Source organism: Triticum aestivum, chromosome 2A (assembly GCF_018294505.1).
Source record: "Triticum aestivum cultivar Chinese Spring chromosome 2A, IWGSC CS RefSeq v2.1, whole genome shotgun sequence".
Classification (NCBI taxonomy): domain Eukaryota; kingdom Viridiplantae; phylum Streptophyta; class Magnoliopsida; order Poales; family Poaceae; genus Triticum; species Triticum aestivum.
In genome coordinates, this window is record NC_057797.1 from 605,008,940 (window position 1) to 605,080,803 (window position 71,864).

Genomic DNA, 71,864 nt, shown 5'->3' on the forward strand with positions numbered 1-71,864 from the left:
CTTCTGGTATCTTTCTTTTATTTGTAACAATATCTTTCATGTACTTAGCATAAGGGTTCATTTTTTAAGCATATCAGTCAAACGCATACGCAAAAAGATAGGTCTAAACATTTCAGCAAAGCGCTCAAAATCCTCATCATCCTTTTTCTTGGATGGTTTAGGAGGAAAAGGCATGGGTTTCTAAACCCATGGTTCTCGTTCTTTACCGTGCTTCCTAGCAACAAAGTCTCTCTTATCATAACGTTGATTCTTTGATTGTGGGTTATCAAGATCAACAGCAGGTTCAATCTCTACATCATTATCATTGCTAGGTTGAGCATCAACATGAACATCATCATTAACATTATCACTAGGTTCATGTTCATTACCAGATTGTGTTTCAGCATCAAAAATAGAAATACCATTGGGATTCTTAGGTGTGTCAATAACAGGTTCACTAGAAGCATGCAAAGTTCTATCATTTTTCTTTTTCTTCTTCTTAGAAGAACTAGGTGCATCAATATTAGTTCTCTGAGAATCTTGCTCAATTCTCTTAGGGTGGCCCTCAAGATACAAAGGTTCCTGAGTCATTTTACCCCCTCTAGTCATAACTCTAACAACATTATTATTTTTCTCATTATTTAATTTATTAAGCAAATCATCTGAGCCTTAAGTACTTGTTCTACTTGAGTGGTAACCATAGAAGCATGTTTACTAATAAGTTTAAGTTCACCTTTAACTCTAGACATATAATCACTCAAGTGTTCAATCATATAAGCATTGTGTTTCAATTGTCTACCAACATAAGCATTGAAGTCTTCTTGCTTAACCATAAAAGTCATCAAACTCATCCAAGCATTGGCTAGCAAACTTAGTAGATGGGATTTCACATTTATCAAATCTATAGAGAGAATTTACCTTTACTACATGTGTCGGGTTATCAAGACCATGCATTTCTTCAATAGGTGGTAAATTCTTAACATCTTCAGCTTTAATACCTTTTTCTTTCATAGATTTCTTTGCCTCTTGCATATCTCCAGGACTGAGAAATAGAATACCCCTTTTCTTCGGAGTTGGATTAGGAGTTGGTTCAGGAAGTGTCCAATCATTTTCATTACTCAACATATTATTCAATAGCAATTCAGCTTGATCAACAGTTCTTTCCCTGAAAACACAACCAGCACAACTATCCAGGTGGTGTCTGGAAGCATCAGTTAGTCCATTATAAAAGATATCAAGTATTTCATTTTTCTTGAGAGGATGATCAGGCAAATCATTAAGTAAATGGAGAAGCCTCCCCCAAGCTTGTGCGAGACTCTCTTCTTCAATTTGCACAAAATTATATATTTCCCTTAAGGCAGCTTGTTTCTTATGAGCGGGAAAATATTTAGCAAAGAAGTAATAAATCATATCCTGGGGACTACGCACACAACCAGGATCAAGAGAATTAAACCATGTTTTAGCATCACCCTTTAATGTGAACAGAAATAACTTAAGGATAAAGTAATAGCGGGTTTTATCATCATTAGTGAACAGGGTGGCTATATAATTTAATTTAGTAAGATGTGCCACAACAGTTTCAGATTCATAGCCATAAAAAGGATCAGATTCAACCAAAGTAATTAACTCAGGGTCGACAGAGAAATCATAATCCTTATCGGAAATAAAGATAGGTGAATTAGCACAAGCATGGCCATATTTCATTCTAGCATTCAAAGACTTTTCTTTAAGCTTAACTAATAATTTCTTAAGATCATATCTATCATTGCAAGCTATGAAGTCTCTAGAAGTTTCTTCATCCATAACATAACCCTCAGGCACAACAGGCAATTCATATCTAGGGGGAGAATCTTCATCATCACTTTCATCAATATTATCAGTTTCAATAATTTCATTCTCGCTTACCCTAGCAAGTTGTTCATCAAGAAATTCACCTAATGGCATAGTATTATCAAGCATAGAAGTAGTTTCATCATAAGTATCATGCAAAGCAGAAGTGGCATCATCAATAACATGCGACATATTAGAATGAATAGCAGGTGTAGGTGTCGCAAGTTTACTCAAAACAGAAGGTGAATCAAGTGTAGAGCTAGTGGCAATTCCTTACCTTCCCTCGTAGTTGAGGGAAAAATATTGGTTCTTTTATCTTTCAAGTTCTTCATAGTGACCAGCAGATATAAATCCCAAGTGACTCAAGTAATAGAGCTATGCTCCCCAGCAACGCCGCCAGAAAATAGTCTTGATAACCCACAAGTATAGGGGATCACAACAGTTTTCGAGGGTAGAGTATTCAACCCAAATTTATTGATTCGACACAAGGGGAGCCAAAGAGTATTCTCAAGTATTAGCAGCTGAGTTGTCAATTCAACCACACCTGGAAAACTTAATATCTGCAGCAAAGTATTCAGTAGCAAAGTAATATGATAGTAGCGGTAATGGTAGCAAAAGTAATAGTTTTGGTTTTATAGTGATTGTAACAGTAGCAACAGAAAAGTAAATAAGAGAAGATCAATATGTGAAAAGCTCGTAGGCATTGGATCAGTGATGGATAATTATGTCGGATGCGATTCCTGATGCAACGGTTATAACATAGAGTGAGACAGAACTAGCTCCAGTTCATCAATGTAATGTAGGCATGTATTCCGAATATAGTCATACGTGCTTATGGAAAAGAACTTGCATGTCATCTTTTGTCCTACCCTTCCGTGGCAGCAGGGTCCTATTGGAAACTAAGGGATATTAAGGCCACCTTTTAATAGAGTACCGGACCAAAGCATTAACACTTAGTGAATACATGAACTCCTCAATCTACGGTCATCACCGATAAGTATCCCGATTATTGTCACTTCGGGGTTAACGGATCATAACACATAATAGGTGACTATAGACTTGCAAGATAGGATCAAGAACACTCATATATTGATGAAAACATAATAGGTTCAGATCGGAAATCATGGCACTCGGGCCCTAGTGACAAGCATTAAGCATAGCAAAGTCATAGCAACATCAATCTCAGAACATAGTGGATACTAGGGATCAAACCCTAACAAAACTAACTTGATTACATGATACATCCCATCCAACCCATCACCGTCTAGCAAGCCTACGATGGAATTACTCACGCACGGCGGTGAGCATCATGAAATTAGTGATGGAGGAGGTTGATGATGACGATGGCGACGGATTCCCCTCTCTGGATCCCCGAACAGACTCCAAATCAGCCCTCCCGAGAGAGATTAGGGCTTGGCGGCGGCTCCGTATCATAAAACGCGATGAATCCATCTCTCTATTTTTTTCTCCCCGAACGTGAATATATGGAGTTGGAGTTGAGGTCGGTGGAGCGTCAGGGGGCCCATGAGGCAGGGGGCGCGCCCCCACCCTCATGGTGTGGGCCCCCTGGCCTTGATTCTTTCGCTAGTATTTTTATATATTCCAAAAATATTCTCCGTGAAGTTTCAGGTCATTCCAAGAACTTTTATTTCTGCACAAAAATAACACCATGGAAATTCTGCTGAAAACAACGTCAGTCCAGGTTAGTTCCATTCAAATCATGCAAGTTAGAGTCCAGAACAAGGGAAAAGGTGTTTGGAAAAGTAGATACGTTGGAGACGTATCAGCTATGTCAACTGAAATCGGTGGCGCTAGATAGAAAGTTTCGGTGGGGCCGAGTTTGACTTTTGGTTTGGGACATATGTGGATATGAGAAAGTAGTTGAGGGTTTTGGAGCATATCACTAAGCATTTTGAGCAAGTAACCCATTAAGCAACACCTCATCCCCTTTTAATAGTATTGGCTTTTCCTACGGACTCAATGTGATCTTGGATCACTAAAAGGTAAAATGTAGAGTCTTCAGCTTTAGAGCTTGAGCCAATCTTTTGTCCTTAGCATTTTGAGGGGTCCACATTTCTAATCCATGCCATGCCAATCATTGAGCTTTCCTGAAATATTTATCTTGAAATAGTATTAGCTCAATGAGCTATATGTTGTTAGGAATTACCAAAACCACCCAGGCATAGTTGCACTTTCATGAACATAAACCCTGCTAATCACCGTGTTCAAATTTGACATTTTTCCGGGTTCATTTACAATATTTAGGGGATTATGTGCATTTTGTAGGCATTAATGCACGTAATTCAAATTCAAACAATTGATGCATGAAAGGGTGCACAAGAATGGTCTGGAAAAACCATACCCGTGGTATTTAGTAATTTCTCAAGCCTTTTACAAGGAATGGGCAGAGATTTCAATGGAATGCGTGGCAATAGTCAACCAAAAACGCGTCATTTACTCGGTTATCAACTATAGAACAATGAAATATGTGGTTGAAAAACATGACGGCTGGCATGGTGCCATGGTATGGCCTCACTGTGCCCTGGTTAAAAGCTGAGAAGGTTTGATTTATGTCATTATGCATGCCCTTCATAAATCGAACCATCACCGAGGAAGTTCAATGGGAAATCACCAAGATTGAAGGGGAATCCAAATTTCTGTCCTAGTTTGCCATTCAGTTTTCTTCCAACGATCAATATACCACCTCAAATGAAACGTGTTCAAATTTGATATTTTTCCGAACTCATTTACCATATTTAGGGGATTGTGTGCATTTTCTAGGCATTAATTATGCACATAATTCAAATTCGAACAATCGGTGCATGAAAAGGTGCACAAGAATGGTCTGTAAAACCATACTCATGCTATACAAAAAATGAAACACATGGTTGGAAAACATGACGCCTGGTGTGGAGCCATTGTATGGCCTCACCATGCCCTGGTAAAAATTGGAGAATGTTTTCCTTATGTCGTGATGCGCGCCTCTCATAAAACGAACCATCATCCGAGGAAGTTTCATGATTTTGAAGGGGAAATCACCAAGATTGAAGGGGGATCCAAATTTCCTTTGTCCTTTGTCCACGAGTTTTTTTCTATGATGAGCATACAACCTGCAAATCACCGTGTTCAAATTTGGCACTTTTCCGGGTTCATTTGCCATGTTTAGGGGATTATGTGCATTTCCTAGGCATTAATGCGCATAATTCAAGTTCGAACAATCGATGCATGAAAGGGTCCACAAGAATGGCCTAGAAAACCATGCTCATGCCATTTAGTAAATTCTCATGCCTGTTACAAGGAATGGACAGATATTTCGATGAAATGTGTGGCAATAGTCAACCACAAATGTCTGTTTGTTGGGTTTTCAACTATAGAAAAAATGAAATAAATGCTTAGAAAACATGACGCCTGGCATGGTGCCATGGTATGACCTCACCATGCCCTGGTAAAAATTTGAGAAGGTTTGGCTTATGTCGTCATGCACGCCCTTCATAAATCGAACCATCACCGAGGAAGTTCCATGCTTTCGAGAGGGAAAATCCCCAAGATTGAAGGGGGATCCTAATTTCCGTCCTAGTTTGTCATTCAGTTTTTTTCCAAATGATCAACATACCGCCTCAAATGCAACGTGTTCAAATTTGACATTTCCCTGGGCTCATTTACCATATTTAGGGGATTATGTGCATTTTCTAGGCATTAATGGACATAATTCAAATTCGAACAATCGGTGCATGAAAAGGTGCACAAGAACGGTCTAGAAAACCATGCTCGTGTTATTTAGCACATTCTCATGCCTTTCACAAGGAATGGGCAGATATTTCAAGGAAATGTGTGACAATAGTCAACCATAAACGCGTCGTTTACTCGATTAACAACTATACAAAAAATGAAACACATGGTTGGAAAACATGATGCCTGGCGTGGTGCCATGGTATGGCCTCACCATGACCTGGTAAAAATTGGAGAATGTTTTCCTTATGTCGTGATGCGTGCCTTTCATAAACCGAACCATCACCGAGGAAGTTTCATGATTTCGAGGGGGAAATCACCAAGATTGAAGGGGGGTCCAAATTTCCTTTGTTCTTTGTCCACGAGTTTTTTCTATGATGAGCATACAACCTGCAAATCACCATGTTCAAATTTGGCACTTTCCCGGGTTCATTTGCCATATTTAGGGATTATGTGCATTTCCTATGCATTAATGCACATAACTCAAGTTCAAACAATTGATGCATGAAAGGGTCCACAAGAACGGCCTAGAAAACCATGCTCGTGCCATTTAGTAAATTCTCATGCCTTTTACAAGGAATGGAGAGATATTTCGATGAAATGTGTGGCAATAGTCAACCACAAATGTATGTTTGTTGGGTTTTCAACTATAGAAATTATGAAATAGATGCTTAAAAATCATGACGCCTGGCATGGTGCCATGGTATGACCTCACCATGCCTTGGTAAAAATTTGAGAAGGTTTGGCTTATGTTGTCATGCACGCCCTTCATAAATCGAACCATCACCGAGGAAGTTCCATGCTTTCGAAAGGGAAATTCTCAAGATTGAAGGGGAATCCAAATTTTCTTCGTTCTTTGCCCTGGAGTTTTTTTCTACGACGAACATACACCGTGCAAATCGCCATGTTCAAATTTGGCATTTTTCCGGGCTCATTTACCATATTTAAGGGATTATGTGCATTTTCTAGGCATTTAGCGCATATAAATCCAATCCAGCTACAGGTGCACGAGTGTGATGTGAGGGACGTGGATTGTCGTTCGCTACGGTGCATCCAACGGTGCACACGCGCGATCCGTGTGGCTGGGGTTCCGGCCAATCATAATGCAACACATAATAAGCTCAGCGCACACTGTTTCCGGAGGCGACGGAGATGAACCTTGTGCGATAATGAACGAGCAAAATTGTAAGGGAAGCCAAATTTCTGTTGTCGTTTGTGGTTGAGCTCTTGAATACCACCGCAATGTACGGCTGCTCGGCCCCTCCGTCCCAGAGCTCTCTCTAGGCGTCGTCCATGGCACCGCGGCGCACAGTAACTGGTAAGGTAGCGATGGCATCCCGCCGCGCCACATTCCTCGCCACCCGCGACCACACACATGGTAAGGAAGCAATGGCATCTCGCCGCGCCGAGTTCATCGCCGCCGCTGGCCAGACAGTTACATGGGCGGACTTTGAGGCTGCCATGGCCGAATGGGTGGTGGATCTAGAGGCAGCCAAAGCCGCACAGAAGGAGCGAAAAAGTTAGAAAGCAGTCAAGAAAAGAGAGTCCCGCCGCCGCAAGAAAAAAGAGGCTACATGCCGTGGTGAGGAGAGCTTGGCGGAGATCGAAGCACGGTGGGCTGCCGCCTACAAGGACGGGAAGGAGAACGCCGGCCTCTGGCCAGCATGCCCTGATGGCAACATGTGGGAACTAGTTTAAGTTTGTAGTATTAGAGCAAATTACTAGTACTACTTTAAGTTTGTAGTATTAATGTACAATGTCGGTAAGAGCATCCTTTGAGGGCTTTGAGCGTTGATTAGCATGTGTGCTCGTGTGTGTTTTTTTGCGTTAATCATTAGAAGATCACAAAACACACAGTTTCTATGCCATGCCTGTCTACCTTTTTTGCGTTAATGACCCATAAGTCAGTTACCTGTGTGATATTTCCTAATAAACTAGGCATATCATTGACCGAAAAAATCAAGTACATGTGTACATTTTTTTGGAGACGGGATCTGCCAACTTTCTTTTTTCTCGCACATGAGTATTTTACGTGCTTCGTCTGCATTGTGTGTTTCCCCCGCCCAAGTTTCAAATTTCGCAGCGAAATTTTCATTAGGTGTGCGATTTCAGAATTTATTCCTCCAACCACATCCCCTTCCCCTCAGTATCCCCCCTCCCTCGCGCCTCCCCCTACCGGCATCTCAAACCGCCGTCGCCGCAACCACATCTTCAACCACATCTACATTCTGCTCGGATCCAGTTAGGTAACCCACCGATCTCTATCACGTCCCCAGCCTGATTGCTTAAATGGCGCCTGTGAAACATCCCATGCCTCCAAATCCCCCCCGCCAGGAGCTGATGGCGGTCCATGCTGCGATGGCCACTGTGCGTGTTGACCCGGAGGAACACCTCGCCTCCACCACCGCCGACGACATGGTGTAGGCTCTGGCCCAGATGAAGTCCCCCAGCGACTACCCCCCAGGACTTAACAGGTAAGATCTGACCAGCTAAATCTTACCAATACCACTTGCAATGGCTATGATTTGTACGGTTGATGTATTAAGCATGTTCGTGCCTTGTTTATTTCAGTACTACACACTGTGTGATGTTCAAATATTACCGTGTCCAGCTCAATTTCACCAATACCAGCAACAAACTTATAATACATGACTCAAGATATCACTAGAGATGCTGCCCATTTGCTATTTTTAGTGGATGCTAACCCTGTTGCACTTAACATGCATGTCCATGCACTTACGCAGGGTCATAACGGCCGATGCTTTTGTTTGCCGTCGAGGTGAGCTGCATCCCATGTCTTATAGTTTTTCACATAATTTGTGCAATTGCAGTTTAACTTCTATCCATTTACTGGTTGCGTGTAGGTACACATGTCAGTGGCACCGATCCACGCTTCGACCCAGAGGAACAGCTCGCCTCCGTCATCGCTGACTTTGGGCGAGCTCTGGCCAAGGTGAAGTGCCCCAGCAACTACCTCTCAGTACTTACCAAGTATGTACTCACCAGTTCAATCTTACCAATACCAGTTGCAATTAATGGCTATGTTATGTACGGTCGATGTATTAAACATGTTCTAGTAAACATGCCTAACACGTTTTTGCTACTTTCCCTACCTTTTTATAGACATATGCGCCATTCTCTGCTCTGGCAGCACCTGCCTTGTGATGTTTAACTATGCCAATTGCATTTTTATCAGTACCGGTTTCAATGTCTATTAAGCCTGTTGCAATTAACAGTTGAATCCATTTTTAAACAATTGCATTTCAATGGCTACAAACTTACAAAACATGACTTGGGATGTTGTTAAGCCTGTTGCAATTAACAGTCGTATCCATTTTTTAATCTGTCCATTTGCTACCATGCTACTCTCCGCAATGAAGATATACTAGAGATGCTGCCCCATTTACTTTTTTGGTGGATGCTAACCCTGTCGCACTTAACATGCTTGTCCATATACTTACGCAGGGTCATAACGGCCGATGCTGTTGTTTGCCACCAAGGTTAGCTGCATCCCATGTCTTACAGTATTTCACATCGTTTGTGCAATTGCAGTTTAACTACTACCATTTACTCAGTGCCTCTGGGTACACATGTCAGTGGCATTGATCCACGCTTCGACCCGGAGGAACAGCTCGCCTCCGCCGCCGCTGACTTTGGGCGGGCTCTGGCCAAGATGAAGTGCCCCAGCAACTACCTCTCAGGACTTACCAAGTATGTACCTACTAGTTCAATCTTACCAATACGAGTTGCAATTAATGGCTATGTTTTGTACTGTCGATATATTAAGCATGTTGTAGTAAACATGCCTAACATGTTTGAGCTATTTTCCCTACCTTTTTATAGACAACTGGGCCATTACCTGCTCTGGCAGCACCTTCCCTGTGATGTTTAACTCTGCCAATTGCATTTTTATCAGTACCTGTTTCAGTGGCCATTAAGCCTGTTGCAATTAACAGTTGTATCCATTTTTAAAGAGTTGTGTTTCAATGGCTACAAACTTACAAAACATGAATTAGGATGTTGTTAAGCCTGTTGCAATTAACAATTGTATCCATTTTTTAATCCGTCCCTTTGCTACCGTGCTACTCTTTCAAAATGAAGATATTTTTCACAACCCTAGTTCAGTAATGCACTTGGGTTAGTTCTGCTTGTTGCATCATGTTTAAATTCTTTTGAATAAAAAATGGGGACTGTTAAACCCTAGCAGCAAATGAAATTCAACTAGGGTCAAAATTAAATCTTTTCAATGAACCAAAAATGCCCTTAATAAATGTTCATCATTTTTTAATTGGTCTAGAACCTCTTCCAAAAATGACACACACTTTTCTAGGACATCCTGGATTTTTGAATTAATCCATATTGTATTTGAATTGGAGCAAATAAAATCTATAAATAATTTTATAGCTCCAAATGTTTTGAAAATAATTGTGGGTCTCTGGAATAACTTAGTTAACATCCACAATAATTTTCAGCATTTATAAAAATGGTTTAGTGCCTAAACTAAATCAGAACACAGAAAACAAAATAGAAAACAGAAATAAAAGAGAGAGAGAGAGACTCACCTGGCAAACTACAGAGTGGCCCAGCACTGTAGCTGCCGGCCCAGCCCACCTGGGCCTCCCCTGTCGTCTTCTTCCTCTGCCAGGAGGAGCGCGTGGCCGCAGCGCACCGACACGTGCCCCGGCCACCTCCTGCTTGTCGCTTTCCCCCTCGACGCCCTGGAGATGCCACACGACCCCCTGGAGCCGTATGGATCCCCCCACTCCTCTTCCCTCCTCTGCTCTTTCTCTCACCCACCCGAGCGGAGTTCATCGCCACCGACGCCATTCACCACGGCCACTGGACCTCCCTCGCCCATCCAGTGTGTTCGGGAGAACCGCCACAGATCCGTACTCCTCATCATCGATGTACACAAGCCGGGACGCACCGCAGCGCTGCCACCGTCGTCATCTTCAACCTCGGGTGCCAGAGATTGTCATAGCCGCCCGTGCGTAGTGATGACCCGAGGGGTGGGCTATGATGCGGTAGGCACGTGTCCGGGTATGTCGGGCACCCGTTTGGTGTCGCAGAACCCTATACACATCGTTCGGGCCGTATGTGGAAACCTCGGCCGGACTCCCTGCGGATGGAAGCTGAATAGGCGATAAACCTGGACTAGGGACTTGTGTGGTTAGTCAGGTCGTGGCCGACACCCTCGCCAGGCTTCCGCTTGAAGGTTGCCGAGATACATGACGTGTACATGGTGGTAAGTGGCGAGAGCGTGTGTGAAGAAGTACACCCCTGCAGGGTTAACATCATCTATTTGAATAGCCGCGTCCGTGGTAAAGGACCTCTGGGTTGCCTGTACAGTTCATAGACAAGTGAAAGTGGATACTCTAAAATGCGCAAGATAAGCGTGAGTGCTATGGATGGCGTTCTCGTAGGGAGACGGGAGCGAATCCATAGTGGTGTATTGATATGGTGAATATGTGGACTCATGTGCGCCACCTCAAAAGAGTTACTTGTAGCCGTAGTTTAGGATAGCCGCCAAGTCAAAGCTGGCTTGGTGTAGTTAAACTCCACCACCCCCTTAATTTGTTGATACCGATGCATATGTAGTTAGTTCTGATGTAAGTCTTGTTGGGTACATTTGTACTCACATTTGCTTAATTTATGTTTTTGCAGAGAGACTTCAGTCTCGCTAATAGTTCCGCATGGACTTCGATGTCTAGCTTGTTACCTCAGCTACGATCTTGTGCCCTCGGCAGGGTCTTGTAGATAGTCAGGCTTCTCGGCCTTTTTCATTTGTAGTTGTCTGTACTCGGACAAGTTAAGCTTCCGCATGTGCTTGTTGCTTGTATGCTCTGTATGTTGGGTCATGAGACCCATGTTTGTAATAATTGGCTCCTCGAAGCCTAATGAATAAATACTTTGAGTAGAGTTTTGTTGTGATGCCATGTTATATTTGCACATATCGAGCATATTGTGTGTATGATTTGAAATGCTTGGTATGTGTGGGATCCGACAACCTAGTTGTTTATCCTTGGTAGCCTCTCTTACCGGGAAATGTGTCCTAGTGCTTCCACTGAGCCATGGTAGCTTGCTACTGCTCCGGAACACTTAGGCTGGCCAGCATGTGTCCTTCTTCATTCCTGTGTCTGTCCCTTTGGGGAAATGTCACGCGGTGTCTACCGGAGTCCTGTTAGCTTGCTACAGCCCGGATTCTCCGGAGTCCTGTTAGCCCAGCTGCTATAGCCCGGATTCACTCGCTGATGACCGACACATTCGTTGCTAGGTCATGTATGCCTGTCCCTGTAAGTTAGTGCCACTTTGGGTTTACGACTAGTCATGTCGGCCCGGGTTCTTTGTCATATGGATGCTAGCGACACTATCATATACGTGAGCCAAAAGGCGCAAACGGTCCCGGGCGAGGTAAGGTGGCACCCATGGGAATACCGTGCGTGCGCCGCAAGGTGATATGATGTGTTACATGCTAGATCGGTGTGACTTAGGATCGGGGTCCTGACAATATCACTATAGATGATGTCGTTTTATTACTATTTGCTATTTTTGGTGGATGTTAACCCTGTTGTAGTTAACATTGGCTTTCCATGTACTTACACAGGGCTACAATGGGCGATGCTGTTGTTTGCCGTCGAGGTTAGCTGCATCCCATGTCTTATACACCATCTATTCCTAAATGTAAGTATTTTTAGAGATTCCAATATAGACTACATAAGGAGCAAAATGAGTGAATCTAGATTCTAATCTAAACTATATCTATAATTCTATATACATCCGTATGTAGTTCATATTGAAATCTCAAAAACAATACTTGTACTTAGGAACATAGGTAGTTGTATTTTACATCATTTGTGCAATCTCAGTTTAGCTTCTAACTTGCTTCGATCCCTTTTGTGTATGGGGCAATGAGATTTTCATGAACAAGCGTCAAGTGAGGAAACTAAGAAGGATTGTTAGGCGAAAGAAACGGGTGATTGGAATTAAGCTCTTTATTTACACTTTGTCGAAGACAACAGTGAACTTTAGGATGGTAATTAATGTGTTGCCTTTTCCCCCTGCCCATAACAAGTTACTCTATTAGACCTCAGTATCTGATATTTTTCTCTTTTCAGTGGTTTTCGAAGCTATTTACTGATGATTACCTTGCAAACTACATGGCCGGAGTGGAGGCAACTAAGGTTAAAGTATATAATTCATGCTACCATGATAATGATCTAGAAGTCTTCGTGAAGGCGGTGAAGGATGGGCGAGCGATCGTCACAAGGGGTTGGACAAAAGTGGTCCGTGCCTATGGCATGCAGGAAGGCACATTATGGGCATTCCGCTTCTTCAACACCGTCGACAATCAAAATGATTTACACTTGTCTCTTCACCTTTACCGCCTTTAAATACCGCGGTTCATCATAGTTAATTGCTGCCTAATCCTGTAATTACTGAACATATTGTGCTGGCAATTTTATTTATGGATTCGTTGTTCAACCATTGTGTTGAGAATTTGAATTGCATGTTTCGTATTTCAAAATTTCCAATTCGAATAATAAATTATAGGCAAAAATAAAAATAGAACAGACGGGCATGGACCTTTGCAAATGGTTCTAGCAGTAAAAGCGCTTGCGATGGATAGCCCAATGCCACACAATTTTCTACATCAAATCGTCTGTGATGTAGTTAATGAAAGCAAGCAGTTAACCAAGGTAGAGCGTGTGTGATAGTTACACCTTTCACACACGAGCATATACATAAAACCGTGTGGGATGTACATCCGAACGGAAATGTTTTCCCTGGATTGACTGTGTGGGATGTACATAAGAACGGAAACGTATTCCTTGGATTGACTGTGTGTGATATACATACGAACGGAAATGTTTTTCTGGGATTCACCATGTGGGATGTACATACCTACGAAAATGATTTTCTCGGATTACCGTGTGGGATGTACATACCTACGGAAATGATTTTCTCGGATTACCGCGTGGGATGTACAGACCAATGGAAATGATTGGGTTTCGATGCCTCGCCCGATCGCACACGGCCCCAGCCTGGGTCCCAGGAGGGCCTATCCCCGATGATTTTTGGGTCGTGTGGGAAGGAAACCCTATCGCACACACTCACTTGGCAACGGTTCCAAATGCCGTCGCGGAAAGGGGTAAAAAACCGTTTGTTTAGGACCGACGCGCACCAGTGTGTGATCCTCTTTCGTGTTACCTTCTGCAGAAGTTTGATAACCACAAGCATACGAAGTCAACTCTAGATCTTTTTGATAGAGAGAGTGTCGAACCCAACATGGAGCAGGAAGAATTGGCTTATGAAAATTAGAAGTAATCAATGCAAAAGTTACAATGGTAATTTGTATGTATGTTTGATTGACAAAACAAATGATGTAAATATATATATCAATGAAAGTAAATAAGTGCACTGAATGACCAGATCCCTTGTGCTAAGGACATGTCGGTTGTATTCCATATACAGATTAAGATTAGATCATTCTGAAGGATGGCAGGTATTTTGCAATGTTGTTTTCACCTAGTTCCATTGACAATATCTCTCATTACTTTGACACGTATTGTGTGGTGGAGCCTGATTACCTTTTGAAAGGGCTTGTTGCCCCCATGTTTGGTTTTGGTAATTGATGACAATCCCTATGGACTAATGGTTGCTTTGAGTTATACTTTAAGGTTTGTCCATAGGCTTTTCTTGAAGACCATTTGTTGGTTTCAAGGTTATAAGAAGGATATTATGTGTTGACAAAAGTGTTATTCAAGGAGTTATCCAAAGATTGTTCATGGAGAGTATAGTGATGTCTACTGTGCAACTTATTTCTTATAGACTCGTGTTGGGCCTCCAAGCGTAGAGTTTTGTAGGACAATAGCAATTTTCCCTCGAGTGGATGACCTAAGGTTTATCAATCCATTGGAGGTGTAGGATGAAGGTGGTCTCTCTCAAACAACCTTGCAACCAACTAGCAAAGAGACTTTTGTGTCCCCAACACACCAAATACAATGGTAAATTGTTAGTTCGGCGAAGAGATGGCGATACAAGTGTAATAATGATAGTAGATATTGATTTTTGTAGTAGGAACAATAAAAAACGGCAAGGTAGCAAGTAACAAAAGTGAGCACAAACGGTACTGCAATGCTTGAAAATGAAGTTGTCGGATTCGGGGCTTCACAGACCCAAGAAAGATTCAAACTCTGGGGGTGTGTGAAGAACTCAATCTCCACAGCCTACCAACTCGACGCTCCCACAACCTAGCTCGATGAATAGGAAAGGAAAGAGACACGGCAGTTTACCCAGGTTCGGGCCACCTTGTGGTGTAATACCCTACTCCTGCTTTGTGGTGGATTGGCCTCGAGGTGGGCTGAGGATGAACTAGTACAGAGGAAGAACAACCTCAGGAGCTCTGTTCTTGTGTTGGTGTAAGCTGGTGAGGGCTCGGATCAATCCCCCCCCCTATGGTGGTGGCTAACCTATATTTATAGTGGCCTTGGTCCTCTTCCCCCAAAATGAAGGTGGGAAGGGATCCCACAATGGCCAAGTTTGAAGGGAGACAAATAGTACATCTTAATCTGACGAAAGGTGGTCTTCGCCTACAAAGCTTCTCGTCGTGACATCGTGGTGGGCTCGGCGATGACCTCCGTCCTACCATCCTGGCGGTCTTGGTCTTGTAGCACGAGAATGGAAACCTTTGGCTGATTCCTCGGGACTCCACGCATATGCTTGCCTCCTTAGCACCAAAGAGGAAACCTGTTGTACTGCGCCCGCTAGCGCCCGCCTGGCCGTGGTCATCACGGCTTACGTCATCCGGACCTCATGAGATGGGCGCTTGCATAGGAATCTCCGCTCCTCAGGAGCCAGCCTAGGAGGTCGCTCCCTTTGGAGGCCTTGGCGTCATCCGCCTCACAAGGCTTGGCCCCTCGTGAGGGTCTTGTCTTGTCGATGCCGAAGATGGGCCGTACCAGGCCATTGACGGAGCCACGCCGGGGGCTGTAGGCAGGCATGTCTGGGTACCTTGGTTCCCAGAATGCTAACAGAAGCATAGGGTTCATACTTTTGCTAGTGTAATCTCTCAACAGTGCTAATATAATTGGATCATATAACCATCCCTCAACGTGCGATGAAGATTCACTCGAAATTTCTTATCTAGCGGAGAAGTTTGGGTACCATGGTTCCCAGAACACCGACAGTATCCCCCGGGGCCCAAGGTGCGCTCGGACTTGGCTTCAAGGCGAAGCCAAAGGGCAAGGGCGAAGCTCCATGGGCCCAATCGCCCGCGGGCCCGGTCGACACGTGGCGCTTGATGGGATGTGGGCGTCTCCACTTCCCCATGCTGCCTCGGCAACCGTCTCGGGCTGACAAAAGGACTGGCGCTCGCCACTGAACCTTCATTGCCTTCCCTTCGTCTTGCTCCAGATCCCTTTTCTTCCTGCTGAGAGCGCTTCAAGATCTGTTGAACCTTTTCCCAAGTTCACCACCGATGGCAACCGAGAAGGCGAAGCCCGCCGCTCCTTCCGCGTGTTCAGCCTCCTCGCCCGACCCGGCCCTCAGTGTGTCCACCATCACCATGGAGAAGCACCTCACCGTTGTGCTCCCGCGGACAGTGAGTGATGACAATGAGGGGAGGGAGACAGTGCTTCGGGTCGGCTCCACCAAGCAGGGCACCTTGACGAGGACCTTCTACCCCTTCTTCATGCACAGCGTCTTCGTGGGGCTTGTCCCTCCTTTCTCCAATTTCTTCTTCGTCGTCCTCGAGCATTACCAAATCCGCTCCCTTCATCTCCATCCCAACTCCATCCTCCTCCTGTCGATCTTTGCCTTTTACTACGAGGCATTCATGGGGGTGGCGCCCTCCGTTGCGCTGTTCCGCCACTTCTTCTACCTCCGGGTGCGCAGCTCAACCCAGTGCTCTAGGTGTGTCTATCTTGTTGCGTCCCACGGCAGCAACGCGCTCTCGAGGGCCGGAAAGAAGGTGGATGACTTCTGGCGCAAGTGGATATTAATGGACGCCAAGCGCCTCCATGCTCGGCTGGAGCTGCCGACCGCGATGCAGGAGGAACTGGACCAGTGGGCTCACGAGAAGCTCCCCGACCCTCGGGCGGCGTCGGTCCTAGAGAAGATGACAACGGATCTGGAGGCGGAGAAGCTAACAGGGGCCATGCTCGTCAAGGAGTTCCCGACGCAGCGCCTGGCTCCATTCCAGGCGCACTCACACCCCTTGTGGGATCTCAAGGGTGCAGAATACGACCTCCGACTACGCCCAGAAAGCTTGAGGGATGAGGAGCTGAGCAAGGCCATGCACACCTTGCTTGAGAAGGACCCAGGTGGCCTCCCGGAGGCCTACCTCCCACTGTATCGCTGCGACAACGGGGCAGAGGTGGCCGCCGCCATGCTTGTCTTCAACGAGCCGGGGCTTGTGCTACCTAAGCTCCCCAAATCCCCGGTGCCGATGTCCTCCGGCGAGAGCTTTGGGGTGGAGGGGGAGGAGGACTCGGAGGCGACCATGGAGGAGGTGGGGGAGACCTCTCCTTCGCTGCAGAGCGAGCTCCTCCGCGATTTCTCCGATGACAATGACGCTGATGACCCACAATTATAGGGCATCAATTGTAGCTCTTTTCGATAAGTAAGAGTGTCGAACCCAACGAGGAGCAGAAGGAAATGACAAGTGGTTTTCAGTAAGGTAATTAATGTCTGCAAGTGCTGAAATTGTAAGTAGCAGAGTAGTTTGATAGCAAGATAATTTGTAACGAGCAAGTAACAAAAGTAGTAACAAAAGTTATGCAAGGTAGCCCAATCCTTTTGAGGTAAAGGATAGGCCAAAACGGTCTCTTATGATAAGCAAAGTGTTCTTGAGGGTACACGGGATTTTATCTAGTCACTTTCATCATGTTGGCTTAATTCGTGTACGGTACTTTGATAATTTGATATGTGGGTGGACCGGTGCTTAGGTGATGTTCTTACTTGAAAAAACCTCCTACTTATGATTAACCTCCCCCCCCCTCGCAAGCATCTGCAACTACAAGAAAAGTATCAAAATATCGAACACATATTAAGTTCACATGATTACTTGCAACATGATTGCTCCCGTGACCTCAAGAACAAAAGTAACTACTCACAAATGATAAGCATGCTTATGATCAGAGGGGTATTAAATAGCATATTTGATCTGAACATATAATCTTCCACCAAATAAACCATATAGTAATCAACTATAAGCTATAATCAACACTACTAGTCACCCACAAGCACCAATCTATAGTTCCGGTAACAATATTGAACACAAGAGATGAACTAGGGTTTGAGAGGATATGGTGCTATTGAAGATGTTGATGGATATTGCCCTCCCCAAGATGGAAGAGTTGTTGGTGATGATGACGATGATGATTTCCCCCTCCGGGAGGGAAGTTCCCCCGGCGGAATAGCTCTGCCGGAGGGCAAAAGTGCTCATGCCCAAGTTCCGCCTCGAGGCGGCGGCGCTCCATCCCGAAAGTCCTCTCCTTATTTTTTTCTAGGTCAAAATGACTTATATACCAGAAGATGGGCACCGGAGGTGGGCCTGGATGAGCACAACCCACCAGGGCGCGCGTGGGCTCCCTGGCGCGCCCAGGTGGGTTGTGCCCACCTAGTGGGCCCCCTCTAGTGGTTATTTGCTCCAATATTCCTCAAATATTCCATAAAAAATCTCCGTGAAGTTTCAGCTCGTTTGGAGTTGTGCAGAATAGGTAGCCTGACGTAGCTTTTCCAGGTCGAGATTTCCAGCTGCCGGAATTCTCCCTCTTTATGTATACCTTGCATATTATGATAGAAAAGGCATTAGAATTACTCCAAAAATCATTATTATGGATAAAAACATTATAAATAACAGTAAGAAAACATGATGCAAAATGGACGTATCAACTCCCCCAAGCTTAGACCTCGCTTGTCCTCAAGCGAAAACCGAAATCGAAAAACATGTCCACATGCTTTGAGAGAGAGGTGTCGATAAAAACAAAATACGGACATGGAAGCATCATGTTGATTATTATAACAACAACATACTTAAATATAAAAAATTTATCATAGGAATTTTATCATATACTTCTCATGAATAAGTAAGAATTCATCACACAATCAAAGTATGAAGCAAAAACTCTATTAGAAACCAACAAACTATGTTCTCAGTCAACTATGCAACTACAATTCATCATCTTTTCAGGAAGGGTCACGTGTCGGGGCCTTTAGGCAAGTCCACATACTCAACCATCATATAGTCTTCTATGATTGCTGATATGTCTCCGTCGTATCTATAATTTTTTATTGTTCCATGTCAATATTCTACAACTTTTACATACTTTTGGCAACTTTTTATACTATTTTTGGGACTAACATATTGATCCAGTGCCCAGTGTGAGTTCCTGTTTGTTGCATGTTTTTTGTTTCGCAGAAAATCCATATCAAACGGAGTCCAAACAGGATAAAAACTTACGGAGATTTTTTTGGAATATATGTGAATTTTGGGAAGTGGAATCAACGCGAGACGATGCTCGAGGGGGCCACGAGGGTGAGGGGCACGCCCCAGGGGGTAGGGTGTGCCCTGGGCCCTGGTGGCCACTCCGTAAGGCGGTTGGTGCCCTTCTTTCGCCGCAAGAAAGCCAATATCCAGATAAAAATTGTGACACAATTTCAGCCCAATCGGAGTTATGGATCTCCAGGAATTTAAGAAACAGTGAAAGGGTAGAATCAGGGAGTGCAGAAACAGAAGGAAACACAGAGAGAGATCCAATCTCGAAGGGGCTCTCGCCCCTCCACCGCCATGGAGGCCATGGACCAGAGGGGAAACCCTTCTCCCATCTAGGGGGAAGGTCAAGGAAGAAGAAGAAGAAGGGGGTCTCTCTCCCCCTCTCTCCCGGTGGCACCGGAACACCGCCGGGGCCATCATCGCGACAATGATCTGCACCAACAACTTCACTGCCGTCATCACCAACTCTCCCCCCCTCTATGCAGCGGTGTAAACCCTCTTTTACCCGCTGTAATATCTACTTAAACATGGTTCTCAACACTATATATTATTTCCCAATGATGTATGGCTACCCTATGGTGGTTGAGTAGATCCACTTTGTCCTATGGGTTAATTGATGATCATGATTGGTTTGAGTTGCATGTTTTATTATTGGTGCTATCCTATGGTGCTCTCCGTGTCGCGCAAGCGTGAGGGATCCCCGCTGTAGGGTTTGCAATATGTTCATGATTTTCTTATGGTGGTGGCGTGAGTGATAGAAGCATAGACCCGAGTAAGTAGGTTGTTTGCGTATGGGAGTAAAAGAGGACTTGATGCCTTATAATGCTATGGTTGGGTTTTACCTTAATGATCTTTAGTAGTTGCGGATGCTTGCTAGAGTTCCAATCATAAGTGCATATGATCTAAGAAGAGAAAGTATGTTAGCTTATGCCTCTCCCTCAAATAAAATTGCAATAATGATTACCGGTCTAGTTATCGATTGTCTAGGGACAAATAACTTTCTTGTGACAAAAAGCTCTCTACTGAAACTAACTTAGTTGTGTCTTTATTTAAACAGCCCCTAGCTTTTATTTACGTGCTCTTTATTATCTTGCAAACCTATCCAACAACACCTACAAAGTACTTCTAGTTTCATACTTGTTCTAGGTAAAGCGAACGTTAAGCGTGCGTAGAGTTGTATCTGTGAGCGATAGACTTGAGGGAATCTGTGTTCTACCTTTAGCTCCTCGTTGTGTTCGACACTCCTACTTATCGAAAGAGGCTACAATTGATCCCCTATACTTGTGGGTTATCAAGACCTTTTTCTGGCGCCGTTGCCAGGGAGCAATAGCGTGGGGTGAATATCCTCATGTGTGCTTGTTTGCTTTATCACTAAGTGGATTTTATTTGCTGTACTAAGTTGTTCTCTGTCTTTAGTTATGGATATGGAACACGAAATACCAAAAAAATTAGATTTACTTGCTACTCATGGAGATGGGGAACCTCCTAAAACCCTCGATGCTCATTACGTGAAAGATATTATGCACTGCTTTAATAATCTTGAGAAAACCCCATTCAATTATATAATGGGAGACACGTTGGATCAACGTGAATACTTTAGGTATTACCGCTTGACTCAAAAAGGGAAACTATTATGGCAAATTTATATGTTGCATTGGTATGCTCGACAACTATGCTTGAGATATGATTATACTTGTTGCTCTAGGATGAAGGCTCCACACCTCCCCTTTTCATGCAAATTCAATGATAATGAAACCTTAGCTTCTTATGCTAATGGTATATATGATTACTATGATGTGGAACGAATAGAAGAATTTGTTGCTTTTAAGGGTGCGTGTGGAATTGGATCTTTGTTTAAAGAGTTTGAAGATTTTGATGATTCAGTTTATAGACCTAAAAATTTAGCTATCCTTAAATATTGCTATGAGAATTATAAATACAATTATGATATTGATGAATTTATTGAGAAAGTCTCCGCTGTCCGAGAAGAGACTAATATTTTGCAGGAGTCTATGGAAGAAGAAATTGATGAAACTATGAGCTCATTGGATGAAAAAGATGATGAGGAGAGCGAAGAACAAAAGGAGGAAGATCGGATTAGCTACTCGTGCCCACCTTCTAATGAGAGTAACTCTCCAACTCATACATTATTTAATGTCCCTTCGTTCTTACCGTAGGATGAATGCCATGATAATTGCTATGATCCTGTTGATTTGTTTGAAATATCCCTTTTTGATGTACTTGATGCTTGCTATTCTTGTGGCTAAGATGCCAATATGAATTATGCTTATGGAGATGAACTTGTTATTGTTCCTTATGTTAAACATGAAATTGTTGCTATTGCACCCACACATGATAGTCCTATTATCTTTTTGAATTCTCCAAACTAAACTATATCGAAGAAGTTTGCACTTATTAAGGATTATATTGATGGGTGGCCTTTTACCATTGTACATGATAATTTTGATGAATATAGTATGCATGTGCTTGCTGCTCCTACTTGCAATTATTATGAGAGATGAACTACATCTCCGCCTCTCTATGTTTCCAACACGATAAAATTGCAAGAAACTTCTTATGCTATGCATTGGCCTTTACTTGATGTGCATGAATTGTTCTTGTATGACATGCCGATGCATAGGAAGAGAGTTAGACTTCGTCATTGCTTGATATATGTTGCTTTGTGCTCACTGCTAAATGCCAAATCATTGCTATTCAAATTGGCTTTGATATACCTTGGGATCCGGGTGGATTCATTACTTGAGCACCTTATGCCTGGCTTAATGAATTTAAAGAAAGCGCTGCCAGGGAGACAACCCGGAAGTTTTAGAGAGTCATTTATTTCTATTGAGTGCTTTTATAGAGTTTAAAAACAAAAATAAAAATAAAGAGGGGAACCCAAAACTTTTCAAAAAGGAAAGTGAAAGTGAGGGAGCTCCTTGAACTTTGTTCATGCTCACGGAAACTTTGTGAATCTTGATTACAGAAACTTTTCAACAAAAATAATTATCCCCTTGTACAATTCCATTGTATTATAAAAATGATGTGCCCAGATTTGCCTTTAGGATGTTTACATTGCTTGTTGGTTTGTGCGGTGCAAAACTGAAACTTTGGCTGTAGTGCACGATTTTACATTTTTACTGGAACGTCAAACGGTTCTGAAACTTTTTTCACTGTCTTTCTATACAAATTGTTTATTTTTCCTATTTTTCCAGAAATTTTTTGGAGTACCAGAATTATGGTGAATGTTCAGATTACTACAGATTGTCCTGTTTAAGACAGATTCTGTTTTTGATGCATTGTTTGCGTGTTTTGATGAAACTATAGATTTATATCAGTGGATTAAGCCATAGAAAAGTTATATTACAGTAGCTACAATGCAAAAACAAAATATGAATTGGTTTGCAACAATACTTAGAGTAGTGATTTGCTTTATTATACTAACAGATCTTACTGAACTTTCTGTTGAGTTTTGTGTGGATGAAGTGATCAAGGATCGAGGAGGTCTCGATATGAGGAGGAGGAGGAGAGGCAAGAGATCAAGCTTGGGGATGCCCAAGGCACCCCAAGTAAATATTCAAGGAGACTCAAGAGTCTAAGCTTGGGGATGCCCCGGAAGGCATCCCATCTTTCTTCAACAAGTATCGATATGTTTTTGGTTTTGTTCATGTGATATGTGCAAATCTTGGAGCGTCTTTTGCATTCAGTTTTCACTTTTCTTTGATGCACCATGCTGGTATGAGATAGTCCATGGTTGATTTATAGAATGCTCATTGCACTTCACTTATATCTTTTGAGAATGGCTTTATAGAATGCTTCATGTGCATCACATATATCATTTAAAGTTTGGATTGCCTGTTTCCTTACACATAGAAAACCGCCATTTGTAGAATGCTCTTTTACTTCACTTATATCTGTTAGAGCGTGGGCATATCTTTTATAGAAAGAATTAAACTCTCTTGATTCACTTATATCTATTTAGAGAGATGACAGGAATTGGTCATTCACATGGTTAGTCATTAAATCCTACATAAAACTTGTAGATCACTGAATATGATATGTTTGATTCCTTGCAATAGCTTTGCGGTATAAAGATGGTGATATTAGAGTCATGCTAGTGGGTAGTTGTGGATTGTAAAAATATTTGTGTTGAAGTTTGTGATTCCCGTAGCATGCACGTACGATGAACCGTTATGTAACGAAGTTGGAGCATGAGGTATTTATTGATTGTCTTCCTTATGAGTAGCGGTCGAGGATGAGTGATGGTCTTTTCCTACCAATCTATCTCCCTAGGAGCATGTGCGTAGTACTTTGTTTCGATGACTAATAGATTTTTGCAATAAGTATGTGAGTTCTTTATGTCTAATGTTGAGTCCATGCATTATACACACTCTCACGCTTCCATCATTCCTAGCCTCTTCGGTACCGTGCATTGCCCTTTCTCACCTTGAGAGTCGGTGCAAACTTTGCCGGTGTATCCAAACCCCGTGACATGATACGCTCTATCACACATAAGCCTCCTTATATCTTCCTCAAAACAATCATCATACCTATCTATCATGGCATTTCCATAGCCATTCCGAGATATATTGCCATGCAACTTCCATCATCATCATATACATGACTTGATCATTTATTGTCATATTGCTTTGCATGATCGTAAGATAGCTAGCATGATGTTTTCATGGCTTGTCACTTTTTTGATTTCATTGCCACACTAGATCATTGCACATCTCGGTACACCGCCAGAGGCATTCATATAGAGTCATATTTTTGTTCTAGTATCGAGTTGTAATATTGAGTTGTAAGTAAATAAAAGTGTGATGATCATCATTATTAGAACATTGTCCCATGTGAGGTTATCAAAATAAAAGTGGACAGAGAAGCCCCCTCCCCCAAAGAGAGAGAGAGAGAGGGAGGGAGAGAGAGAGAGAGAGAGAGAGAAAGAGAGACCAAAGAAGCCTACAAAAAAGAAAAAAAATGAGAGAAAAGAGAGAAGGGACAATGTTACTATCCTTTTACCACACTTGTGCTTTAGAGTAGTACCATGTTCTTCATATAAAGGGTCTCTTCAGTTATCACTTTCATATACTAGTGAGAATTTTCATTATAGAACTTGGCTTGTATATTCCAACGATGGGCTTCCTCAAGTGCCCTAGGTGTTCATGAGCAAGCAAGTTGGATGCACACCCACTTAGTTTTAGTTTGAGCTTTCATACACTTATAGCTCTAGTGCATCTGTTGCATGGCAATCCCTACTCCTTGCGTCGACATCAATTGATGGGCATATCCATAGCCCGTTGATTAGCCACGTCGATGTGAGACTTTCTCCCTTTTTTGTCTTCTCCACACAACCTTCATCATCATATTCTATTCCACCTGTAGTGTTATATCCATGCCTCACGCTCATGTATTGCATGAAAGTTGAAAAGGTTTAAGAACATCAAAAGTATGAAACAATTGCTTGGCTTGTCATCGGGGTTGTGCATGATTTGAATATTTTGTGTGATGAAGATGGAGCATAGCGAGACTATATGATTTTGTAGGGATAACTTTCTTTGGCCATGTTATTTTGAAAAGACATGATTGCTTTATTAGTATGCTTGAAGTATTATTGTCTTAATGTCAAATGATAGACTATTGCTTTGAATCACTCGTGTCTTAATATTCATGCCATGATTAGATTACATCATCAAGATTATGCTAGGTAGCATTCCACATCAAAAATTATCTTTTTTATCATTTACCTACTCGAGGCGAGCATGAATTAAGCTTGGGGATGCTGATACGTCTCCGTCGTATCTATAATTTTTGATTGTTCCATGCCAATATTCTACAACTTTTACATACTTTTGGCAATTTTTTATACTTTTTTTGGGACTAACATGTTGATCCAGTGCCTAGTGCTAGTTCCTATTTTTTTGCATGTTTTTTGTTTCGCAGAAAATCCATATCAAACGGGATAAAAACTTACAGAGATTTTTTTGGAATACATGTGAATTTTGGGAAGTGGAATCAACGCGAGACGATGCCCGAGGGGCCCGCGAGGGTGAGCACGACAGAGACCCGGAAGTACTACCGCAAAACCCGACACGAAAAATCGAGGCCCCAACCACGAGCGATAGTATGAGCGGGACTAGCAGCGGTACTACCGCTGCTGCCCGCGGTACTACCGCTTGCAACACTCCACCACTCCTTCGGTACACAAGATGGACAACTCCAAAGAGGCGGAAAGTGGCGATGGGTGCAAGATGTGAGTGTACGGTTTGATTCCACCCAAACCTTTCCGAAGCAGACCCCCTCTTGATAGTACGTTTTTCGCTATGACTCAAGTCCACCAAAAAGAAATGCAGGAAAGAAAACCGTCTTCACTTGAGACTCCGAGGGGCATGAATCATCTTGTGCCATATGCTTGAAAGTATGAATTGCTCAATGCACATGATTAGTTCGCAAACACATTGTCATCAATCCCCAAAAGCACTTAGGGAGAAATATGCCCTAACAGGGGGATTCGTGTAAATAGTAGTCGGATGTACTAATGAGAGTACGCACAAGGGTTTATATAGGTTCGAGCCCTCTTCGGTGGAGGTAACACCCTACTCCTGTGGCGCTCTTACCTCTTGCCATAAGGTACACAGGGTGAATGCTCCACCATCATCCCGGTGCTCCCCTCCCGGCTTATATAGAGTGCGCTAGGAGGGGCACATAATGAGCTGGTATTAATGCTATTCATGGGCACATGCATGGCTGAATGTTCCAAGCTGTTACTGTTAGTAACTCCCGTATTTAACTAGATTATGTCATCGTTGGGTAACTGAAGTCATTAAGACATCATGGGTGTGAGGCATCCTAGGTAGCATCTAACTGTAAGACAAACCGGCTACCCCGTCTTCTTATAGATCGACTATAGGATCACCCATCAAGGGGTGTAGGATTCGACTGTAGGGTCTTGGTATGGTCCTGAGCCACCCCTCTGGTCTTTGATAGCTTGGACTTTATCTTCGGCGGGCCAATGGTGATAACCCTTGGCCCGTGATCTTTTGGGGCGTATCCTTGATGGGCTATGGCTCCCATATTAGGTCATTCGTATACTTGGGCCTACCCCGTATCTGTAACCTCGACAAGATGTAATTAAATTTTCCTCGGTATTTCACAATGGACCTCCTTGGCAGGGTTCAATATTGATCTCATATCTAAGTATAAGGCACTAGGACCAAATCCCCATGTGCCTTGGCAATCGCCAACCACTTCGCCTCCACTCGTTTGTCGCTTAGCTCATTTTATAGGGCACATATAGTTTGCTCCCCTTGTTTCTCCATGGAAAGAAGCATAGAGGAACCCTACTACCCCATGATCTTAAATTCAAGCGCCAAAGGAACACGTACCAAGATAATATTATATCGCCTTGACCACTTGCATCGAATCAGACTTGATATAATATTATTGCAACCTAGTATATTTGCTAAGATACCATTGCACAAATAAAAATAGTTCTTTTAGACACGACGCAATTTTTTCTAGAAATGAGGTGACCAAAGGAGGGAGACTATAATCCATCATGGTGTGTTTGGTTGCAAAGTTTTTCTTTTTGAAAGTATTTCAAGAACACCATAGTATCTTGAAAAACAATGTTTTCAAACACTTTGAGGTGTTTGCTCTAGTTAAATTTGTATTTTTATAAATCACAGTATCCATATTTTTGGTATTTTGTAGTATTAAAAAGAGAGACAGAGATCCATTTTTTCTTTTAAAATCCGAGAAACGCAACAAACGCTCTCTCCAATGAAGTCTAAATACATTGCTACTATTTTTGTAAATAGTACCCCCTCTGGAAACTAATATAAGTCATTTTAGGTCATTAACTGATGTTTTCATAAACTATAGTATGCATTGTCATGGGATAAAAAACAGTAGTATCAGTCTTCTAAAAAAATTTGCTTCCAGAGTCTCAACCTTATGTGCCCTGCTTGCTTGACGGGCGTGTACCGTTGATTTCAAACAAACGGCCGGGATCTGTCCTAACTCGACTCTTCTTCCACACTTGTCCCCGTCGCCAGTCGCCACCGCTCCCCGCCCACCTCGAAATGGATCCCGCGCCGGCGACCCCTCGCTGGAACCTGGAGCGCCCCTACCTCACCGGACGCTTCCACCAGGTAAGCCCTTCCTCTTCCCAGCAATATCCAACCCGCCCCACCAGTATTGCTGCGCCGGCCTCACATCCTCCGCTCGTGCCCTGGCAGGAGGCGAAGGTGTACGCGGCGTCGCAGGCGCCCGGATCCAAGCCTTTCTCTCTCGACTCCTTCAGGTACGTATGGCGGATAAATTCGTGTCCTGTGGACGGTTGCCTCGTGGTTCTGTTTCCTCGGGTGGTCTCTGATGCCTGGAGTTGGTTTGAATCTGCAGCCGCGGTGCTGGCGGCGGCGCTGGGAGTGTCCTCGGATCGTACGCTGTTTCTGTGCAGGTAAGCGGAATTTTGAAAATTTCAACCGGCGAAATTGGAGCTTGGGTTTACTTGTATATGTTTGTGAACTGGAGCTAGGGTTTTGATTTTGAACTTGAGCTCAGTGATTCGGTAATTAGAAGGGTTTTGATTTTGAATTTGTGCTCAGTCATTTGGCAATTAGAAGGGTTTTGATGTGTTTTTTTGTTTTTATTTTTTACTAGTATGTGAACTTTAAATCTTTGTTAATCGCTGTTTGAGATTGTAGCCACTGTGCAGGGAGTTCCATTGAAGTATGGGATTTTGCTTTTTGAGATTTTCTACTTCATGAATTTCAGCAATTGATATGCTCTTCTTTTTCCAGTAATGCAACGATTCTTACTTAGGCATTATCATTATTATTTTTGGATTGGATGGCCAATCTGGTGTGGATTGAAAACAGTTTGGGATAGTCTCTTTTACAAATATGCAGTTTTTTTTAAAGGAAATATGCAGTTTCTGGTCGAATGTGGTTTCAGTTTTGCATTTAGAGCATATGGGTTCGTATGTTTGCGGTGCTTTAGGAAATGATGCACTAAATATAACGTTCACTGTGATAAGACCACAGAACATTGCTGAATTTCCACACCATTTCCGAAAATAGCCATCCGGAGAGGATTAACATCTGTACTTTCAGTTAGAAATGCTAAATTGATGGAGCTTTCGCAATCAACTGTGTTGCGTAACAACTTTATTAATTGTAACTGTCCTGATTGATATGCAGGAGCTTTTAGTTATTGATGATTTGCTATCAGCTCTGGTGGGTATTGAGGGAAGATACATTTCGATTAAGAGAGTACGCGGAAAGGAGGGATATGTTGTCTTCCAGATTGATTCTTCAATGGACCTTGCACTCCAGGTAAGCTGTGACCATGCCAAAAAAGGGAGGATATATTTGGGTTTGGCTAATCTTGCTCTTGCAGGAGTTGACTCGCCGAATTTTCCCCTTATGTGAAGATTTTGTGCTAGCAAGCCAGTTTGTGGAGTCCAGGTCTCATTTCAAAAATGGTTTGGTCAACCATGCTCTAGCGGCTGCTCTAAGGGCATTCCTCCTGGTATAGTTCCTATCATGAGAGAGACAATTTAGATTTTTCCATGTGTACAACCTTTCTTCTATTTGGGAAAGTGGGAGAAGGAATATAGTGCTGACTGTATAATGTGTTGAGGGTTCATTCTTGTATTGAGATAATCCCACTGATAGGCATTAACCTTGTTACATTGTTCTCCACAGAGCTCTTTGACAGTATCGGTGCTTCTATGTGAATTTGGCACAACATTATTAAGTCTAGTATTTTTTAATAACAGGATTATCAGGCAATGGTTGCTCAACTGGAGCATCAATTCCGTCTTGGAAGGCTCTCTGTTCAAGGATTATGGTTCTTTTGTCAGGTATTTCTTCTTTATCTGCATTTAACCAATTATTTGTAAACTTATCAGTGTCTGGTTACTGTTTTAAGCACTGTAAGTCCTGTGTTTCTTTCACAGCGGATGATGAGTTCATTGAATGCACTGGCTGTTCTAATAGAGAAGGCAATGTCCAATAATACCAGTGGTTCGGCGACACTTAATCTACTTCATAGTCAGGTAAATTTAGTGAAAGAGGTTTTTAGATCCTTGATAAGTACATTTCCCCTTTTCCTCCTAAATCTGAGCTAAACAGACCTGGCCAGCTCCTCTTTTGTTTCCCAGTGATAGAACAACTTGAGCTAAATATACCAGTGGTGCTTGAACTTGCCATGGATGTTCACTTTGGTGCCTAAACTTGAAAAATACACCAAACTAGTTCTAAAACTTGGCACGAACGTGCAAATACGGTGCCAATGTTGTCCGTAGATGTACCTTCGGGGATCCCTGTGCTAGCCACCAGAACCAACATGTTTTGTTGACAAAGAGAGTCCCTCAAGTATTATGTATTGAACAAAAAAACTCTTATGTGCTTAAATTGACTGCAGCCAGTGGCCCATGTTGGAAACATTTTTTTAAAATGTAAAAAGTATGTAAATAATAATCATAATAATAAAAGTTAGATTCAAATATTCATGTGTTATTAATATTTACCTCATGCTATGCAAATATCGGTGTGCACACAGAGTAAATATATAGAGGTATGCGATAAAAAAATTTACTTTTAGAAATATTAACTAATTATTTGGAAAATACTATTTTAAATATAACATATGAGTGTTTCAAACTGTTCATAAACAAACATTGAAAATAGACAGTCATGGATTATATTTAACAATGATATACAAATATATAAAATGTACAGTCATGAATAATATATATGAATTATAACAATGTTTGAATAATATAAATAATTCATTTATTTTAGATTACCATTTGTAAATATTCGTTCAATTATTCAAACATTTGAATAATTATTCACATATTTTCAATTTTTATATTTACAAATATTTTTAAACAATCATGTATTATATTTAAAAATGAATTTTCTAAATAATAAGTCAATATTTCTAAAACTTACAGGAACATTTTTTAGTAAGTTATTTTATTAAACTCCTCTATATATTTATTTTTTGTGCACACGGATATTTGTGTAGCATGGGGTAATTATTACTCACACATATTTGAATCTGCATTTTATTATTATGATTAGTACTAATATGCTTTTCACTTTTTTTTGAAAAAATAACGTGTGCAAAATGGGCCACTGGCTACAGCCAATTTATGGGCACAAGACTTTTATATAAAATACATATAAATGGAGTTGCCATTTTTATAACCAGTACATGTTTGGTAATAGTGGGTATCGCAACTAGCGAGCACACATCAGGTTGCTTGTTCGATTCCTGTCGCATTTTTTCATTCTTCATATTAATTTTTCTAATGTACTGACAGGTGGGTCCACTAGTTATAGAGTCAAGTAATAATTCTGTTTCCTAGCTACAATTGGGGCCTACGCCATGTCGGTGCCACATCATCCATATACGGCACTTTGCATCTACAGATGGGATTAGCACCGTATTTGCACGTTCGTGCCAAGTTTTAGAACCAGTTCGGTGTATTTTTCAAGTTCAGGCACTAAAGTGAACATCCATGACAAGTTAAAGCACCACTAGCGTATTTACCTCGAACAACTTCTATAGAACTAATCTTTTAAGGTTCAGTTCTTCATAGCTTGTTTAGCTTAGTCCACGCGATTATCTCTTTTACCATGTAATTTAATAATCCTATCTTTCTAATTAGGCAAAGGCGATGGCTGGCGATAGTGCTGTTCGGTCATTACTGGAGAAGATGACCGATTGTGCAAGTGCAGCATACCTCAGGATGTTGGAAAGGTTTGTGATGGTTCGTAACTACCTTTATCATTCAGTTTTAGGACTGAGGCACTTCCTCGATCCATAAAAATTCTATATTGGCTAGCTGTGTCTTATTTGGACTTTTAATATTGGGTGTTGCTTAGAAAAAATATTTTAGTAAGCTTGTTTGCAGCGTCATTAATTTCACTTTCTGATTATCATTTTAGATGGGTGTATGAGGGTGTCATAGATGACCCTTATGGTGAATTCTTCATTGCTGAAAACAAATCTCTGCAGAAGGTACTTATTGACTTGTAAAATTTTGGATCTACTTAACGTCCACTGTTCTCTGTATTTACCTAAAATGCTGGGCATATTTGTGTCTTAAGTTAATCAGGTGCTTTGCCTTCTTCTTTTATTTTGGTAGGAGAGTCTGACTCAAGATTATGATGCCAAATATTGGCAGCAACGGTACAGCCTAAAAGATGGCATCCCTAGTTTTCTCAATAATGTTGCTGCCACCATTCTGACAACAGGAAAGTATCTTAATGTTATGAGAGAATGTGGGCACAATGTTCAGGTACACATGATTATTCTTTGGTTGAATGATAGAGTATTATGTTATATTTGTGTTTACAAAATGCACTTATGTTGGATATTTTATTTAGGTTTCCCTGTCAGAAAACTCTAAGCTGACGAGCTTTGGTTCAAACCACCAATATCTTGAGTGCATCAAATCTGCTTATGATTTTGCAAGTGGTGAGCTCTTGACTCTAATGAAGGATAAGGTAACGACTGTTTGTAGGTAATATACTACTGCGTTTCACTCGCTTCTAAGGTCACTTGCTAAATTCAGTGTGCATATTTACAGTATGATCTCATTGGGAAACTGCGATCATTGAAGCGCTATCTACTTCTTGACCAAGTATGTGTAACATTTACTCTTCATAGTTTTGTGTTGTTACTATATATGAGTACTCATTGACTTACATCTGATGTACATCTACACCTGGGCTTTATGATTTTGAATATTATGTGCGTGTAGTCTGTTAAAATACAGAAAAACACATTCTTTGTGCATTCTGTTTTATGAATGCCTTAACAGTGAGAATGATTCATGTTGCCCAACTTGATTTTAAACATTCATGTTTATTTTTCTCGCACTAGTTATCTAATTTGTTTCCTTTAGTTTTGCAGGGTGATTTTTTGGTTCATTTTATGGATATTGCCCGAGAGGAGCTTACAAAGAAACCAGAAGATATATCCGTTGAAAAACTTCAGGTTCCTCTTGTGCTATGTTGTTGTCTCTTTGTTTCTCGTCATGGTGAAAACAGATTTTTGTCAGCTCTTGTCATGATAATTGATAAGCTAACTGTCCGCCATTGTGTTATTCTCTCTCTATTCATTATCTACACCAGTCTCTTGTTGACATCGCGTTGCGAAGTACAGCAGCTGCTTCCGATCCAAGTCATGAAGATTTGACTTGTTGCGTTGTAAGTCTATTATCCGAGTCTAGTCAAATCATACTGTATCCGTTGACTATCATATTCACATATTTTATGAAACAGGAAAGAAGTTCCCTGCTTAAAAAGCTGACAACCCTGAAAGACTTGGACTGTGCTTACTCTTCAGACAAGCTTGCTGCAGCTGATGTTGATCAGCCCATGACATTAAACATAACTGGCTTGGAAACGTTCTGCCTTGGCTACAAGGTTTTGTTTGTATTTTCTTTAAGTATTTCTCATTGCATTTATCTTGTGATAGTGAAATGATATACCTGAACGATATTGCAGATTCCATGGCCACTATCTCTTGTAATTTCAAGGAAGGCTTTAACAAAGTATCAATTGATCTTTCGTCTATTGTTTCACTGCAAACATGTTAGTCGCCAATTGTGTCAAGCGTGGCAGATCCAACAAGTATGACATAACCTTATATCCATTAAGTCAGTTACATTATTATTTTTGTTTACATACTCATGTCAACCTCTCAAACAGGGGTTCCGGTCTGTCAAGATTCTAGGAACACCAATTCTACGGCCATCGATTCTTTGTCGCAGCATGCTCAAGTTTGTAAACAGCCTTCTACATTATCTAACTTTTGAGGTAAACCATCCATACCAGTTTCACCATACCTACTGTTACTGAAGGTGATAAAATTGTTAATTACTCCTTGGCCCTCAGGTTCTTGAACCAAACTGGCATTCAATGCATGGCCGCCTTCAAACTGCAAGGAGCATCGATGAGGTTTTAACCATGTCCTTATGATTAAGTTATCTGCACCGCCAACAGTGCAGATTACGTTACTTTTGCTGTGATGCTGATTGCAGGTCATCCAGATACACGATTTCTTCCTCCAGAAGTGTCTAAAGGAATGCTTGCTGTTGTTGCCTGAGCTCCTCATGGTCTGTCCTTGCTCTTTGTCTGTTTGTTTAAAATAATTAAAAGGAAATTACAGTTCAAAAGTAATTGTTACGCATCAATAACTGCAGTCCATTTTCTTCCTTTTAACTGTTGACGAACTATCTGTTTAATTCAATGACTCTTGTTGTCATGATCTTTACATGCTCGACCTGTAAAGAGTGAAGGCATCATGTGTCCTAACTTGAATGTTGTGAATCATCTACACGTGGCCAAAGTTCAACATTTAGCTCATATTCCATCAAAACGCCATGCTTATCTCATCCTTATTTTCCATTAAGGAGTCATAAGAGTTATAACTTTGGTTTGTCGGATGGGACTGAGGCCTTGTTTGTTTGGGCTTCGGCTTGCATAGAATCAGTTGTGGATTCACTGTGGTGGAAAAGCTGATTCGCTGAGGAATCAGCTGCAGTGAAGGTTAGCCGTTTGGCAAAGTAGCTGTGGGTTCGGCTTTGATCCGGTGAAAAGGCTGAAACGCCCCTAAAGTCCCGAGATGAGTGTAGGGAGGCCGGCGTGCTCACCCCAGCTGGCGCCATTGATACACGAGAAGATAGGTGACACGCTCCGGGAGGTAGGGATGCCGGCATGCTCCGGCGTTGGAGAGGTGTCCTGCTACTCGAGGTCCGGGAGGCCGGCTTTGGGTCAAGGTTGCAGAGGACAGAGGGGAGGTGGCAGACGACCGGAGTTGGGCCGAGGTGACAGGCAACCAGCGACCGACGTCCGGGAAAGGCGGTGAACGACTGAGAGGAGGATCCGTTGAGGTGACCCGTGTTGGGACGGCGGCGGCGGCGCCCGATGTGGCTAGAAAACCTAGCCTCGATCTGTTTCAGGACGGGGGCATCGAACGAGACGAGTACTCGATGGCTGCCTGCGGTGGCATTTTTGCCGTAATTACCGTGAAGTGCCAGGGGCGGGGTTGACGTGGGAACCAGCTTCGCTGCTGAATCGGTGCTTCAGCCCATTGCACTTCGAACAGCCCGAATCGGCTCTCGGCTTCGATTCCACAGCTGGCCTAATCTACGCGTTTGTTTCAGCTTCAGATTAATCCTATGAGAATCTGCCTTGTAAATCTGAAACAAACAGGGCCTGAGTTTTGCAAATTTATTAACCCGTGTGTTTCTTTTCAAACGTAGCTATAGTGCATAATCTGTTGGGAAAATGTAGCTACATATGGTGACATAGTTAAAAAAAGCGCGCCTAAGTGAGCGGTTAAGTGCGCCTAGGCTCTAGGCGATAGCAAAACGCCTAGCGCATAGCTGCGCTTAATCTGCGCATAATTGCGCATAAGCATGCGCTTTGGTCAGAAAAGCGCAAGGCGGTGGCAGAACGCACAATTAACGGCTTGCGCTTTTTTGAACTATGATATGGTCTCGAAACAATATTTTGAAGCGGGCACCATTTAGCATCGTGCTTGCCGTAAAAGCAACAACTTATTATCATTTATCTGTGATGTGCAGAAAGTTGAGAAGCTGAAAGCATTATGTCTCCAATACGCGACTTCCATCCAGCTCTTGATACCGTCCATCGAGGTCGCTGCTCCTGAGAGCAAATCGAAATCTGGGTCGTCGAGAGCAAGAGCCAAGAGATCACAGGACAGAGACGAGCAACTGAAACTAGCATCCGAGAACGTCGTGATGTCGCAGTCAATCCTGTATGTATCTCGATGTCCCAGTCAGTCAATTTTACAAAGTCTCGTTCCTACGCAGTTCAGGATTGTAACACACCATCTTGCCTTGTCTGCCGCAGGAAATTCGAGTCGGAGTTCAACGCGGAGCTCCAGAGCCTCGCTCCTACGCTGAGCAAGAGCTCACAGGCCGAACCGTACCTGACCCATCTCGCGCAGTGCATTCTCGGCGTCGGAATCGACCAGTGAGCTTCTTCAGGGGTTCCATGTTCAGATGGTTGCAAAGTTTGCATGTGTGGTTGTGTGCGTGTGCGATTCCGCGGCGTGGCAGTGCGCTTGCTGCCGTCGACGCCGGTGTGCGGTCTTGTGGGTGAGCTGGAAACTTGTAAAACATACAGAATTATGCTTCCACGTGGTGGATGTAGTCATGTAGATGCTTGGTTAGGCTTTAATTAGCTGGTGCTGTAGGCTGGTGTAACTGTTTGATTATACATACTCTGGTGGTGTGTTTGTGTGCTGCGATTCAGCATGCCAGGCTCTGTGCCTCAGGGACTGGCTCGTGTTGTTTGAGACGAGTCGCCGATGTAGTAAGCCTGCAGCTTCAAGAGCCTGGCTACGACTCAGAGGGTAAGCCTCATTTTTTTTTTTGAGGATCAGGGGAAGCCTCAATTGTGACCTGTGGTTTGTTCCGTCCATGTGTTGTGTGCGTGCGTGATGGGCCGAACTTTTTTCCCTTTTCTTTTTCATTTTATGATACTGTGATCGGCCAAACTGGGTACCACATGTTATGTTATCAAACGTCGTAATGATTGGTCTGGTACCTGCATCCCATTTCATGTGTAGAGAAGCACCACTGCAGACCAAATAATGCCTGTCGTGCATCACCACTAACACCCGCCTCGAAGCACCACTGCATCCACTTGGCAAGGAGGCCAGGGCTTCTTTGGTACTCTCTTTGTAAAGAAATATAGTAACGTTTAGTTCACTAGAGTAGTAACCTAAACGCTCTTATATTTCTCTACGGAAGGGGTACAAAGGAATTCCATAGGATTTGAACTCTTAGGAATATGTCTTGTGATGATAGCTTTGATTCGCAGGATTGAAAACCTTAGGATTTTTTTTGTAGGATCCATTTGTATTATATTTTGGAGGAAAATTTTCATCCACTCAAACCTCTTTAAACAATTTTTTTTGTTTGTCCGACGCTATCAGACACCCCTTCAAATCCTGTAGAGCACTATAGGACATGTCACTCATCCTGCATTTTTCCTATTCCTGTGTTTTCACTGTTTTTGAGAATCCTGCGCGGCCACGATGCGGGCGAAAGAGACGAAGCTGGCTTGCGACCTGACGTTTTCCCCGTACTTGTCAAAGTTTCGGGTCCATATCCACGCAGACGGAACACGCCGGTGGGACGATCTGAAGCCGGAAAGAGGCCGCAATCCAGCGCACGACGCCCCTTCTTTCACCGCCCGCACCGGTCGACGGCCGATCCCCTGAACCTTCACTGCCCACCCACCCGCAGTTAGCTCACTTCCCACTCACACACTCCTTCACTGCCCAGTACCCACCCCACTGCCATCGCCCCCACCACCGGTACTACCAGCAGGTCCAGCGCCACCATCGCCCTACGCCCCCACAGCAACACGAGAAAACCACCGCAAGCACGCGCCCCGCTCCGCCCCGAGACGCGACGGTGGAACCCGGCAGGCACGAGCACGGCGCGCGGACACATAGCCCGAGCGCGCGCGATGGCAGTCGGAGGGCGGCGCGCGGCGGCGGCGGCGTGCGGGCGGTGGTGCCTGGTGATCCTCGCCGTGGCCTCCGCGCTCGGCGTCTCCGGGCCCGCGCTCTACTGGCGCTACAATAAGGGCTTCTCCTCCGCCGCCGCGGCCGCCGTCTCCGCCCCCTCCTGCCCGCCCTGCACCTGCGACTGCCCGCCGCCGCTCTCCCTCCAGTCCATCGCGCCCGGTGAGAGCCCCCCTCTCTTCAGATCTCGCACCGACGCGCGGTTCTATGCATAACGAAAATGGGCCCATCGGTTGAGACTAGCGTTAACTAGGTGGATGCGGTTGCTTATGAGTGTCGACGGACTGAATACACTGCTAGCAATAGACAATTTATATTGTACATATATGCTTTTAACTGGATCGATAAAGTGATGTCTGACATGGTTTTGCATTTCCTTCCTTTGCAGGGCTCGTGAACTTCTCAATTTCAGGTTTGAGCTCCTTCTTCACAGTCCATTTAATAGAGGTTCAGTATTATCCAGTCTTCTCATTGTAATTTGTTGAGTGTGAACTGAAACAAGAGAGAGTATAGCTGACATCTGATGGAGAACGACGTCACTTGTGAAGTTCTGATCATGATATTTTCTATACCAGACAGTTCAACCTGCAACTTTAGAATTTCCTGGAATCTTATCACCCTCCGACACAATTTAGACGTCCAGGGTTGTTGACATGCCTGTCATTTTAATGGTGTTATTCTTCACAGTTCCTGTTGCCAAATTGTTTGAACAAAGTAGTGCCTGTCAGCAGTACTGAAGTTTTATAGTAACCAAAACATAAGTAATACTCTATGAAGTGTTAGGTAAAATATTATCCCCAGTTTGTTTTATGTTCATATATTGCTCTTTTAAACTACTGGCGAGTTAAGTATCAGGCTGGATATAGATCATTTTGCAGTTTCTGAAAGACTTGACTCTTAAGGACTTCAGCATGAAACCTGTGAGATTTGTCTAATGATAGACTCTATTGAATGACCTAGTGTATACTAGTATTTGCTAAATCAACCAAATATATTGAGAAAAACGTGTGTTTATATTTGCTCAGAGTTTTGATGCTTTTGTCGTATAGTAATGTGAACAATACACAAGAAAGGCTAATGATGCTGTTGTTCTTAATTTATGTTGGTATGCATCATATGCTCACAAGCTTAGGTCCAAATATTACTTCATATGTACAATACCATCCAAATTCTTGGTTTGTCTCATAACACATTAACTTTTTGCAACCAAACATGGATTACTTCATGCTATTTCCAGTGGCACCTTAACATTAAAACCAAACATGGATTACTTCCTGTTATTTGTAGTAAGGGGTGATTACTCCCCTGCACTGGTTTTACGTGCCATGCAGCTTACAAATGCCGACAAAGTAATACATTTTTCTCAGTAGTATCTATCAACCACTTAAGAAACTAGCACTACACCTGCACATATGGCTTTCACCTACATAACTCATCGTTGATGGTACAATTACAAATGCTCTATAAGAGAAATTAGTGTAAACCATTTCCAGTATTGCTGCCCAAGTTCTTGTGAGCTGGAACTATCGTAAATTCCTTTTCACATGGTTATATCTGTTATGAGGCTGTGTTGACTGGAAAAATAATTTGAATTGAAAAATGCAGCTTGCGGCACAAATGACCCTGAGCGTACCAAGGAGATGGAGAAGCAGTTTGTTGATCTCCTCAACGAGGAACTCAAGTTGCAGCAGGTTGTAGCTGAGGAGCACATCCATCACATGAATGCCACACTTGTCGAAGCAAAAAGACAGGCTACCCTGTACCAGCGAGAGGCGGAGAAGTGTAACGCGGCCACAGAGACTTGTGAGGAAGCCAGGGAGAAGTCTGAGGGGGCAATCTCAAAGGAGAGGAAACTGACAGCACTGTGGGAACGCCGAGCTCGCGAATCGGGTTGGCAGGATTCTCGAGCCGCGACCGCCGCACGATAGCTTGGCAAGCAGTTTGCTTCTGCAGGTAAAAGTATTTGCAGCAGACGACATTTTTACCACACCGTCACCGAGCAACGTTAGCTGTAATGGTCCACGTGTAATGTTTGCCAGTGTATTATGAGTTGTCCCAGTTGAAGTATAGTTACTCTAGACACTGTAGATTCCTTATAAATGTAACTAGTATACATTGTTTAAGTATGCAAGCTTTATTGTAACGTATATTGAAGACATTCAGTGTAGTGTTGTGGCTGTAGATCAAAAGGCGGTTTCTGCCTTCGACGAAATTCAGTAATGCATCTGCAGTTTGATTCACAGTATCGAACTTCAAGCTATTTTTACCAGCAGGCTCGTGGAGACAGATCTTGCTTTACTTTTGGTCTTTATTTTCATGGTGTTCAGCAAGATGATGCACATCTTCTTAGAGCTAGTGCTTGGTACCATCATATGTTCGGAATGTGCACTATTTCTGTTAGCATGGAGACACCTTCAGTTTTTCTTTTTTGACGGGTGGAGACACCTTAAGTTAGTACTGTTCAGTGCTTGTAGTTGGGAAATACCATTTGTTTTGGGTTGTGTTTATTCCAAGAGGAGCCCAACATTTTGCACCAGCATATGAACTGCTCAGAGAATAAAAGCTGCACCAGGCGAAAAGTAATGCTCCCTCCATCCCAAATGTGTAATCTTTTTATTTTACCAGCAGATTCATGGATAGACCCGTGCAAAAAGAGTAAATGTCAGTTTGGAAAAAAAATGCCCGTGGAAAACGAGTAAAAAAGTAGTGGCCCATACAGGTCTCGAACCTGTGACCTTCGCGTTATTAGCACGACGCTCTAACCAGCTGAGCTAATAGGCCAATTTGATATATGAAATGGTTATAGTACATCACTACCTGTAAGTTAGCAGAACCAAGGAAGATATATACTACCGCCCCGAAATCAGATGCTGCTCTAGCGTTACTCCCTACATGATCCTAGACGCTTCCGTGTTCTCGTCGTCGAAATAATGGAGGTCCCATCGCGGAGGCCTCTGGAACTCGTTGCCTAGAACGGCGTCCATGTCCGGCGCCGGACGGCCGTAACCGTAAGGAGCGTAAGCATCGTCGTCGGGCTCCTGCTTCTCTTCCTCCTGGTTTTCTTCTTCTGGGTCCGGAGGCAGAATCTCCGCCTTCTTCCCGGTCTTCTTCTTGAGCTTCCTCAGCACCTTCTCGGCCTTGAAATCCCCCGTCACCATCACCTTGTTCTCCTCCCTGTCCACCTCCACCGTCTCCACGCCTGCAACCATGGACGGTCATCAGACGTTTACTCCCCATAACATGAACAGGCGTGGAATTCAGCACTTAGTTCTTATTTCTAGTATAAATGCCCGTGCGTTGCACCGGACGAAAAATGAAATATAACCTATTCCACATCTCATTGTGCAACATTTTTTATTGCATTTTTTGCAAACGTTATAAATAGGATTCCACTAAGTATTTCTTTTTGTACGATGAAGGGGATCCCAAAATACGGTGAATCTAGAAAGCGGGGGAGGTGGTAAATATGGGTAGGATGAAGTTGGTGAGGTGGCCGCGCTGCCTTTTGGTGAACTCCAAGGCGACCTCGTTAGATCAAGCGTGTGGCAATGTGGTATAACATGGTACCATTTACTATGTGTAATGCTAATAAATTATTGTATACAACAACAAGAATATACAAAACTTATTTTTTTATGTTAAGAGCGAGCTCAATTCAAAGAAAATTAAATGTCCAAGTTTCTTTACCTCCTTTAAATTGCAACAGTTAAAGCAAAATCTCAAATTACTAATCTCATAATACAAATGACTCTGCTCGTGGTATGATATGATAATGAACACTCTGAACTAATGAAAGTGTAAGCAGGAGCTGAATCATACCTTTAAATACCTGAAAGCATCTTCAAAATATTTTCACCTCACAATAATAAATATAGTTATTAATAACAAAAATGACCAGGAAGCTAAGCTACTTTTTTTAGTACGATGAAAATATGACATGTTCTGACAGGAACCCCTTTATGGCCTGCATAGAGAAAATCAATAACAAATTTAGTGATAAATAGATCAGTAATAACAAAATTGATCCGGAAACTAAAAAAATTAGTACAATGAAAATATGGCATTTCTTTTCAGAGAAAAGAATTTGCAACTCTAAAGAGGCAAAGTAATATGTAAATGTCAGTAAGAGATCGGAAAAAGGCAGTATTGAGCATTGACCTATGCAAATATGTAAAATGGCAGTCAGATCGATCTGCATGTACCATATAGTAGTCCATCACTATGACTATATTTGGAAAGAGGGAACATGTCATGCCAGTCTACCCAAAATTATGGATGCTTCATGATATCCAATTTTTTTAAGCTACAATAATTTATAAGGAAGTGCTTCTCTGGTACATCTTCTGTAACAACAGCCATGTAGAAGCTAACCTTGATGTATCAAATTTGCGTTGGAGAGCGTTGGTGTCATCAAATTTACATTGGAGCGTTGTAGTCCTTCGTTTCAAATTTCAACACCAAAAGCTCCTTTTGTCCAGCGTGCGGATTCTACCATTGCTGCAGCTATGGAGGGCGCTGTCTTTGGATCTCCTGGCCCAAGTAGTACTCGACAGCGTGCTCATGCAGGGATCGGCAGCATGCCAGCCTGTAGGCTCGTGGAGGGAGGAACAGGACGACCACCGGCTGCAGCATCAGCAGGCGAGATGGAGGCGCTCGCTAGAAGAGGAGTGGTGGAAGCGCAGGGTCCTACGGCTAACCGGACAGGCTCCAGGCCACGCGCGATGGCTGTACGTGCAAGGACATCAGGATGAAAACCATGAACTGCAAGGGTGAGCAAACCATCGAGAGGAGCGACGGTGTGCACATCTTGTTGCCGTGAAGCCACCGGAGACACTCCACTCAATCCAGTCGACGGTGATCTTGGAAGCCGGGCCTTGCTTAGAGTGAGCTAATTAACATGAGGTTAGGAGCAGGCGAAGAGGCATCCGGGGCCGGAAGAGGTAGCCTACGACTAACGGCGGGGGACGGGGCCACCCAGCGCCCGAACCCACGGTTTCAAGCCCGGCAAACGTGGTTGCATTTGGCAGTTGAGAACGCCTCCCTACGGCCACACGCGCCGTCCGCATCAGCCCCTCCTTCTTAGCACCAACGATGCGCTCGATACAGGCCTCCTGCACATATACGGCGGCAAGAAGCCCTAAATCCCGGAAGCAGGGAAACTTGAGAGAGGAGATATGGTTCGATGTAAAAAGTGGTGATATTTGGTTAGGTAGTAGGCTTTGATACATATACGGGACGCGTGATTAACTCTAACTTAATCTCGGATTGATTATTTGCTTCGTCTTTCAATCGTACGAAGGCTGGATCGAAGCCTAGCGTTCCCCGGTTCGAATCCTTTATGAGAGTCCGAATAGATCAGGTTGAAGCCCAGCCAGTTGTCAGCGCACCGGGAGCAGGCCTAGGTGGGCGCCGTGAACGTGGCCCAAGCGGGAGTCTGGAAGCGTTTTTGTACAGTTTTAGTACCACCTCGAATATGTTTTAAATTCAAACTGAAAGCGTAAAATCTCAGGAGGAAGCGTATTGTGACGGTGAACCCATGAAGTCAATCCGTACTTTATTATTAATTAGCACATAAGTCCGTGCGTTGCAACGGGAGAAAAAATTGACATGCATTTTAATAACACAACACCCTTGCTTCGCAACGGACAGCCAGAAGGCCCAAGTCTACGACGTACCGATTGAAACCTAGTGTTTTTTTTACGTAGGTACACATTAGTACCACCTTGGATTTTGGAAAAAATATGGATGTTCTGCAAAAAAAACGGAAAGCATAAATTCAAGGAAAAAAGCATATTATGACGGTGAACCCGAGGAGTCAATCCGTACTTTATTATTATAGCAAACATGCCCGTGCGTTACAACGGGTGAAAACAGCCCTCACACGCCCTTACCCACTGAGCATGATTAAAGACCTCACCCTCATGCCCATAACATAATAAACATGACTAATAACTCATTCTCAGGTCCACATCTTCCATTCAATATAACACCAGACACATGTTTCTGCTTGTCATATTTGTCGTCCTCGTCGCCGGTGGTCATAGTACAGTTTTCACTAACCAAGGTTGGCCAGGTCCAACAGCTGGATTGTTGAACCGCCTTCGTGTCCGGCCAAGATCAAGACCGTTGAACAAAGTTTTTTTAATCGGCTAGCTAATATAATAGGGAAAAGCATTGGAATAATATATGTCAGTGTCACCATGTAAAGTGAGTAGTTTGTGTCAGATAGACCATGAAATCTTAGTTGGACTACTCTCATGCATTTTGACGGGTGTCACTGGGCGAGTGAGACTTGTCATACATGAAGACTTTATGGAGAAAAAAGATTCCTTCATATCCTAGTTTAATAAATTGAATTAAAACAATGCATCAGGTGGGCGTATTTCAAAAATTCCCCAAGTTTTATTAATAAGTATAGATTAAAAAATCATGTTTTAAAAAATGTTTGCCTTTTCAAATTTAAAGTTCAAAATATATTTGAGTTTTTAAATTTTTGCAAATTCTAAAAATAATCACAACAGTACCTCCTAGTTTAAAAAAATGTTTGTGTTTTAAAAAATACTCAGTTTAAAAAAATATTTTTCTTTTGAAAAAAAATCGAGTTTAAATTTTTGTTAACAACTTTGCAAATTTTCGTGTTCTAAAATATATTCACTTTAAAAAGAAATCCTCTTAGTATCTGGCGCGATTGTGCGCTTAATTTGAAATTTCGCGCGGCTAAATGAACACCAAGTCATGTTTGGCCTAGTGGTAGCCTTCTGAACGCTTTAGCATGAGTGTCTGAGTTCGAGTCCTTGCAGCGTATCAATTTTTCTTAGAAACGTTTTACTGGCGCAGGCTGTTGGTTGCCTAATGGGCCGGCCCATTGTGGCTCTGCGCGTCTGCTTTTTCTTTTTTGGCAGAAACGAATCGGGAGAACGATAAAACTACCGCACGACAAACCACCTCGGACGTACGAATTGTAAGACCTGTGTGCCGTGTGCGTGTGGAGAACGCGGCGTGGGCCGGCCCAAAGCAGCGCGGTGTCAAACTACAGAAATTTTGACGGACGGACAAAACTACGAACGGTTCCCTAAATTAGTACCACCTCGTTTATATTATGATTTTGTCTGTACAAATCGTAAAAGCGTATTATGACATAAAAAGAAAGCGTATTGTGACGGTGAACCCGGAGACCTAATCCGTGCTTTATTATTAGGGAGAGATTTTTAGTAGTACCATCGATTTTCTTGATGGTGCGGCGCACCGATCTTTCGCAGGCGTCGCAGTGCATGTATACCCTCACGTTCACCGTGACGCTCTGCACAGGGAACAGGTAGCAGGCGCTCCTCCGTGAGTGAACAGAACAGAGGAGGATCGTGTGTGGAAACGGAACTTGGAATGTGTAAATGAACATGGATTCAGATTCCTGCAAGTTCATTATTTGGGGGGTGAAAAATGCTTACATTCGCGGATGCAGCATTCTCCTCTCCCATGACGCCTACTGAAACTCCGGAGAACGCGATAAGCAGAACACCCTGAACAGATGCGGAACATGGGATGTAAGCGAGCGTGGTTCTGAATCAAGGTGGGCAGAACAGAAGGAGCGTCGACCCCATGTTCTAGCTTCGATAATTATGGTCTCAAACCAGGATTACGAGAAGCGCGTATTCTTATGATCCTGGGAAAGTGAGAAACGGGAAGGAAATGCAAAATCCCCAGCTGCATTGACGCATTGTGTTGCATGCAGAGCTTGCTCGGCATGCATGCGGAAAGCTCTTCTTACCCGGCTGTTTTGTTCATGTCGATTGCGTGTGCGCTATAGCTCCCCTCCTGGTACGGGCTCGAAGGACCTGCCAACGCTGTAATCGAATCTGAATCTCAAGGAAATCTCCAAGGGCAATTAGATGAGTGAACCTAGCTATGGGATGAAGACGGCCCCGAAAAAGGCAAAGCCGTTCTTGGCCATGACGCCTATGTAGGGAAGAAGAGAGGCAGGAGGAGAAGCTCTTCCTGGCCAGTTATAGGTCTCGGAAGGCAGAGGTTGATCGACCTGTTTGGGAAATCGTATTGACCACCAGCCAACCAGCCATGAGGGTGTTCATGAGAGGCGGGAATGTAGGGAAGAGGCTTGCTTCGGTGGTCCCCCCCCCCTCCCCCACAAAATGAAGAAGGGCATAATGGTCATACAGAAGAAACGTATACCCACCTCCTATCATACCGTATAGACCGACGTCCATATACCTTCAGGAATCCAAAAAAAAAACGACCGCCACACGTGTACGGGAAAATAAGGCCTATGCACGATCTTCTCGCCCGCCCGATGATCACGCACGTCGATCACGTCCATTCCAACTGTGCGATCGCCGCCGCGGCCGATCGCCGCCGCCTGAACCCCATCCGCCGCCGCATCTGAACGTTGTCGTCCGACGGCTCATCGGCTGTGACTGACCGCGCTGTCGCCCCCCCGCCACGGATCCGACCCGCGTCGACCTACGCCGGCGACGTCTACAGCGCGGCCCTCGTGTTGCACGTCGCCGCCGTCTTGCATCTCACCCTCGTGTTGCACGTCGCCGCTGGCTAGACCCCTGCCTGAAGGCCCGTCATCGGACACAGGCGACGTCTGTTGGAAATATGCCCTAGAGGCAATAATAAATTAATTATTATTATATTATATTTCATTGTTCATGATAATCATTTATTATTCATGCTAGAATTGTATTGAAAGAAAACTCAGATACATGTGTGGATACATAGATAACACCATGTCCCTAGTAAGCCTCTAGTTGACTAGCTCGTTGATCAATAGATGGTTACGGTTTCCTAACCATGGACATTGGATGTCGTTGATAACGGGATCACATCATTAGGAGAATGATGTGATGGACAAGACCCAATCCTAAGCCTAGCACAAGATCGTGTAGTTCGTATGCTAAAGCTTTTCTAATGTCAAGTATCATTTTCTTAGACCATGAGATTGTGCAACTCCCGGATACCGTAGGAGTGCTTTGGGTGTGCCAAACGTCACAACGTAACTGGGTGGCTATAAAGGTTCACTACAGGTATCTCCGAAAGTGTCTGTTGGGTTGGCACGAATCGAGACTGGGATTTGTCACTCCGTGTAAACGGAGAGGTATCTCTGGGCCCACTCGCTAGGACATCATCATAATATGCACAATGTGACCAAGGAGTTGATCATGGGATGATGTGTTACGGAACGAGTAAAGAGACTTGCCGGTAACGAGATTGAACAACGTATCGGGATACCGATGATCGAATTTCGGGCAAGTATCGTACCGATGGACAAAGGGAATTGTATACGGGATTGATTGAATCCTTGACATCGTGGTTCATCCGATGAGATCATCGTGGAATATGTGGGAGCCAACATGGGTATCCATATCCCGCTGTTGGTTATTGAACGAAGAGTTGTCTCGGCCATGTCTGCATGACTCCCGAACCCGTAGGGTCTACACACTTAAGGTTCAATGATGCTAGGGTTATAGGGAAAGTATGTACGCGGTTACCGAATGTTGTTCGGAGTCTCGGATGAGATCCCGGGCATCACGAGGAGTTCCGAAATGGTCCGGAGGTAAAGATTAATATATAGGAAGTATGGTTTTGGCCACCGGAAGTGTTCCGGGCATCACCGGTAGTGTACCGGGACCACCGGAGGGGTCCGGGGGTCCACCAGGTGGGGCCACCAGCCCCGGAGGCCTACATGGGCCAATAGTGGGAAGGGACCAGCCCCTAGGTGGGCTGGGGCGCCTCCCACCAAGGCCCAAGGCGCCTCCAAGAGGGGAGGGGGCAAACCCTAGGGCAGATGGGCCCTAAGGCCCACCTCAGGTGTGCTTCCCCCTCTCCCCCTTGTGGCCGCCACCCTAGATGGGATCTAGGGCTGCCGCCACCCCTAGGGAGGAAACCCTAGGTGGGGGCGCAGCCCTCCCTCTCCCCCTATATATAGTGGAGGCAAAGGGGCAACCCAACAGATGAAGTTCCTCCCCTGTTGGCGCAGCCCTACCCCTCTCCCTCCTCGTCTCTCGTAGTGCTTGGCGAAGCCCTGCTGGAGTCCCGCGCTCCTCCACCACCACGCCATCGTGCTGCTGCTGGATGGAGTCTTCCCCAACCTCTCCTTCTCCCCTTGCTGGATTAAGGCATAGGAGAAGTCACCGGGCTGTACGTGTGTTGAACGCGGAGGTGCCGTCCGTTCGGCACTAGGATCATCGGTGATTTGGATCACGACGAGTACGACTCCATCAACCCCGTTCACTTGAACGCTTCCGCTTAGCGATCTACAAGGGTATGTAGATGCACTCTCCTTCCCCTCGTTGCTAGATTACTCCATAGATTGATCTTGGTGATGCGTAGAAAATTTTAAATTTCTGCTACGTTCCCCAACAGTGGCATCATGAGTTAGGTCTATGCGTAGTTTCTATGCACGAGTAGAACACAAAGCAGTTATGGGCGTCGATTTTGTCAATTTACTTGCCGTTACTAGTCTTATCTTGATTCGGCGGCATCGTGGGATGAAGCGGCCCGGGCAGACCTTACACGTACTCTTACGTGAGACTACTTCCACTGACTGACATGCACTAGTTGCATAAGGTGGCTAGCGGGTGTCTGTCTCTCCCACTTTAGTTGGATCGGATTCGATGAAAAGGGTCCTTATGAAGAGTAAATGGAAATTGGCATATCACGTTGTGGTTTTCGCGTAGGTAAGAAACGTTCTTGCTAGAAACCTATAGCAGCCACGTAAAAACTTGCAACAACAATTAGATGACGTCTAACTTGTTTTTGCAGCATATGCTTTGTGATGTGATATGGCCAAAAGGATGTGATGAATGATATATGTGATGTATGAGATTGATCATGTTCTTGTAATAGGAATCACGACTTGCATGTCGATGAGTATGACAACCGACAGGAGCCATAGGAGTTGTCTTAATTTATTTATGACCTGCGTGTCAACATAAACATCATGTAATTACTTTACTTTATTGCTAAAGCGTTAGCCATAGTAGTAGAAGTAATAGATGACGAGACAACTTCAAGAAGACACGATGATGGAGATCATGATGATGGAGATCATGGTGTCATGCCGGTGACAACGATGATCATGGAGCCCCGAAGATGGAGATCAAAAGGAGCAAAATGATATTGGCCATATCATGTCACTATTTGATTGCATGTGATGTTTATCATGTTTTACATCTTATTTGCGTAGAACGACGGTAGCTTAAATATGATGATCCCTCACTAAAATTTCAAGAAAAGTGTTCCCCTTAACTGTGCACCATTGCGAAGGTTCGTCATTTCGAAGCACCACGTGATGATTGGGTGTGATAGATTCTAATGTTCGAATACAATGGGTGTAAGCCAAATTTACACACGCAATACACTTAGGTTGACTTGACGAGCCTAGCATGTACAGACATGACCTCAGAACACGGAAGACCGAAAGGTCGAGCATGAGTCGTATAGAAGATACGATCAACATGAAGATGTTCACCGATGTTGACTAGTCCGTCTCACGTGATGATCGGAGACGGCCTAGTTGACTCGGATCATGTTTCACTTAGATGACTAGAGGGATGTCTATCTGAATGGGAGTTCATTAAATAATTTGATTAGATGAACTCAATTATCATGAACATAGTCTAAATTGTCTTTGCAAATATGTTGTAGATGAATAGCTCACGTTGTAGCTCCCTGTTTCAATACATTCCTAGATAAAGACCAAGTTGAAAGATATTGTAAGCACTAATGCGGACTAGGTCCATAGTCTGAGGAGTGTCCTCACTGCTACACAGAAGGCTTACGTCTTTGATGCACCACTCGATGTGCAAACCCCTACAACGTCATCTATGGATGTTGTGAACACCTGACAGACACATCCTGATGACTACTTGATAGTTTAGTGCACCATACTTTACGGCTTAGAATCGGGATTCCAATGACGTTTTGAACGCCATAGAACATATGAGATGTTCCAAGAGCTGAAAGTGGGATTTTAGGCTCATGCCCGTGTTGAGAGGTGTGAGACCTCTGACAAGTTCTTTTGCCAACAAGATGGAGGAGAATAGCTCAGCTAGTGAGCATGTGCTCAGAATGTCTGGGTGCTACAATCACTTAAATCAAGTGGGAGTTAAACTTCCAGATAAGATAGTGATTGATAGAGTTCTCTAGCCACTATCACTAAGCTACTAGATCTTCGTGATGAACTATGACATGCAAGGGATGGAGTTGATCCCGGAGCTGTTCGCGGTGCTTAAGACCGCAAAAGGTAGAAATGAAGAAGGAGCATCAAGTGTTGATGGTTTAACAAGACCACTGGTTTCAAGAAGGGCAAGGGCTAGAAGGGAAACTTCATGGATGGCAAACCAGTTGCCGCTCCAGTGAAGGAACCCAAGGTTGAACCCAAACCCGAGACTAAGTGCTTCTATTGTAAGAGGAACGGTCACTGGTAGCGGAATTACCCCAAATGCATGGTAGATAAGAAGGCTGGCAACTTCAACAAAGTATATACGTGTTTTTAATGTGACCTGTGAGTGTTAATCACATGGCGATGTGAACTAGATTATTGACTCTAGTGCAAGTGGGAGACTGTTGGAAATATGCCCTAGAGGCAATAATAAATTAGTTATTATTATATCATATTTCATTGTTCATGATAATCATTTATTATCCATGCTAGAATTGTATTGAAAGGACACTCAGATACATGTGTGGATACATAGACAACACCATGTCCCTAGTAAGCCTCTAGTTGACTAGCTCGTTGATCAATAGATGGTTACGGTTTCCTAACCATGGACATTGGATGTCGTTGATAACGGGATCACATCATTAGGAGAATGATGTGATGGACAAGACCCAATCCTAAGCCTAGCACAAGATCGTGTAGTTCGTATGCTAAAGCTTTTCTAATGTCAAGTATCATTTTCTTAGACCATGAGATTGTGCAACTCCCGGATACCGTAGGAGTGCTTTGGGTGTGCCAAACGTCACAACGTAACTGGGTGGCTATAAAGGTTCACTACATGTATCTCTGAAAGTGTCTGTTGGGTTGGCACGAATCAAGACTGGGATTTGTCACTCCGTGTAAATGGAGAGGTATCTCTGGGCCCACTCGGTAGGACATCATCATAATGTGCACAATGTGACCAAGGAGTTGATCATGGGATGATGTGTTACGGAACGAGTAAAGAGACTTGCCGGTAACGATATTGAACAAGGTATCGGGATACCGACGATCGAATCTCGGGCAAGTATCATACCGATGGACAAAGGGAATTGTATACGGGATTGATTGAATCCTTGACATCGTGGTTCATCCGATGAGATCATCGTGGAACATGTGGGAGCCAACATGGGTATCCAGATCCCGCTGTTGGTTATTGACCGGAGAGTTGTCTTGGCCATGTCTGCATGACTCCCGAACCCGTAGGGTCTACACACTTAAGGTTCAATTACGCTAGGGTTATAGGGAAAGTATGTACGCAGTTACCGAATGTTGTTCGGAGTCCCGGATGAGATCCCGGATGTCACAGGAGTTCTGGAATGGTCCGGAGGTAAAGATTAATATATAGGAAGTATGGTTTTGGCCACCGGAAGTGTTCCGGGCATCACCGGTAGTGTACCGGGACCACCGGAGGGGTCCGGGGGTCCACCAGGTGGGGCCACCAGCCCCGGAGGCCTACATGGGCCAATAGTGGGAAGGGACCAGCCCCTAGGTGGGCTGGGGCGCCTCCCACCAAGGCCCAAGGCGCCTCCAAGAGGGGAGGGGGGCAAACCCTAGGGCAGATGGGCCCTAAGGCCCACCTCAGGTGCGCCTCCCCCTCTCCCCCTTGTGGCCGCCACCCTAGATGGGATCTAGGGCTGCCGCCACCCCTAGGGAGGAAACCCTAGGTGAGGGCGCATCCCTCCCTCTCCCCCTATATATAGTGGAGGCAAAGGGGCAGCCCAACAGATGAAGTTCCTCCCCTGTTGGCGCAGGCCTGCCCCTCTCCCTCCTCGTCTCTCGTAGTGCTTGGCGAAGCCCTGCTGGAGTCCCGCGCTCCTCCACTACCACCACGCCGTCGTGCTGCTGCTGGATGGAGTCTTCCCCAACCTCTCCTTCTCCCCTTGCTGGATCAAGGTGTAGGAGACGTCACCAGGCTGTACGTGTGTTGAACGCGGAGGTGCCGTCCGTTCAGCACTAGGATCATCGGTGATTTGGATCACGACGAGTACGACTCCATCAACCCCGTTCACTTGAACGCTTCCGCTTAGCGATCTACAAGGGTATTTAGATGCACTCTCCTTCCCCTCGTTGCTAGATTACTCCATAGATTGATCTTGGTGATGCGTAGAAAATTTTAAATTTCTGCTACGTTCCCCAACAACGTCTACACCGCGGTCGAAGGTTTGCCATCTAATCTCGATCTCGTCATCTAAACCTAGCATGCTAGATGATAGGAGTCACACATAGTGATCTAGGGTTTAGGATTCATGTAAACATGCCCTCGCAGCGCGGCCTCCACAGACGACCGCATGTTGTACAAAGTTGGTGTTGCACTTGGGTATGATCCACTGTACGAACTTAACAGATGATGAATGTTCAATGTTGTGCAGTTTCGTGAGTTACGTGTGTTGCCATGGACGAACAAACCACATTCACGGGAAATGAGAATGGTACTAATAAGGCGACTCGGAATGATAACGATATTTTTAATGAAGATGATGACAACAACGACAACGATTCCGTCTCATCATATGATATATTTGTCAGAGTAATGGGCCACGGGTAGGCCAACCCGAGCCCCACGACCTTTCAAGACATCGGGGCAGGCTGCGCCCCTCAAGACCACCGGGCGAAGAGCCGCCTCCTGGGGAGTCTATGGCAAGGCGGCCGACTGCCCGCTCACGGCCGAGTCCCAGGGACGACTTCCAGAGAAGCCGGCTTTGGGAAGTCGGCTGACGACTCCAACAAACCGTGACCTCATCAAGGGGGATGGGGCAGGGGCGTGGCTACAATGAAGCCCACTCCCCGCCCCTTACCAAGGGCAGGTATGGCTACAGTGCGCCGTACTTGGGAAGATCTCCCCGCGGCGTGGCACTGTTGCCCAGCCGGCCCTAACATCAGCACCACTGTACCTGGTCCTGCGCCCACGACGGCTTGTCTATACGGCCTGGAGGCAGCAGGGCCCACCAGCCAGCGAGACCTCTGGAGACGGCGGGAGCACCGCCAGTCGGACCTAACGGGAGTCGGCCCGGGGGAGTCGGCCGAGCCCTCCCCTGGGCCCACGCGCCATTAATCAAGAAGAGATGGGGAGTGGCCACAGTGATCGCCCGCCAGGCGGCGGGGCTATTGCCACGACCCCATGACCAAGATTGCATCATCAGGAGCACGACTACAGCAATCAGCAGCCGGCAAGACCCGCCCGCGGCGGACGCGGCCTGTCGGCTCCGTACCAGACCAGTTGGCGGGGCCCACCAGTCGCGGGCCCCACCAGTCGGCGGAGAAGTCGGAGGTCGGAGACACTGACGGCTGGGCCCGCGCCCAGTCACATTACCATTGTACCCCTGGGGGGTAGGCCTATATAAACCCCCCAGGGCACCCATGCAAAGGGTTGGATCCCAGTAGTTCTATACCTCACCAGATAGAGGGAGAGAGCTAGCCTTGCCCTCTCCTACCACCATACATAGCTCGAGGAGCAACCGTGTAAACACTTAACCATAGTGATCATGCGGAGACCCCGCAGAGCAGCAATAGGGGTATTATCTCCCCGGAGAGCCTCGAAGCTGGGTAAGATTCGCCGGCGTGCATGTCTTCGCCTCATCCCGTTTCCAGGCACCGGCGACGTTCTACTCACCCCCACCATGATAAGCCATCCGTTGGCATATGTCGCACCAAACCCCCGACATTTGGCGCCCACCGTGGGGCATGGTGCATCGCCGTCCGGAGATCTGTTCTGGACGGGAACCCTTTTCCTTCCTGGCGAGCGCAGCCAGCCAGGCACGCCAGACGAAGTTTGCGTCGACGCGCTGCGCGGCGTGGAGATCGCCTGCGCAGCCAGCTCCTTGGCCGAACTTGTCGGCGAGGTCCGCCTCTCCGACGAACCTGCGTCCGATGCAGGCGTAGGCGGCCCCGAAAACCTCCTCGCGGGCCTCCTCGATCAACTCCACATTTCCGGCGAGCCTGCCGTAGACTTGGAGTCCGTAGGCTCCACTGACCCGATGCTGGTCGACTCCAACACCGCGTCGGTCGACGCTTTCCCGGAGTGGCTGGCAAATCCGGTCCTGGTGCTAAAGAAGAACAAGCAATGGCGAATGTGTATTGACTACATGAGCCTCAACAAGGCCTGCCCCAAGGACCCGTTTGCTCTGCCGAGAATTGATCAGGTGATAAACTCCACAGCCGGATGCGAGCTGTTGAGTTTCTTGGATGCGTACTCAGGATATCACCAGATCAAGCTGAACCCGGCTGATAGATTGAAGACTGCCTTCATCACGTCGTTTGGAGCATTCTGCTACCTCACCATGACGTTCGGCTTGAGGAATGCCGGCACCACCTTTCAGCGTTGCATGCAGAAGTGCCTCCTCAAGCAGCTCGGTAGGAACGCCCATGTTTACATGGACGGCGTGGTGGTGAAGACGGAAAAGCGAGGAACATTGCTGGAAGACCTCAAGGAGACCTTTGAGAACCTGCGCCGGTTCCAGATCAAGCTCAACCCCGAGAAGTGTGTCTTCGGAGTACCAGCCGGCCAGCTGCTAGGTTTCCTGGTCTTTGAACGCAGCATAGAATGCAACCCAGTAAAAATCAAGGCCATCGAGAGAATGGAGGTACCTAGCTGTCTGCTGGATATGCAGAAGTTCACCGGCTGCTTGGCGTCCATCAGCCGATTCATCAGTCGGCTGGGCGAGAAAGCTCTCCCCTTATACCAACTCATGAAGAAGACCACTTTTTTCGAGTGGAACCATAAGGCGGACGAAGCTTTCCACCAGTTGAAGAAGATGCTGACTACTCCACCCATCCTGGCGGCTCCGACTCCCAAGGAACCTATGCTCCTATACATCGCCGCCACCAGCCGAGTAGTCAGCACAGTCATTATAGTAGAGCGCAAGGAGGAAGGCAAGGCGCTACCGGTCCAGAGATCAGTATATTACCTGAGCGAGGTACTGTCGACCTCCAAGCAGAACTACCCCCACTACCAGAAGACGTGCTATGGCGTGCACTTTGCTGCCAAGAAATTGAAGCCTTACTTTCAAGAACATCCAATCACGGTTGTCTGCACGGCTCCACTTGCCGAGATCATCGGCAGCCGTGATGCCTCTGGTCGAGTGGCCAAGTGGGCCATAGAGCTGGCTCCTTACACCATCTACTACCAGCCCCGCACCGCTATCAAATCACAAGCATTGGCCGACTTCCTCGTCGACTGGGCCGAGACCCAGTACCTACCTCCAGCACTTGACTCCACCCATTGGCGGATGCACTTCGACGGCTCCAAGATGCGCATCGGCCTGGGAGCCGGCGTCGTCCTCACCTCTCCCAAAGGCGACAAGCTCAAATATGCACTGCAAATCCATTTTGCCGCCTCCAACAACGTGGCCGAGTACGAGGCGCTCATTAACGGGCTCTGGCTTGCCAAAGAACTTGGCATCCGTCGGATCTTGTGTTATGGCGACTCGGACTTAGTGGTCCAGCAGTCGTCTGGTGACTGGGACGCCAAAGACGCAAACATGGCGAGCTACCGTTTCCTCGTGCAGCAACTCAGCGGGTATTTCAAAGGGTGCGAGTTCCTCCATGTGCCAAAAAACGACAATGACCAAGCAGACGCCTTGGCATGAATCGGCTCTACCCGCCAAGCAATACCATCTGGCGTCGCCCTTCAACGCCTCCTCAAGCCGTCTGTCAAGCCTTCACCAGAATCAGACTCCATCTTTGTGCCGGCTCCTCCTGAAGACGGTGGACCCGACTACAGAGTTCCGGCAGTCGGAACGGAGACTTTGGCGGCGACTCCAAAGCTGCCACAGTCGAGCCCGGCCCGGGGACTGCGGTGACGGACTTGAAGATTCCAGAACTCGGCCCAAGGACCAAGCCAGTCGGCCTGGGGACTTCATCAGCCCAACAAGCGGTTGTTGACTCCAGCCCGCCGCCTCCCAGCCCAGCCGCCCTGGTCCAAGTCGCAGTTCTGATAGTCGACGAAATAGCAGCACCCTCATGGGCCCAGCCCATCCTCAAATTTCTAGTGAACAAAGAGCTACCAACTGATGAGACCTCAGCTCGGCAAGTACAACACCGGGCTACAGCCTATACCATAATCAACAGAGAGCTGGTCAGGCGCAGCGTCACTGGTGTCTACCAGCGCTGCGTAGAGCCAGAGCAAGGCCAGGCGATCCTCAAAGACATCCATCAAGGCGAATGTGGCCACCATGCGGCTTCAAGAGCACTCGTCGCCAAAGCTTTTCGGCACGGTTTCTTTTGGCCGACTGCCTTGGAAGAGGCCAAGGAGTTGGTCCAAAAATGCAAAGGGTGCCGGAAGTTCAGCTCCAAGCCGCACCAGCCGGCTTTCGCGCTCAAGACCATCCCCATTGCTTGGCCTTTAGCTGTTTGGGGCCTAGACATGGTGGGACCATTCAAAACAGCACGAGGTGGTCTGACTCACCTACTTGTTGCAGTGGACAAGTTCACCAAGTGGGTGGAAGTAAAGCCAATTAAGAAACTGAACGGTCCGAGTGCCGTGACCTTCATCACCGACATCACAATTTGGTACGGCATACCACACAACATCATCACCGACAACGGCACCAAATTTTGCCAAAGGCGCCTTGGCCCGTTTCTGCGCAACACAGGGCATCTGACTGGACCTAGCGTCCGTCGCCCACCCGCAGTCAAATGGCCAAGTGGAGCGAGCAAACGGCCTCATCCTGTCCGGCATCAAGCCTCGGTTGATCGAGCCTCTGGAGCGCTCGGCTGGCTGCTGGCTCGACGAGCTGCCAGCCGTCCTCTGGAGTCTGCGCACGACTCCAAACAAGTCAACCGGCTTCACGCCCTTCTTCCTCGTCTACGGTGCCGAAGCCGTCATCCCAACGGACATAGAGTTCGACTCCCCACGAGTCACCATGTACACCAAGGAGGAAGCAGAAGAAGCACGACAAGACAGCGTCGATCTGCTGGAAGAGGGCCGGCTGTTGGCACTCAGCTGGTCCAGCATCTACTAGTAGAGCCTGCGCAGATACCACAACGGGAAGGTCAGGCCAAGATCTTTCCATGAAGGCGACCTTGTACTCCGGCTGACCCAGCGAACAGCCGGCCAGCACAAGCTATCGCCGCCTTGGGAAGGCCCTTTCATCATCAGCAAAGTACTAGGCAACGACTCCTAATACCTGATTGACGCTCAGAAGCCCTGAGCACGCAAGAGGGACGACTCCGGCAAGGAGACAGGGTGGCCATGTAATGCAAATCTTCTCTGAAGATTTTATAGTTGATGCAGTATGTACCACGCTACCCTTTCTATTAAAGTACCAAGACTCCGGGCCCCCCCGAGACGAGCTCGGGGACTGCCCTCTTTTGTCTATATGATAAAAATTATGCCTACAAGTATGTTACTCTTTGTCATGCCGCTTGGCACCGGGCTCGACAAGTCGGCCCGGGGACTTGCCGCCTTGCACTATGAAATGCTTCTTACAGCCAGACAAGTAGTGTGTAACATCTAAGCCATCTTCTATCAGAAGCCGCAGCTCGCAGAGCGACTGTACGGTGGGCATAGGTAAGGTAGAATGGGTGATCGCACGAAAAATGGCTAGGGACTCAAAGCGTAAAACATAGCTCAAGACGGCTTCCAGGCCCTTCTCGCAAACTGACTCTCGGACAGTCGGATTGTCATTTTCTATCCAACTTGCTCAAACAATCTTAAAATCGGCTAAGTACTTGCTTTCCCAAAGTAGCCTAGCACTTGATCCAGCAATAGTCTGCAGAGCAGCTGTCCGATTGGCAAGGCAGGCAACTAGGAGAAAGCGGCAAAGGAAAACAGCCAAAAGAACAATGAGCAAAAAAAGATAGACATATATACATAACACAGGCCCTTGGCCAAATTGTCAAGCAGAGGTTCAGAATACACCCCACGGGTGGAATTGTGCGAATTAACAAGTTCTTCAAAAGACTACTGAAGCAGATAAAACAAAAGACACAGCGGTAGCTTAGGAGGCGGCAGACGGAGTCGGGGGGTCGGAGGAGGCGCCAGCGTCAGTCGTCGGGGCGGTCGGCCGGCTAGTCTCGGCTTGATCGCCTCCGGCAGCAGTCGGATCGGTCGCACGCGGCTCATTGCTGGAGGCGCGGTCGGGCTGAGGCTGGCCGTCTGCCCCGTCTTCTGGTGCCTCCGCCTCGCCCTCATCCTCCGCCTCGTCCTCCTCGTCAACACTGGAGCCGATCACCTCTGCCGAGTCTTCGCCGTAGTCTGGGTTCATCCCAAACCACTCCGGCGGGACCTCCTCGCCGTCTTCAGACTGCTCGAGGACGAAGATGCTCGTGTCGGTGTACTCGGCGATCGCCGCAGCACGCTTGACGAGGGTGTCTTCCGCAGCCACTAGCTCCGGCTGGGCCTTCGACCGAAGCGTGGCCAACCGGTCTAGATCCAGCCCCGGGTACCATGCCTTGACGAACTCCAAGGCCCGGCGCGCTCCAGCCCGGGCCAAAGAGCCCTTCCAGGCCTCGAGGCGACCAGCCGCGACCTCCAACCAGTTGCCCGTCAGGCTGGGGGTGCGCGGAGCCTACATATCCGGCCAAAGGGCGGAGATCACCTGGGCGCCGACGCGCTGAAGCCGGCGCAGCATCCGGTGAGCCGGCCGGAGGCGAGCCTCGATACTCAAGATGTGCTCATCAAGAGTTCGGGGGGCATCGGCGGTGATCTCTGCGTCCTCCGCCCTCCGACTTGCACGATCGGCCTCGATGGCTTGGATAGCGGCCTGAGACTGCCCAGGGAAGAAGTCTGCAAAAGACACGAAGAAACAAAAAACCGAGTCAAAACCAGGAGTCGGCACGACCTAGGTCGGCGGCTCAAAGAAAGAAAACAAAGAGACTCACCATCAACGATGTCTTCGATCTCGTGGAAGCCGGAGGACAGCATCGCCTCCTTGTCAGACCAGGAAGAGCGCTCGCTCGTGAACTCGGCCAGGAGGGCGGCCTCCATCTCCTCCGCCTCCCTCTGCGACTTCCCGAGCAGCCCCTTCTGCTCTGCCAACTGAGTGGTCAACAGATCACGCTCCGCGGCGAGCTTGCCACACTCCTCCCCTTTGGCGAGCAGGGCGGAGTTGGCTTCGCTCAGCTGCTGTTGAAGAGCAGCGTTGGCCCCTGAAGGAAAGAAAGAAAGACAGCAGTCGTCAATAAAGTAGGTCGCCGGGGAGATCCGGCCCGACTGCTCAGCAGTCGGCCCGAATCTCGGGGACTACAGCCCGCGGGTGCGCTAGCACGCCCCTGCAGAGAAGAGAAAAAGGAGAAGGACTTACTCCGGCTCTCCGCCGAGTCGGCGGTCCGCTTGCCCAACTCTTCAACATTACGGTTGAAGACAGTGACACGGAGGTTGTGGTAGTACTGCAACAAGCATTTCAGACAAAGCTAGTACCCAGAAGTTCATCAGATTGGAGTTCCGGACCGCCTGCTCAGCAGCCGACCCGAAACTCGGGGACTACACCCAGTGGGTGCGCTGGCGCGCCCCAATAGAGAGGAACAAGGAAAATTAAGGCCCAAAGAAAAGACATACCCGGACAGCCGCCCGCGACGCCAAGAATGCCTCGGTGCAACTCTGGAGGGCCTCGCCCTCAGCGCGGAGTTTCGCCTGGACGTCCAGGAGCGCCCGATTCAGCGGCCCTGTGCCGCCTCCCCGCACCCACCCAACAGGTGCGGCGCTCGTCGCCTCGGCGTTTGGAGCCGCGGAGCTGGCGGTGCTGGCCTCCAGGGGGCGGGGTGCCGATGTCGCCTTCTCTAGACAACGGCACGCTGGCGAGCTGACCTGGAGGAGTAGCCTCGCCACGGCCTCTTCTTTGGTCGGCGGCACCGGAGGGTCCGCTGGCTGCTCGCCCCCCACGCCTTCAGACGGCGGTGGAGGCGGCGGCGGAACGTTCGCGCCCGGAGTAGAGGGCTCGCCGCCTTCTCTCTCCTCGACGAGGTTCTCCCTGCCGGCTCCTCCAGTCTGCCCCATGAACTTCGGCGGCGGCGGCGCAGAGTTCAGCGGGGTAACAAGCAAGGCCGCCTGGCGGCGTGCGGCTTCCTCAGCCTGCTGCTTCGCCGTGGCGGCGGCTTCGGCCACCGCTAGTTTTTTCTTGGCGCAGGCCTCCACCCTGTCGGCCTCCACCTTCTCCAGGCAGAGGGCCTCTTCTTCATTGCGCTTCTCCTGCGCATTCCGCTCCGTCGCCTCTCGGAGGTCGGCAGCGGGGTCTATCCGCCGAGTGGTGGCAGGCGTCCCCGCCGACCCCATGACGAAGGCGGCGGCAACCCGCTCAAGAGAGAGGGGAGCCCTGAAGAAAGAAGGGCGAGCAGAGACTCAGAGAAAACACGAAGAAAGAATAAACTTTGAAGTCAGAATACTCACGCAGAGACCAAAGGCGGCTTCTTCACTTCCTTACGGAAGCGGATGGCCTTCGTGGCTGCCTCGTCCCGCCGGGTCGCCGCAGCCAAACCCTTGGGCTTCTTCGGCCGGCTGCCAAACAAAGTCGGTGCAGCCCGGCGCTTCTTCCCGACACGGCAGAAGAGCCCGCGCCTAACTGGCTAGCTCCTGGCCGATGGTGAGGGGCGACTCCTCCCTCGGCGTCGTCTTCAGGCCAGTCGGCGAAGGTAGCCGAGGGCCTGAAGTCGCCTGTCGTCCCTCCTCCTCCCTCAGCGTCGTCTTCCAGAGCCGCCGCCCCCAGATCGGGGTCGTCGACGTCGCTCTCCGCCCGATCGGCGGCGAACTCACGGGCCGGCCCCGAGGTGCAGGCTGGTGGGTGAAGAAGGGGATTCTAACCAAAAAGCAGACTGATTAGAACAAGACTCGGCAAGAAGAAGACAATCTAAAGAAAAGAAAGGCAACTCACCATGGGCGGGGGGTTGGCGCGGGAGTATGGCTCCTTGCCGAATCGCCAGTCCTCCGGGAGCCTGCTGTCCGAGAGGTAGTTCACCATCAGGGCCACCTCTTCGTGAGGCATGTCCTTGGTGCACATCCGACTCGGGTCGCGGCCCCTGCTCATCTGGCATATCAGGTGAGGGCGGCCTTGGAGTGGGAGAACTCGGTGCGAGACGAAGGCGGCCAGCAGGTCCGGGCTAGTCAGACCCTCCGACTGCGTCAGCACTCGGAGTCGCGTGATGGCGCCGGCTCCCGCAGGCGTCAGCGACCTGGCCCGGTACGACCAGTTGGGCAGTCTGCCAGCCAGCGGGCCGGCTTTGAAAGCCGGCAGATTAACCCAGTCGCCCCTCGTGGCGACGTTCCTGACATAGAAGTAGGACCGCTGCCACATCTTCACCGACTTCAGCAGCGAGATGGAGGGGAAGTGGTTGTTGGCTCCTGTCCTTCGCACGGCGATGAAGGCGCCACACTGAGCCGGCACGCCCGCGGCCTGGGTGCCGAGCTTGGAGAAGAAGAACTCCCCCCAGAGCTCGAGGGTGGGGAGGACTCCAAGGAAGCCCTCACACAGAGCCACGAAGGCGGACAACAGCATCACTGTGTTGGGGGTGAGGTGGTGCGGCTGGAGTCCGTAAAACTCCATGAACGACCGGAAGAAGCTGCTCGCCGGCAGCCCCATCCCGCGCAGGCAGTGCGAGCGGAAGATGACCCGCTCACCCTCCCGCGGGGCGGGGGAAATCTCCCCCTCCAGCGCGAGACGCACCTGCATGCGATCCTCACCGGGAAGCCGACGGGTCCGGCGGAGGAACTCGATATGGTCTTCGTGGACCTCGGAGCCGTCCCAGGTGCCGGAGCGCACTGGGGGAGGCGCGGCCGCGGAGAAAGAGCTCATCGCGAAGCTGTCGCCGCGGCGTTCGCCGGAGTTTGGGCGTGCGGCAAGGCGAAGAAGAGAAGAGGAAGCAGGAGAGCGAGGAGCTGCGAGGAGGAAGAAGCGAGGGGTAGTGGGAAGGAGGGGCGCGCGTGCCCCCTCTTCCCCCTACTTATAGTCCTAAGGGCTGCGAATCCGAGGGGGGCGGACATGGGAATTTACTGCGCCCGCAGCCCCACGACCCCCATGATCCACGTAAAGTTACTGCGTGCAGTAACTTCACGGGAATCCCAACCACCCGCCAGGGCCGCAGCGGATCCGCTCGGGCACCGAGGCGCGGTAGTGGCGGGCGCCGCCTATGGGCCTGTCCCGTCGCACGCGTGGGATGGCAGAACGGCCTGGCCACGTGCCGTCGTGTGACAGGCCAGGAACGGGCGGCGGTCTGGAAGCTTAGCTAGCACGCCACATGAAATACCGCCGCGACGTTCGAACTACTGAGCAAGTCAGAGTTGAGTGAGTCCGAGTTGGGCGAGTCCGACTCTTTCTAGTCAGCCCGGCGGAAGTCAATCAAGACCATGTGTTGCGCCCGGAAAGAGAAACTGCTGAGGCTTCTCGGCCGATCGTCCGTGGCGCCTCACCAGCTTCGGGGACTACTGTCAGAGTAATGGGCCACGGGTAGGCCAACCCGAGCCCCACGACCTTTCAAGACATCGGGGCAGGCTGCGCCCCTCAAGACCACCGGGCGAAGAGCCGCCTCCTGGGGAGTCTACGGCAAGGCGGCCGACTGCCCGCTCACGACCGAGTCCCAGGGACGACTTCCAGAGAAGCCGGCTTTGGGAAGTCGGTCGGCTACAATGAAGCCCACTCCCCGCCCCTTACCAATGGCAGGCATGGCTACATCGCGCCATACTTGGAAAATCTCCCCGCGGCGTGGCACTATTGCCCAGCCGGCCCTGACATCAGCACCACTGTACCTGGTCCTGCGCCCACGATGGCTTGTCTGTACAGCCTGGAGGCAGCAGGGCCCACCAGCCAACGAGACCTCGAGAGACGGCGGGAGCACCGCCAGTCGGACCCAACGGGAGTCGGCCCGGGGGAGTCGGCCGAGCCCTCCCCCAGGCCCACGCGCCATTAATCAAGAAGAGATGGGGAGTGGCCACAGTGATCGCCCGCCAGGTGGCGGGGCTGTTGCCATGACCCCATGACCAAGCTTGCATCATCAGGAGCACGACTACAGTAATCAGCAGTCGGCAAGACCCGCCCGCGGCGGACGCGGCCTGTCGGCTCTGTACCAGACCAGTCGGCGGGGCCCACCAATCGGCGGAGAAGTCGGAGGTCGGAGACACTGACGGCTGGGCCCGCGCCCAGTCACATTACCATTGTACCCCTGGGGGGTAGGCCTAAATAAACCCCCCAGGGCACCCATGCAAAGGGTTGGATCCCAGTAGTTCTATACCTCACAAGATAGAGGGAGAGAGCTAGCCTTGCTCTCTCCTACCACCATACACAGCTCGAGGAGCAACCGTGTAAACACTTGACCATAGTGATCATGCGGAGACCCTGTAGAGCAGCAGTAGGGGTATTATCTCCCCGGAGAGCCCCGAAGCTGGGTAAGATTCGCCGGCGTGCATGTCTTCGCCTCATCCCGTTTCCAGGCACCGGCGATGTTCTACTCGCCCCCACCATGATAAGCCATCCGTTGGCATATGTCGTACCAAACCCCCGACAATATTGCCTCCGGAGGATTTTGATAATAATGAACATGGCGCAAATAGTGAAAACGTAAGTTGTGTATATTTTGATTTCATCTTTGAATCTGCAATGCATGGCATGGCTGACTATTTATCGATGTATACAAATTTGCAGGAAGATGTGTATGTTAACAATGTGCAAAATAGTTTTCAGGAATCATTCGCAGATAACTTGAGCCAGGTTCATTGATAGATGTTGTACATCAATGAATAGTATGAATTAAATGATAGTAATTGACATATATTTTTTCATATGAATTTTGTAGGACGAGTCAGCTGGTGTTAGCGGTGATCACGATGAGGGGGAGATCGACATTGAGGAGGCTAGAAGGCAGCAACAGATACTTGAGACACATTGGAAGGTGATGGCTATGACCTTTCGATCGCAAGGGGATGCATACATATTCTATAACAATCACGCCAAAGAGAATGGATTTAGTATCAGGAAACAGAAGGTGCAACGAGGTGCTTCGGGAATGATACGTTACCGGCGGTTTCTTTGCTCCAGGGCAGGGAGAAGGTAGAGCAAGTTTCTAACCATGGAGGGCCGCAAGCGCAGGCTTAGACCGGAGACTCGTTGCGACTGCGGTGCACATATGGTGGTGAAGCTGGACAGAGAACGTGGCGTTTGGTTCGTCGCGTCATTCATGGATGACCACAACCACACGATGGCTAGGTGGTCACACAAACGGATTGGAGAAGGCACGAGGGTAGAGATATTGGCGATGGAAGTGGCCGGGATAAGAAAGCATATAATAATGGACAACTTCATCAACAGATATGGTTCGTACGATAAGTGCGGGCTTATCAGGAGGGACATTTACAATCTTTGTTGCAAAGAAAAAATGAAGATCATTGCAAAGTGTGACGCTGAGACGGCAGTTGGCATTATGAGGAGCAGGAAGGAGAAGGACCCTGAGTTTTTTTTGAGTATGTGCTTGACAAGGAAGGGCGACTGAAGAGTATGTTTTGGTGTGATGCACAGTTGCGAAGGGACTATCAGGACTACGGAGATGTGGTCGTGTTTGATAGCATGTATAAGATGAATATGTATGGTATGTCGTTCGTCCTCTTTGTCGGAGTTAACAACCACCGTTGCACCACAGTGTTTGGTTGTGCCATCATTGCTGACGAGACGGAAGGGAGATACGTGTGGTTGCTGCAAACATTTATGAAGGCAAACTGTCAGGTGAAGCCAAAGTCAATAATCACAGACGGTGACGCTGCAATGATTCAGGCTATTAGGACTGTCCTTTCAGATGTGTTCCATCGTCTTTGCTCCTGGCATATCGAGAAAAATATGCAGAGGCACCTACATTACAAGTCACTGGATGAGTTCAGATCGCTCCTATACTATGCCACCTCTCAAGTGAACTTTGAGCAGAGATGGACCGCTTTCTATGATAAGTGGAAGACGGATAGAACTCAAGAGTGGCTTGACAGGATGTACAGGAAGAGGAGACATTGGGCAGCACCATATCTTTCCGATGGTTTCTTTCTTGGTATGCGAAGCAACCAGAGGAGCGAAAGCCTCAACTCCTGCCTTCACCTTCACCTGGACTACGGTATGCCAATAGTTGATTTGGTAGTGCATTATGAGAACTGTATAGTTCTCCTGCGTGAGAACGAGGCGTATGATGACTGTGAGGCACACCAGAACGACCCACCGTCGGTTACTGAATATAAGGCTCTTGAGGAGCATGCCGCCAAAGTATTCACACATGCTAATTTTTACATCCTGCAAAAAGATTTGCAAAATATGGGTCAACTGGAGATATTTGAGACGCTCGTGGGACTTGAGCGTCTGACATTTATGGTGACATGGAAGGATAACCACAAGTTCATGTACAATGTTGTTTATGAACCAGGTAACTCAGAAGAAACTATAATATGCAGTTGTCTTAGGATGGTTCGGAAAGGGCTACCATGCAAACACATTCTTTTTGTTCTCCATCATCTGAGCAAAACTGAAATAGCAAAGTGTTGTGTCCTTCATCGGTTGTCAAAAAATGCAAGAGATGGGTTGCCTGTGCAGCGGAAGAGTGATATGTTTGGATGGGGTTGGTCAGGGCCATTAGAGAGAGACCGGTATAGTCAAATAAGCATAAAAACCGCAGAGGCTGCTCAAGTTGCAGCAAATGATCCCTTCTTGTTTGACGAGTTGATGAAGTGTCTGGACAACATAATAGCGCAGAAAAAGATACCAGAGGAGAAACTTATAGGAAGTAGAAGGTATGCTAAGCTTATGAAGGAGGCAAGTCAGGCGCAACAAGTTGAACCTGGTATTGGTGATCCTCACAAAGTTTCAACGAAGGGTGCACCTAAGAAGGGGCGGTCAAAAGGGGGCCCCGACGTTACAAAGAATGGTAGGCCAAAAGACTTTACAGAGAAAAAAGTGGTCCTTTGTGCAGTCCGTGCAGTCTCCCAGGTCATAACAAGGCTACATGTAAATTGAACGAGAAGTAAGATGGAACCTCCTCATTTTTGTTATGTTGCTTCTTTCATTTCACTAACTATCTTTTCTCATCAATTTCTTTATGTTTTGTTCAGGAATTGGAAGTAGACAAGAAGCTTGGTTTGTTGGAAGAATGAAAGTGGTCACACTAGTCATCTCTGAATAATCTATGTTATTTTTTATTCGTACGTGCGCCTCAGAAAACTTAAAAAGTGATTTCTTCATGTTTGATGAAAATACTTATGTGAACATATGTGATATGACGCAAAACTTTTTACACGTGCTCCATGGACAATGGGAAGCACGAACGACAATTTTTGGTCTTTTTGAAGTCTGATGCATTTTTTACGGTTTTCCAGGCGAAAATACTGTAACACCCCAGGAATAAGCTACAGTAATCACACACAAATGGTGCCATGTCATCACAATTAATTTGCTAATACGCACCTTGGTCCAAACCGAGTTCAAATTCAAATTTTAAAGTAAAGTCAAATAAATCATTTATTCAAACTGCAAAACAAAAGTGTTCATAATATTTCAAATAATCCACTGATATTTTTCATGAAGAAACCCCACTTGAGAGAGTTTCTAAAATGCCCCTAACTAATTTTAGAATGTACCAACATCATTTAAAGTGGTCCAATTAAATGCAAACGCAATTATAAACTTTTCCAGTTGGCCTCAAACTTTTTGAGCAACCTCATAATATTCCAAATAATTTATGTACCAAGTTTAATATTTAGCAAAAAAATGTTTGGACACTCTTTCAATTAGAAAACAGTGGCAATTTTTTTAAAGTAAGAAAATGCTAAAGACCTAGTGTACTAATGGGCCATAAGTGGCTGCAGTAACACGGCCCAGCCCACAGAGGCCTCCTTCTACCTCCCGCTACAGGAGGCAGAGAGGTCGTGGCGCACATCCAGGGCGCCATGCCCATGGATGGCCACCACGTCGCCCCCCTGATGCTATATCTATGTTCCCCGGAAACCCTAGACAACCCTCTTCCATTCCCTCCTCGTCCCCCCTTCACCCCCTTCCTCTACTACGCGAATTCCACCTCCGAAGTGCGTGCGGTGACCACTACCTCGCCTTCATTGTCACGGCCACCGACCTCTTCGGTGTGCGGGAACACGTCCAGGAGGTCTGCCGCAGCCGTCTTCGTCCGTTCAGGGGACCAACTCAAGCCGGGATGCCCCTCCTCAATGCTTGCATCGTCTTCCTCCGTCTCGGCCATCGCATCTCGCGTCACCATTGCCGCTGCTCCGAGCCGTCCCCTGTCTCCCCAACCTCGCCGTCGCGCTCTCGGTGAGCAACTCCTCCGGATCCCTCTTCCTCCGCCTCGATCCATTCTCTGTTTGCCAGCCCCGAGCACACCCGAGCTCCCCTGTACGCGTACACGTACGTGTGTGCTGCGCTGCTGCTCCTTGCTGCTGTCGCGCTACCGCCTCCCGGTGCCTGCCGCCGCTCCTCTGGCTCCGCTGCTACTTGGCCACTGCTGCTGCTCCACCGCAGGTCGCCTGCTGCCGCCGCTGCCTGCTGCCTCGCTGCTCCTCCTCCTGTCGCACGCACTAGCTGGCTGGGCCGCTCTCACATGCGCCGCGCTACGCCCGCCCGCCGCTGGCAAGCCTCGCACTCGGCCACTGCGCACCCGTGTGCCTGGGTGCGCACGAGCACATCCGGGCCTTGCCGCCGTGCCTCTGGCCGGCTGGCAAGTTTAGGCCTAATGGCCACTGCTACTTGGGCTCTGTCCCCGGTTAATTAGAGTAGGCCTAATTAACTTAGCCTAAAACCACCCACTCTTAAAAACACACACTCTTTAGTATATCATGTGTCTATTACATGCGGGCCCCATTGCTAATAGAAGATTAAATCAATCTATTATTTAGATGACTCCATGACATGTAGGACCCATTTACATTGTTCACCTTTGACCAGTCAACACTGACTGGGTTGTTGACTTTGACCCTGGCCCACTGTCAGCCTCCGGTACAGCATTGGGTGCACTGGACCGGGTGCACCTAGCCCTTTTATTTTAATTTATTTAAAATTAAATAAATTCCAGAATTTTAGAAAAGGATTTAAAACTTGAAATATTAATAGAAAATAAACCGTAAGTCAGATGGAAAAACTATGTACATGAAAGTTGCTCAGAACGACGAGGCGAATCCGGATACGCAGCCGTTCGTCCGCCACGCATCCCTAGCATAGCGAACATGCAACTTTTCCCCTTCGATTCATCTGTCCGTAAATGCGAAATACCGGGGATATTTTCCCGGATGTTTTCCCCCTTCACCGGTATCACCTAGTACTATGTTAGGTCACCTCTAGCACCGCGCATTGCCACATTACGTTTTGTGTTACTTTGATTGCTCTGTTATTTATTGTATTCCCCCTCCGTTACTTCTTTCCGGTAGACCCCGAGACTGTCGGCGACCCCCCCCCCCCCCCAGTTCGACTACGGTGTTGACGACCCCTCTCTCTTGCCAAAGCAACCAGGCAAGCCCCCCCCCCTTTGATCACCAGATATCGCCTACTCTTCTCTCTACTTCTGGCATTAGAGTAGTGTAGTATTTTACTGCTTTCCGTTAATCCTATCCTGATGCATAGCCTGTCCTTGCTACTACTGTTGTTACCTTTACGTGCAATCCTAATGCTTAGTATACGATGCTAGTTTATCATCAGTGGCCCTACATTCTTGTCCGTCTGCCATGCTATACTATCGGGCCGTGATCACTCGGGAGGTGATCACGGGTATATACTATAGACATTGTACATGATACATGTGATGACTAAAGTCGGGTTGACTCGAGGAGTACCCGCGGTTGATTCACGAATTGGGGGCTGGAAGGACATACTTTCCCGACGGCCCTCTGTGTGGATCTTTGTGGCGAAGCGATAGGGCAGGTTGAGACCACCTACGAGAGAGGTGGGCCTGGCCCTGGTCGGCGTTCGTGGTTATTTCAAGATAACACGTTTAACGAGATCTTGGTATTTGATCTGAGTCTGGCCACTAGCCTATACGCACTAACCATCTACGCGGGGATAGTTATGGGCACTCGACATCGTGGTATCAGCCGAAGCCTTCATGACGTCAGCGACTGAGCGGCGCGTGCCGGATTGGACTGGAACACCTACTAGGCTAGGTCTGCTTCCAGCCGCGTTTGCAACGTGCAGGTGTGCAAAGGGCGATGGGCCTAATCCCCTGCGCCATAGGATTTAGACCGGCGTGCTGACCTCTCTGTTGTGCCTAGGTAGGGATGCGACATGTTGATCTTCCGAGGCCGGGCATGACCCAGAAAAGTGTGTCCAGCCAAATGGGATCGAGCGTGTTGGGTTATGTGGTGCACCCCTGCAGGGAAGTTAATCTATTCGAATAGTCGTGATCTTCGGTAACAGGACGACTTGGAGTTGTACCTTGACCTTATGACAACTAGAATCGGATACTTAATAAAACACACCCTTCCAAGTGCCAGATACAACCGGTGGTCGCTCTCTCACAGGGCGACAAGGAGAGGATCGCTGGTTAGGATTATGCTATGCGATGCTACTTGGTGAACTTACCATCTACTCTCTTCTCCTGCTGCAAGATGGAGGTTATCAGAAGCGTAGTCTTCGATAGGACTAGCTATCCCCCTCTTATTCTGGCATTCTGCAGTTCAGTCCACATATGATACTCTTAATCCGCTTTGATACCAATGCATACATATGTAGTGTAGCTCCTTGCTTGCGATTACTTTGGATGAGTACTCACGGTTGCTTTGCTCCCTCTTTTCCCCTTTTCTATACCCGATTGCTGCGACCAGACGTTGGAGCCCAGGAGCCAGATGCCACCGTCGACGACGACTACTATTACTCGGGAGGTGCCTACTACTACGTGCAGCCCGCTGACGATGACCGGGAGTAGTTTAGGAGGATCCCAGGCAGGAGGCCTGCGCCTCTTTCGATCTGTATCCCAGTTTGTGCTAGCCTTCTTAAGGCAATCTTGTTTAACTTATGTCTGTACTCAGATATTGTTGCTTCCGCTGACTCGTCTATGATCAAGCTCTTGTATTCGAGCCTTCGTGGCCCTGGCTTGTAATATGATGCTTGTATGACTTATTTTATTTGTAGAGTTGTGTTGTGATATCTTCCCGTGAGTCCCTGATCTTGATCGTACACGTTTGCATGTATGATTAGTGTACGATCGAATCAGGGGCGTCACAAGTTGGTATCAGAGCCGACTGCCTGTAGGAATCCCCCTTCCAACTCCTTGGCCGAAGTTGAGTCTAGTCGATGAAAACTATTTTACTAACATGGCTGTGCGGCCCATGGGCCCACGTCACCATTGGGTGGTATTAGGATCATTTATTCCTCATCTATACTCTGGGACTCTGAATCTCTCTTCTATTCAGGTTAAATGATTTTACTAACTCTGAGTCTAGGTTCTCATAACTACTTCCTTCCGGAGAGCCCCTTATTACAGATGATCGCCTGCTGCACCAGAAGGTTCTGAAGATACTCTACGATGTTCTCTTGCAACTTTGTGCCATCGCTTTTGCAATTCCCTTCCATCGATAGACCCCTATGGATAGCGATGTACACTTGACATTCATACAACCATCCCCCGTTGATCTTGTTATTACAAGATACCCTGAAATCCTCTCTATTGTTCCAAGAATATTTTTTGCCCACTGCCCTTGCAATTCTTTGCAACCTAAAGACCCCTACGAATACTTTCTCGCACTTATCAAGTATCCGCTCATCCCCAGTGGATACATGTATTCCGCAAAAGACTTCGAAATACTATTTGATCTTTCGAAAATCTTCAACAACCTGTTGTTCTGGGAAATCTTGCATACTTGCATTCCGGTTAATTCCATTGGTCTAGCAATTTACTTTAAAAACCTTGGTGATTGTCATTCTGATCCTTTTGATTCAACATGTGTGTGAATGCACATAATCATCGGTTGTTCCCTGGAATTTATCCTTCCGATTCAAACGTCATTCCGGACATGAGCTGGATCCCAACCAATCAAATTGCCATCGATTGTACCTCTAAGGCTATTCAACTTAGCCATCCCCAATCAGAGCATTGCTTCTAATCCCTTGTCTTGGAATTCATAATTCCTTTGCATTTGAGCTTCGAGTTAGTCAGTTGTTTCCATAATCTGATCTCCTTGCATTGTTTCTTCTTCTGATTGTGTGTCGATGCTCACATCAGCTCCGTTATGGACCGTCAGATCCTTTGTTGGATTTTATCCGACATCGTCCTTCATATTCAATAAGCCTATGAGCCTTTCCTCGGATACATAATGCCTTTGGTAAATTGTATCCTCTGCTTTCTCAAGCATGCTCTACTATCGAGCTTGTTTTATTTATTTTTGAAATTTGTGGTATATACTCCTAAGATGCCCCGATGGGTTGAACCTATGCCTTCCCCAAACGGTATGAACCCGAAAGTTTTCGCGAGTCATACTCTTCTGTTGTTTCACCAGATAAAAATTCTACACTACATCCTCATCAAAAGCGAGAAGTAAAATGAAAGGTTATGCATTGAAGAAGTGGGAGTCGACCTTGAGCCTTTGCGTTCATGCCCATGGAACCGATGTGGAACTTTTCATCGAAGCTTCTTGTAAATGATAATAATCCCCTTGTTATAAGTTCGTCCTGTATCTATATTTGGTCCTTTGCAATCATGGTACCGACCATATTTTCTCCTTAATACCATTTCTCGGACTAGTTAAAGTACTTGTCTTTTGCAGATCAATACACTTGTCAACCCTCTATTTTGCTCTACCTCTGAGTATTACCCTCTGGTATCTCGATTATATCACCAAACCATGTTGCTTATTATGAGCCTTCATCAAGTATTATTCCTCACCGATTCCAATTTTTCCTGGTTCCGAGTTGTTAGTCACCCGAGGACACCGATAACTTAATCGGGTCCGCACCATGATTAAACAACTCTTAGTAATCTCCTTTACTCACGAGTTTGTATTCAACCATGTCATTCCTGGGCTGCTCGGCTATATCATTATCATGCCGATTTTAACCGTGCTACCTGTTCCTTACTTCTGGAGCACAACTTTCGATGATGAGCTAAGCTTATGTCGATTTCCTCGTCTTATCGTTTACCTCGAACAACAAACTTGATTCTGAGTTTGTGTCGTATCCGTGGTTTCAGTAACTTTTCGCTCCATCCTTCCTTTTGCTTGATGTCGTAGGTGAGCGATTATATCTTCATGAAACCTCTCGACAAATGCGTCATGATCATCATCAACATTCCAAGCTTCTCAAGGATATCAATTGAATTCATGATGCGAAATACCATCCTTGCCCCTCGATGATTTGTGTTATCATCGACCACTTTATTGCCTTCCATTCAACACAAACTTGTTCGTGTTTTGTGTTATACCTTGAGATCCTTGCTACCTAGCATTTGTTCTTCTTTACCTTGGAAGTATTACCATCTTTTATGACAAGAAAGTCGTGAGAATTTCACCACCTCTTTAAAAGATCTTGATACAGGTGATACTTCTTGCCATATCCATTCATTCCTTGGTCCCCATGTTGTTTCGAACCGGAAAACCGATAGTTGAACTGTGATGTGCGACTTCAAAACTTCTAGCAACCCTATTGCTTTGAAGATAATGGTCGATATTTCATTGTTAGACCATTGGTTATCGAATCACCATTCTAACATTGATGATGCTACCTAAGCCCATATTTCGGGTGCACCTTTCAGCCAATGTTTAATTGTGTATGTTTTTTAGCATACATCATTATGTCATTTGATCCGACAAATGTTATTCCCTTGTTCACATAAGTGTGGAAATCCATCTTCTGAAAATCTCAATGAATTGTCGTTGAGTCAATCAGCCACCTCCTCACCTCTCCTTCATTTAATGATGAGTTCTTGTTTTGGAACTCGCTTCCATAGTTCAATTCCCGAGAATCTTACAATGTCATCTTGACAAATTGTGTTGCACCTTTCTTCTCAGGCATCCCGAGTCTGAGTTATCCTGACACCAATCAGATCTGAATCTCGGTCAGATATGATGGTTGGAACATATTCCCAAGTGTTATAACATTGGTCTTTGACCCGATAAGGTGATGTTATGCCTAGCACACC

General features: G+C 46.5%; 2 protein-coding genes and 1 non-coding gene across 4 annotated transcripts; 2 read left to right on the plus strand and 1 right to left on the minus strand.

Moving 5' to 3' along the window:
- Positions 1–27,011: 27,011 nt before the first annotated feature.
- On the plus strand, positions 27,012–35,509 carry LOC123189679 (gamma-tubulin complex component 2). 2 transcript variants are annotated; one of them, XM_044602150.1, is made up of 21 exons: positions 27,012–27,186; positions 27,274–27,338; positions 27,437–27,494; positions 28,237–28,371; positions 28,436–28,567; positions 28,818–28,901; positions 28,998–29,096; positions 30,720–30,811; positions 31,000–31,072; positions 31,200–31,352; positions 31,441–31,560; positions 31,644–31,697; positions 31,970–32,053; positions 32,191–32,265; positions 32,341–32,484; positions 32,566–32,691; positions 32,770–32,877; positions 32,956–33,018; positions 33,102–33,176; positions 34,650–34,843; positions 34,939–35,509. In XM_044602150.1, the coding sequence occupies exons 1-21, from the start codon at positions 27,118–27,120 to the stop codon at positions 35,063–35,065; spliced, it is 2,130 nt and encodes a 709-aa protein (XP_044458085.1). In that variant the 5' UTR covers positions 27,012–27,117; the 3' UTR covers positions 35,066–35,509. The 2 variants fall into 2 exon arrangements, with proteins under 2 accessions (XP_044458085.1, XP_044458084.1); XM_044602149.1 differs by having other exon boundaries at positions 27,103–27,338.
- A 782-nt stretch (positions 35,510–36,291) lies between these two features.
- Positions 36,292–38,865, plus strand: LOC123189680 (uncharacterized). Its single transcript, XM_044602151.1, has 3 exons — positions 36,292–36,787; positions 37,014–37,037; positions 38,231–38,865. Exons 1-3 carry the CDS (start codon positions 36,568–36,570, stop codon positions 38,551–38,553), a joined length of 567 nt encoding a protein of 188 aa, XP_044458086.1. The 5' UTR covers positions 36,292–36,567; the 3' UTR covers positions 38,554–38,865.
- A 467-nt stretch (positions 38,866–39,332) lies between these two features.
- On the minus strand, positions 39,333–39,406 carry TRNAI-AAU (transfer RNA isoleucine (anticodon AAU)). The gene has a single exon. It is a non-coding gene; the product is annotated as a tRNA-Ile (tRNA).
- Positions 39,407–71,864: the final 32,458 nt, after the last annotated feature.

What these genes read in the sequence shown, in the direction of transcription:
- LOC123189679 (XM_044602149.1), top strand. Translation starts at nt 27,118, where the DNA reads ATGGATCCCGCGCCGGCGACCCCTCGCTGGAACCTGGAGCGCCCCTAC. An exon ending in TTAATCTACTTCATAGTCAG is followed by an intron (nt 29,097 to 30,719) that starts GTAAATTTAGTG and finishes CTTTCTAATTAG; the next exon opens with GCAAAGGCGATGGCTGGCGA. An exon ending in TGACTCTAATGAAGGATAAG is followed by an intron (nt 31,561 to 31,643) that starts GTAACGACTGTT and finishes GCATATTTACAG; the next exon opens with TATGATCTCATTGGGAAACT.
- LOC123189680 (XM_044602151.1), top strand. Translation starts at nt 36,568, where the DNA reads ATGGCAGTCGGAGGGCGGCGCGCGGCGGCGGCGGCGTGCGGGCGGTGG. An exon ending in CCTCCAGTCCATCGCGCCCG is followed by an intron (nt 36,788 to 37,013) that starts GTGAGAGCCCCC and finishes CTTCCTTTGCAG; the next exon opens with GGCTCGTGAACTTCTCAATT. An exon ending in CGTGAACTTCTCAATTTCAG is followed by an intron (nt 37,038 to 38,230) that starts GTTTGAGCTCCT and finishes TGAAAAATGCAG; the next exon opens with CTTGCGGCACAAATGACCCT.